Source organism: Salvelinus namaycush, chromosome 29, assembly GCF_016432855.1.
Source record: "Salvelinus namaycush isolate Seneca chromosome 29, SaNama_1.0, whole genome shotgun sequence".
Lineage (NCBI taxonomy): Eukaryota > Metazoa > Chordata > Actinopteri > Salmoniformes > Salmonidae > Salvelinus > Salvelinus namaycush.
The window spans coordinates 35,108,242-35,180,330 of record NC_052335.1 but is presented as its reverse complement, the minus strand read 5'-3'; the positions used below and the strand labels follow the sequence as shown (position 1 = coordinate 35,180,330).

Genomic DNA, 72,089 nt, shown 5'->3' with positions numbered 1-72,089 from the left:
TTATTATTACTGTTGGATATAAAACACTCTGAAGTTTCTAAAACTGTTTGAATGTTGACTGTGAGTATAACAGTACTCATATGGCAGGCAAAAACCTGAGAAAAAATCCAAACAGGAAGTGAGAGTTCTCAGACTGGTCAATGAAGCCTCTAGTGTGATGTGGGGCCGGATGGGAGGTGTTTCAGTCATTGGCCTGGCAGAATGCCAGTTCCTGGTCACGCGCTTTCCTCATGATATCGCCTTGCGTTCCATAACTTCTACAGACATGAAGGAATGCTCCGGTTGGAACGTTATTGGACATATATGATAACAACATCCTGAAGATTGATTCTCTACTTAGTTTAACCTTTACCGAACCTCAACCCCGTATCCGGGATCACCCCCCACCCCCCCCACACTGATTAGCATCGCTAGCATAGCGTCACAATTAAATAGTAGCATCTAAATATCATTAAATCACAAGTCCAAGACACCAAATGAAAGATACAGATCTTGTGAATAAAGCCACCATTTCAGATTTTTAAAAATGTTTTACAGGGAAGACAAAATATGTAAATCTATTAGCTAACCACGTTAGCAAAAGACACCACTTTTCTAACTCCATCAGTTTCTTACTCCATCAGGTGCTATCACCAATTCGGCCAAATAAAGATATTGATAGCCACTAACCAAGAAAAAACCTCATCAGATGACAGTCTAATAACATATTTATTGTATAGGATAGGTTTTGTTAGAAAAATGTGCATATTTCAGGTATAAATCATAGTTTACAATTGCACCCACCATCACAACTCGACTAGAATAAATACACAGAGCAACGTGTATTACCTAATTACTAATCATAAAACATTTCTTAAAAATACACAGCTCACAGCAATGGAAAGACACAGATCTTGTGAATTCAGACAATATTTCAGATGTTCTAAGTGTTTTACAGCGAAAACACAATAAATCGTTATATTAGCATACCACATGTGCAAACGTTACCAGAGCATCGATTCAAGCCAAAGAGAGCGGTAACGTAATCATCGCCAAAATATATTAATTTTTTCACTAACCTTCTCAGAATTCTTCCGATGACACTCCTGTAACATCATATTACAACATACATATAGAGTTTGTTCGAAAATGTGCATATTTAGCCACAAAAAAAACCGTGGTTATACAATGACAATACTAGCAAAACTAGCCTGAAAATGTCGGGCGCCATATTTGACAGTGATCTTGTCTCATGATTAACTATTCATAAACTTGACTAAAAAAATATAAGTTGGACAGCTATCGAAAGACAAATTAGTTCTTAATGCAATCGCTGAATTACATTTCTAAAATTATCCTTACTGTGCAATACAGGGTTCGCCAAGCGAAGCTATACCAAAGAAAATGGCGGAATATGCGTTTAAAATTTTTCGACAGAACAACGATTTATCATCTTAAATATTTCTTACTATGAGGTGATCTTCCATCAGAATCTTGGGCAATGTATCCTTTCTTGGGTCTAATCTTCTTTTGGTCGAAAGATGTCCGCTTGTCCGTCGAAATGCCCACTAACGTTCGACCGGTACTGGAAACGTGCCCAAAGCTTCAAAGTGCATCACCAAGAATTGCCTCAAAATCGCACTAAACGGATATAAATTGCTATAAAACGGTTTAAATTAACTACCTTATGATGTCTTTAACACCTATAACGAGTAAAAACATGACCGGCGATATATAAGTGGCTAAACCAAACTTTGGAAAGAGATCCAGTCCAACGTCCTTCGTGCGTCAGGCGCAGCAGGAAAAGAAATCCACTTCCGCCTTGTGCTGTTTTATACAGGCCCTGATTGCGCAATCGACTCCATTTGTATCCTCATAGGATTTACAGGGACTTTAAAACTGACCTGGGACCAGAGGCCAACATTTCTGAAATTTCACTCCCTATCAGGAAAAGTGCTGTAGAATGAGTTCTGTTCCACTCAGAGACATAATTCAAACGGCTATAGAAACTAGAGAGTGTTTTCTATCCAATAATAACAATAATATGCATATTGTACGAGCAAGAATTGAGTACTAGGCAGTTTAATCTGGAGAGCAAATTATGCTAATGCGAAACAGCACCCCCTATAGTGGCAAGAAGTTAACCAGTTTATTCGACCTGTTATATAACTTTTTGAAGTTTTCGTCCGAGTTCGCCTGCATCTGCGCGAGCGTTTGGACATGTGCACTAAACATGCTAGCAAAAGTAGCTACTTAGACATAAGTAATGGACATTATCGAACAAAACAACGATTTATTTGGAACTAGGATTCCTGGGAGTGCATTCTGATGAAGATGATCAAAGGTAAGGGAATATTTATGATGTAATTTCGTATTTCTGTTGACTCCAACATGGCGGAGAAATGTTGTTATTTTTGAGCGCCGTCTCAGATTATTGCATGGTGTGCTTTTTACGTAATTTAAAAAAAAATCTGACACAGCGGTTGCACTAAGAACAAGTGTATCTTTAATTATATGTAAAACATGTATCTTTCATCAAAGTTTATGATGAGTATTTCTGTTATTTGACGTGGCTCTCTGCAATTTCTCCGGATATTTTGGAGGCATTTCTGAACATGGCGCCAATGTAAACCGAGATTTGTGGATATAAATATGCACATTATCGAACAAAACATAAATGTATTGTGTAACATGATGTCCTATGAGTGTCATCTGATGAAGATCAAAGGTTAGTGATTCATTTTATCTCTATTTCTGCTTTTTGTGACTACTATCTTTTGCTGTGAAAATGGCTGTGTTTTTCTGTGGCTATGTACTGAGCTAACATAATTGTTTGGTGTGCTTTCGCCATAAATCCTTTTTGAAATCAAATCAAAATCAAATCAAGTTTATTTTATATAGCCCTTCGTACATCAGCTAATATCTCGAAGTGCTGTACAGAAACCCAGCCTAAAACCCCAAACAGCAAGCAATGCAGGTGTAGAAGCACGGACATGTTGGCTGGATTCACAACATGTGTAGCTTTAATTTGGTGTTTTTCATGTGTGATTTCATGAAAGATCGATTTTTATAGTAATATATTTGAATTTGGTGCACTACATTTTTTCTGGCTTTTGGCCAAGTGGGACGCTACCGTCCCACATATCCCAGAGAAGTTAACTGACTTGCCTAGTTAAATAAAGATTAAATAAAGGTGTAAAAAAAAATAAAAAAAATTGGCCAAGTCGGTGTCCAAAAATACCGATTTCCGATTGTTATGAAAACTTGAAATCGGCCATTCCGATTAAAATCGGTCGACCTCTACTCCATATTGATTTGGGGAAAAAAGTCACAGAAAAATGAATGATTATGCACTCTGATTGCTACGCTTCCCGTAGAGAGAGAGACAATTGCATTGCCGCTCTGCTTGTGTAGCAAACAAGTTAGGAGATATCTAAATCAACAGACGATGGAATTAAAATAAAACTACAAGTGAAACGAGAAGGAAAGGCAACAACATCCAAAAGCAAAACAAGTAGGTTGGTACATATAATCTGAATAGAGTTCTTTGTAGGCGTTAACTGTAGAATGGTAAGAAGTGCAGTAATGTTATAACTAGCCTCAATTAGCTAGCTTCTCTCGGTTTGATGTAGTCCAGACAGACCTACTATGTCATCAGATGGGATGATAAATAACTAGCATGAAGTTAGTCTAGCGCGAGTGAGGTAAGTGTTTGTGGTCTCTCTCGCCCCCTCTGTGTCTGCCAAGGTGCTCCGAGCCTCACGCATCCGGTTTCACACACAGAGCCCCTCTCCCTAGTAGCCTATACTCCGTGCCTCTCTCTCTCAATTCAATTTCAATTTAAGGGCAGTGGATGACAGACAGTGTGTAGCGTGCCAATCTCCCTCTCAGAACAAGAAAGAGAGACCATAGCCTGGCAATAGAGACAGGGCACCATAGCCTGGCAATAGAGACAGGGCACCATAGCCTGGCAATAGAGACAGGGCACCATAGAAAAACATGGAAGGTCAGAGAAGTCTTTGTAAGTACTGTGGGTCGGGTGAAGTAGAGTATGAGCTACACTTCCTGTTCCACTGCTCCAAATATGACTCGGAGGTATTTAGAAACTTCAGAAAGTATTCACACCCCTTTACTTTTCCTACATTTTGTTGTGTTACAAAGTAGGATTTAAATCGATTTAAATTGTCTTTTTTTTGGGGTCAACAATCGACATAAAATACACTAATGTCGAAGTGGAAGATTACTTTTTTTTAAACAAATACTAATATATATATATTGATTAGATAATTATTCAACCTCCTGAGTCAGTACATGTTAGAATCACCTTTTCCAGTGATTAACAGCTGTAAGTCTTTCTGGATTCATCTTTAAGAGCTTTGTACACCTGGATTGTACAATATTTGTACATTCTTCAAGCTCTGAGTGTCCTATAAGCTCTGTCAAGACACCCATTTTAAAGTCTTGCTATAGATTTTCAAGTCTATTTGAGTCTAAACTGTAAGTAGGCCACTCGGGCACATTCAATGTCGTCTTGGTGAGCAACTCCAGTGTATATCTGGCCTTGTGTTTTAGGTTATTGTCCTGCTGAAAGGGGAATTTGTCTCCCAGTGTCTGTTGGAAAGCAGACGAAAGCCCCAGAAGGATTACCTTACAGATAATTGTCTGTGTGGGGTACAGACAAGGCATATAATTAACACTCGCCACCAGCGAAATGTGGGTAGATTGAGGTATTAGCAGGTTAGAATGTCTATTTCACACGTTGGCGGGTGGTCAATTTGCAGGCCTCTACAATGCGAGCGTTACATTCACAAATTAAAAGTCAAAATTCAAGTATGAGTACATGGGGTGAGTTGCAGCAGAGAAATGCTGCAGTGGTCTGCCATTTTGTTTCATAGCTGCTAATCGCACAAAGAAATAAGAATCCTATATCCCACCTCACGCAGCAAATCATTTTACTCTAAAGTCTACAAAATGAGACTTTGTCCTTGTGTTTTCTGCCCATTTACATTGTTTTCTTCACAAGCTCAGCTGTTTTTCAACGTTAGGTTTGAGTCTGCTGCTTCAACTTATAGCAAAGAGACGCCCTAGTCAGATCCCAAATCTCTCTCACACACACCCACATCAGGAATGATCTATCATGGTCCACACACACACACACACACACACACACACACACACACACACACACACACACACACACACACACACACACACACACACACACACACACACACACACACACACACACACACACACACACACACACACACACGACAGGACTTGAGTGGCCCCCTTACCACGGTAACCTCCCGCCCTTAACAGGGCAGCTGAACATTTTGTCTCATCTGATATTTTGGTTAAAAGACTCCGATCCCAAAACAAGGCAGCAGCTACCCGTGCTGGGTATCCAGCAAAATTAAGGCAGTTCATACAATTTTTATGTAATTATAGCACAAAAAATATATATATTGCTGGTAAAAAAAAAGAAGAAGAACTACCTGCCACAGTGGTGGGCCAAAAAGTTAATTTTAGGCCCTGATTTTCCAAGTATGATTGTTTATTATTATTGTTGCTTAAACATATTGTTAATTTCTGTAATACTTCATCTACATTGCTATGGCAACAGTGGCAACCACCCATTCATGCCAATATAGCATGTATTGAATTGAGTGAGAGTCCAGACACAGGCCTACGTCTCATTCCAGGCCTACGTCTCATTCCAGGCCTACGTCTCATTCCAGGCCTACGTCTCATTCCAGGCCTACGTCTCATTCCAGGCCTAAGTCTCCTATTACAGAGAACATTGGTTTTAATCGCCATCATCAATATGAAATTCCTCTGATCTCTACTGCTGTGGATAACTGATTTAATGAAGCAGCCATTCTGCACTGTGATGGCTCCACTGGGGAATATAGTACTCCAATCTACTGGGATTCATGAGACAGGGAGAGGTAATCTACTGGGATTCATGAGACAGGGAGAGGTAATCTACTGGGATTCATGAGACAGGGAGAGGTAATCTACTGGGATTCATGAGACAGGGAGAGGTAATCTACTGGGATTCATGAGACAGGGAGAGGTAATCTACAGGGATTCATGAGACAGGGAGAGGTAATCTACTGGGATTCATGAGACAGGGAGAGGTAATCTACTGGGATTCATGAGACAGGGAGAGGTAATCTACTGGGATTCATGAGACAGGGAGAGGTAATCTACTGGGATTCATGAGACAGGGAGAGGTAATCTACTGGGATTCATGAGACAGGGAGAGGTAATCTACTGGGATTCATGAGACAGGGAGAGGTAATCTACTGGGATTCATGAGACAGGGAGAGGTAATCTACTGGGATTCATGAGACAGGGAGAGGTCATCTACAGGGATAGATGAGAAAGAGGGAGAGGTAATCTACTGGGATTCATGAGACAGGGAGAGGTAATCTACAGGGATTCATGAGACAGGGAGAGGTAATCTACTGGGATTCATGAGACAGGGAGAGGTAATCTACAGGGATAGATGAGAAAGAGGGAGAGGTAATCTACTGGGATTCATGAGACAGGGAGAGGTAATCTACTGGGATTCATGAGACAGGGAGAGGTAATCTACGGGGATTCATGAGACAGGGAGAGGTAATCTACGGGGATTCATGAGACAGGGAGAGGTAATCTACAGGGATTCATGAGACAGGGAGAGGTAATCTACTGGGATTCATGAGACAGGGAGAGGTAATCTACAGGGATTCATGAGACAGGGAGAGGTAATCTACAGGGATTCATGAGACAGGGAGAGGTAATCTACTGGGATTCATGAGACAGGGAGAGGTAATCTACTGGGATTCATGAGACAGGGAGAGGTAATCTACTGGGATTCATGAGACAGGGAGAGGTAATCTACAGGGATTCATGAGACAGGGAGAGGTAATCTACTGGGATTCATGAGACAGGGCGAGGTAATCTACAGGGATTCATGAGACAGGGAGAGGTAATCTACTGGGATTCATGAGACAGGGAGAGGTAATCTACTGGGATTCATGAGACAGGGCGAGGTAATCTACTGGGATTCATGAGACAGGGAGAGGTAATCTACAGGGATTCATGAGACAGGGAGAGGTAATCTACAGGGATTCATGAGACAGGGAGAGGTAATCTACAGGGATTCATGAGACAGGGAGAGGTAATCTACTGGGATTCATGAGACAGGGAGAGGTAATCTACAGGGATTCATGAGACAGGGAGAGGTAATCTACAGGGATTCATGAGACAGGGAGAGGTAATCTACTGGGATTCATGAGACAGGGCGAGGTAATCTACAGGGATTCATGAGACAGGGCGAGGTAATCTACAGGGATTCATGAGACAGGGAGAGGTAATCTACAGGGATTCATGAGACAGGGAGAGGTAATCTACTGGGATTCATGAGACAGGGAGAGGTAATCTACAGGGATTCATGAGACAGGGAGAGGTAATCTACAGGGATTCATGAGACAGGGAGAGGTAATCTACTGGGATTCATGAGACAGGGCGAGGTAATCTACAGGGATTCATGAGACAGGGCGAGGTAATCTACAGGGATTCATGAGACAGGGCGAGGTAATCTACAGGGATTCATGAGACAGGGAGAGGTAATCTACTGGGATTCATGAGACAGGGAGAGGTAATCTACTGGGATTCATGAGACAGGGAGAGGTAATCTACTGGGATTCATGAGACAGGGCGAGGTAATCTACTGGGATTCATGAGACAGGGCGAGGTAATCTACTGGGATTCATGAGACAGGGAGAGGTAATCTACAGGGATTCGTGAGACAGGGAGAGGTAATCTACAGGGATTCGTGAGACAGGGAGAGGTAATCTACTGGGATTCATGAGACAGGGAGAGGTAATCTACTGGGATTCATGAGAAAGAGGGAGAGGTAATCTACTGGGATTCATGAGAAAGAGGGAGAGGTAAAGGAAAACGGAGAAAGAGAGAGGGGAAAAAAAGATGTTGGAGCTGAGATCACAGCAGAGAAACAGAGCGAGACAGAAACTACCCTTAGCCCCCCTCCTTCAGAGACACTACCCTTAGCCGCCCCCCCCCCCCCCCCCTCCCTCAGAGAAACTACCCTTAACCCCCCCCCCCTCCTTCAGAGACACTACCCTTAGCCCCCCCCTTCCTTCAGAGAAACTACCCTTAGCCCCCCCCCCCCCCCCTCCCTCAGAGAAACTACCCTTAGCCCCCCCCCCTCCTTCAGAGAAACTACCCTTAGCCCCCCCCCCTTCCTTCAGAGACACTACCCTTAGCCCCCCCCCCCCCCTCCTTCAGAGACACTACCCTTAGCCCCCCCTCCTTCAGAGACACTACCCTTAGCCCCCCCCTCCTTCAGAGACACTACCCGTAGCCCCCCCTACTTCAGAGACACTACCCTTAGCCCCCCCCCTCCTTCAGAGACACTACCCTTAGCCCCCCCCCCTCCTTCAGAGACACTACCCTTAGCCCCCCCCCCCCCCTCCTTCAGAGACACTACCCTTAGCCCCCCCCCCCCCTCCTTCAGAGACACTACCCTTAGCCCCCCCTCCTTCAGAGACACTACCCTTAGCCCCCCCCCCCCTTCAGAGACACTACCCTTAGCCCCCCCTCCTTCAGAGACACTACCCTTAGCCCCCCCCCTCCTTCAGAGACACTACCCTTAGCCCCCCCCCCCCCTCCTTCAGAGACACTACCCTTAGCCCCCCCCCCCCTCCTTCAGAGACACTACCCTTAGCCCCCCCCCCCCTCCTTCAGAGACACTACCCTTAGCCCCCCCCCCCCTCCTTCAGAGACACTACCCTTAGCCCCCCCCCCCCTCCTTCAGAGACACTACCCTTAGCCCCCCCTCCTTCAGAGACACTACCCTTAGCCCCCCCTCCTTCAAAGAAACTACCCTTAGCCCCCCCTCCTTCAGAGACACTACCCTTAGCCCCCCCTCCTTCAGAGACACTACCCTTAGCCCCCCCCCCTCCTTCAGAGACACTACCCTTAGCCCCCCCCCCCCCCCTCCTTCAGAGACACTACCCTTAGCCCCCCCCCCCCCCTCCTTCAGAGACACTACCCTTAGCCCCCCCCCCCCTCCTTCAGAGACACTACCCTTAGCCCCCCCCCTCCTTCAGAGACACTACCCTTAGCCCCCCCCTCCTTCAGAGACACTACCCTTAGCCCCCCCTCCTTCAGAGACACTACCCTTAGCCCCCCCCCCCTCCTTCAGAGACACTACCCTTAGCCCCCCCCCCCCCCTCCTTCAGAGACACTACCCTTAGCCCCCCCCCCCCCTCCTTCAGAGACACTACCCTTAGCCCCCCCCCCTCCTTCAGAGACACTACCCTTAGCCCCCCCCCCCCCTCCTTCAGAGACACTACCCTTAGCCCCCCCCCCCCCTCCTTCAGAGACACTACCCTTAGCCCCCCCCCCCCCTCCTTCAGAGACACTACCCTTAGCCCCCCCCCCCCTCCTTCAGAGACACTACCCTTAGCCCCCCCTCCTTCAAAGAAACTACCCTTAGCCCCCCCTCCTTCAGAGACACTACCCTTAGCCCCCCCTCCTTCAGAGACACTACCCTTAGCCCCCCCCCCCCCTCCTTCAGAGACACTACCCTTAGCCCCCCCCCCCCTCCTTCAGAGACACTACCCTTAGCCCCCCCCCCCCTCCTTCAGAGACACTACCCTTAGCCCCCCCTCCTTCAGAGACACTACCCTTAGCCCCCCCTCGAGACACTACCCTTAGCCCCCCCTCCTTCAAAGAAACTACCCTTAGCCCCCCCTCCTTCAGAGACACTACCCTTAGCCCCCCCTCCTTCAGAGACACTACCCTTAGCCCCCCCTACTTCAGAGACACTACCCGTAGCCCCCCCTCCTTCAGAGACACTACCCGTAGCCCCCCCCCCTCCTTCAGAGAAACTACCCTTAGCCCCCCCCTCCTTCAGAGACACTACCCTTAGCCCCCCCTCCTTCAGAGACACTACCCTTAGCCCCCCTCCTTCAGAGACACTACCCTTAGCCCCCCCCTCCTTCAGAGACACTACCCGTAGCCCCCCCCCCCTTCAGAGACACTACCCGTAGCCCCCCCCCCTCCTTCAGAGACACTACCCTTAGCCCCCCCCCCCTTCAGAGACACTACCCTTAGCCCCCCCCCCCTTCAGAGACACTACCCTTAGCCCCCCCCCCCCTTCAGAGACACTACCCTTAGCCCCCCCCCCCCTTCAGAGACACTACCCTTAGCCCCCCCCCCCCTTCAGAGACACTACCCTTAGCCCCCCCTTCAGAGACACTACCCTTAGCCCCCCCTTCAGAGACACTACCCTTAGCCCCCCCTCCCTCAGAGACACTACCCTTAGCCCCCCCCTCCTTCAGAGAAACTACCCTAGCCCCCCCTCCTTCAGAGAAACTACCCGTAGCCCCCCCCTCCTTCAGAGACACTACCCTTAGCCCCCCCCCCCTCCTTCAGAGACACTACCCGTAGCCCCCCCCCCCCCTTCAGAGACACTACCCTTAGCCCCCCCCTCCTTCAGAGACACTACCCTTAGCCCCCCTTCCCTGAGACACTACCCTTAGCCCCCCCCCCCCTCAGAGAAACTACCCTTAGCCCCCCCTCCCTCAGAGAAACTACCCTTAGCCCCCCCCTCCCTCAGAGAAACTACAGGTAACACTCAGCTCTAGCGGATAAAGAAAACTAAAAGGAGAAAAGAAATCCACATCAAGGAATTAAGATCATTAACACAAAGGAGATCCAGGTGTAGAACCTTCATTACTGGGTAGCGATTAGGGAGCGATAGCCTAGTGTTAGGCTGTATTAGTCAGCAGTCAGTGGCAATAGCAGGCTAGCCTGGCAGGCAGCATGCCTCAGGAGAGTGGAGGGCAGTGGGTCCATTAGCTCAGAGCTAGCCAGTCGTCACAACCAGCCTGCTGATCTGGTAGCTAATAGCTAATAGCATGGCTACTGAACCTAGCAGTAGCAAGCTATCCTGGCATGTCAGCAGCATGCCTCAGGAGAGTGGAGGGCAGTGGGTCCATTAGGCTGCTGAGCACCTTATAGCTAATAGCATGGAGCTGCTGAGCTGAACAGAACAGAGCTGGGGGGGAAATGTGATTGGATTCCATTTCTGCTGCGTGGCAGCTGGCACCAGAACAGAGCCCCGGTAGGTAACGGCGACACACACACACCTTGTGGCCCATGAAAATCCATTCCGATCCCTTTCTGCCACCTTGAGTTCTGCTCCCCGGTAGAAAGACTGAGTTACCTGCACACCGGCTGGTGGGAGGTGGTAAACGCTCTACGCTGGCACTACATCGTGCCAAGTGGCCATAGTCTGAACAGAACAGACAACATCATCATCATCATAGCATTGGTTGCACTTGCAATGCACTCTGGGATATTCTGTAGAGCTTCGTTGACGTAGATGTACTCGGTAAGGACAAGATGGCCCGCCTCTCTAACCAACAAACAAAAACACACACAATCAACATCAACTGTCATATTGTGTTAGTTCAAAGGACCTCTTCAGGTGTAGCCTAGCTGTTTGCATAGCAAGGCTGCTGTGATATTTGTGATGGGAAGCCAAAAGCAGAAGGAGCTTGATTACTTTCTCAAGCCTGAGAATGTGAGAAGTAAAATGAAAAATAAATGAATCCAAAGTTGCGAAATTCTGCAACACAAAGCAGCCTGATTGGCCTGTAGGAATAAGACCACCAGGAGAGTGAAGGGACATATTTTTTTGTTTTACCTTGTGAATATATTGTGTGTAATCTATTTCCTGAGTCATTATTTATCTTTTACATTCCTAAAATCGTTTGACCTCGATTCTGCCTCCTCCAAGGTCTTCTTGTGTTGTCCTCTGCAGAGTAAGGTACCGTGCTGCGTGATCTATTCACTCAAGGAGGATGGCATCACCACACGGCCTGCTACTGTAGATTGTCTGATATGAACACTGAAATGAACACTGAATCACGTTAATGATTATAACTGTGTAATAAGGCAGAGTAGTCGTACTAACACCCAACCTAGTCGCACTAACACCCAACCTAGTCGTACTAACACCCAACCTAGTCGCACTAACACCCAACCTAGTCGCACTAACACCCAACCTAGTCGCACTAACACCCAACCTAGTCGTACTAACACCCAACCTAGTCGTACTAACACCCAACCTAGTCGTACTAACACCCAACCTAGTCGTACTAACACCCAACCTAGTCGTACTAACACACAACCTAGTCGTACTAACACCCAACCTAGTCGTACTAACACCCAACCTAGTCGTACTAACACCCAACCTAGTCGTACTAACACCCAACCTAGTCGTACTAACACCCAACCTAGTCGTACTAACACCCAACCTAGTCGTACTAACACCCAACCTAGTCGCACTAACACCCAACCTAGTCGCACTAACACCCAACCTAGTCGCACTAACACCCAACCTAGTCGCACTAACACCCAACCTAGTCGTACTAACACCCAACCTAGTCGTACTAACACCCAACCTAGTCGTACTAACACCCAACCTAGTCGTACTAACACCCAACCTAGTCGTACTAACACACAACCTAATATTGCTCTGCTCCTAACGCCCAGCCTTTCCGTTGAGCTCTGCTCTCAGTTGGCCCTTCAAGAAAGCATTGTTTTGGCCTCTGTCGTCAATGTCTTCTTACGGAACGTAACACAATGGCAATAGAAATGAATGTTTCCTGGTTTTATACAGTGATCAACACCTTCAAAGTTTGAACAAACCGGCCAATCAACAGAACACTTCCTTAAACAAACACTCTGGCCCCCAGGCTGACAATACAACTGCCAATGAAACGGATATGTTACTGGAAATAAATTGGTACAAAACCGATGTCATCTGCACAGATGACCAAAAATAATTCATTTAGCCTAGTGGTCTGAATTGGTGCCCACAACTGATGTTATTCTGGATGTTGTGTCATAGATGAGTTAGTTAATTTTACAACCCATGTAATCTCATGACAGACGAAACAGAGTATCTAGTCCGCAAGCAGGCGAGATTTGGTTCTGGGTGCCGAAATTACAACCCATGTTCCTGAATATCGTATTGAATCCTTACAAGAAATAAACATTGTCCCTGGTCAGTAGAGTGTTCTCAGTCTGAAATCTGATGGCCTACTTGTAACTTCTCACATCTTGGTCCTGTCCCACATGACGCCCTATTCCCTATATAGGCTAGTGCACTACTTTTGACAATGGCCTATAGGGCTCTGGTCAAAAGTAGCACATTATATAGGGAAAGTAGTGCACTATATAGGGAATAGGCTGCCATTAGGGAAGCACACCCTTCTGTCTGGTTAAGGGGGAAAAGCTCTCAGTACTACTCTACTGTAAGTCAGTACTACTCTACTGTAAGTCAGTACTACTCTACTGTAAGTCAGTACTACTCTACTGTAAGTCAGTACTACTCTACTGTTACCTGAATGCTGCTGTAAGTCAGTACTACTCCACTGTAAGTCAGTACTACTCTACTGTAAGTCAGTACTACTCCACTGTAAGTCAGTACTACTCCACAGTAAGTCAGTACTACTCCACTGTAAGTCAGTACTACTCCACTGTAAGTCAGTACTACTCTACTGTAAGTCAGTACTACTCTACTGTAAGTCAGTACTACTCTACTGTAAGTCAGTACTACTCTACTGTAAGTCAGTACTACTCTACTGTAAGTCAGTACTACTCCACTGTAAGTCAGTACTACTCTACTGTAAGTCAGTACTACTCTACTGTCACCTGAATGCTGCTGTAAGTCAGTACTACTCTACTGTAAGTCAGTACTACTCTACTGTAAGTCAGTACTACTCTACTGTAAGTCAGTACTACTCTACTGTAAGTCAGTACTACTCTACTGTAAGTCAGTACTACTCTACTGTCACCTGAATGCTGCTGTAAGTCAGTACTACTCTACTGTAAGTCAGTACTACTCCACTGTAAGTCAGTACTACTCTACTGTAAGTCAGTACTACTCTACTGTCACCTGAATGCTGCTGTAAGTCAGTACTACTCTGCTGTAAGTCAGTACTACTCTACTGTAAGTCATTACTACTCTACTGTAAGTCAGTACTACTCTACTGTAAGTCAGTACTACTCTACTGTAAGTCAGTACTACTCTACTGTAAGTCAGTACTACTCTACTGTAAGTCAGTACTACTCTACTGTCACCTGAATGCTGCTGTAAGTCAGTACTACTCCACTGTAAGTCAGTACTACTCTACTGTCACCTGAATGCTGCTGTAAGTCAGTACTACTCCACTGTCACCTGATTGCTGATTGCTGCTGTAAATCAGATTACAAGCTCAGTAAAATCCCAGTGGAAAATTGTGTCTCATGTCAAAGAAACATTCTTAATGTGCTGTCCTCAACTCCTTCCTCAGACAAAAGTGGGCCTGATGTTTGTCAACAACATCAAAACAGTCCTCCTGGTCATGAGGTATCCTTATCTTGTTCACCAGTCAGTCATGTGAGCCTAATGTATATTGGCACAACACGCCTAAGGATCTCAACTTCTGAAGGAGGGAAGGAAATAGAGGATAGAGGGATGGGAGGGAAGTGAGAGAGACTTGGGGAAGAAAAGAATGCAGGGATACCTCCACTCCAACGTGCTGTGGTTTCCCTGCTGCCCGTGGCTTCTAGAGCGCAAAGATAGAAGGGGGAGAGAGTAGGCAGGAGAGAGAGAGCAGCGCAGGGGGAGAGAGAGAGAGCAGGGGAGAGAGAGAGAGAGAGAGAGAGCAGGGGAGAGAGAGAGAGAGAGAGAGAGAAGGGGAGAGAGAGAGAGAGAGAGAGAGAGAGAGAGAGAGAGAGAGAGAGAGAGAGAGAGAGAGAGAAGGGGAGAGAGAGAGAGAGAAGGGGGGAGAGAGAGAGAGAGAGAGAGAGAGAGAGAGAGAGAAGGGGAGAGAGAGAGAGAGAGAGAGAAGGGGAGAGAGAGAGAGAGAAGGGGGGAGAGAGAGAGAGAGAGAGAGAGAGAGAGCAGGAGAGAGAGAGAGAGAGAGAGCAGGAGAGAGAGAGAGAGAGCAGGGGAGAGAGAGAGAGAGAGCAGGGGAGAGAGAGAGAGAGAGCAGGGGAGAGAGAGAGAGAGAGCAGGGGAGAGAGAGAGAGAGAGCAGGGGAGAGAGAGAGAGAGCAGGGGAGAGAGAGAGAGAGCAGGGGAGAGAGAGAGAGAGCGAGAGAGAGAGCAGGGGAGAGAGAGGGAGAGAGAGCAGGGGGGAGAGAGGGAGCAAAGGCATGTGTCTGGGAACAGAGCACTCAGTGTGCCAGGGAACAGCCGTGAAGAGATTGCCATCTGATAGGCCTGACTAATGCCTTGAGTTCAGCCCTCTACTCTGATGGAGCTGCCTAGAGCCAGGCTGGGGCTGAGAGGAGAGAACCCAGACTGAGGCATAGAGAAAGAGGCATAAGAGTGAAACGAGAGAGGAGGGCCTTCCTATGGAGAGAGGCAGCATGGGGAGGGAGAGAAAGACAGCATGGGGAGGGAGAGAAAGACAGCATGGGGAGGGAGAGAAAGAGAGAGAGACAGCATGGGGAGGGAGAGAAAGAGAGAGAGACAGCATGGGGAGGGAGAGAAAGAGAGAGAGACAGCATGGGGAGGGAGAGAAAGAGAGAGAGACAGCATGGGGTGGGAGAGAAAGAGAGAGAGACAGCATGGGGAGGGAGAGAAAGAGAGAGAGACAGCATGGGGTGGGAGAGAAAGAGAGAGAGACAGCATGGGGTGGGAGAGAAAGAGAGAGAGACAGCATGGGGGGGGAGAGAAAGAGAGAGAGACAGCATGGGGAGGGAGAGAAAGAGAGAGAGACAGCATGGGGTGGGAGAGAAAGAGAGAGAGACAGCATGGGGTGGGAGAGAAAGAGAGAGAGAGACAGCATGGGGAGGGAGAGAAAGAGAGAGAGACAGCATGGGGAGGGAGAGAAAGAGAGAGAGACAGCATGGGGAGGGAGAGAAAGAGAGAGAGACAGCATGGGGAGGGAGAGAAAGAGAGAGAGACAGCATGGGGAGGGAGAGAAAGAGAGAAACACAGCATGGGGAGGGAGAGAAAGAGAGAAACAGCATGGGGAGGGAGAGGAAGAGAGAAACAGCATGGGGAGGGAGAGGAAGAGAGAAACAGCATGGGGAGGGAGAGGAAGAGAGAGACACAGCATGGGGAGGGAGAGGAAGAGAGAGACACAGCATGGGGAGGGAGAGAAAGAGAGAGACAGCATGGGGAGGGAGAGAAAGAGAGAGACAGCATGGGGAGGGAGAGAAAGAGAGAAACAGCATGGGGAGGGAGAGAAAGAGAGAGAGACAGCATGGGGAGGGAGAGAAAGAGAGAGAGACAGCATGGGGAGGGAGAGAAAGAGAGAAACACAGCATGGGGAGGGAGAGAAAGAGAGAAACACAGCATGGGGAGGGAGAGAAAGAGAGAAACAGCATGGGGAGGGAGAGGAAGAGAGAGACACAGCATGGGGAGGGAGAGGAAGAGAGAGACACAGCATGGGGAGGGAGAGGAAGAGAGAGACACAGCATGGGGAGGGAGAGAAAGAGAGAGACAGCATGGGAGGGAGAGAAAGAGAGAGACAGCATGGGGAGGGAGAGAAAGAGAGAGACAGCATGGGGAGGGAGAGAGAGAGAGACAGCATGGGGAGGGAGAGAAAGAGAGAGACAGCATGGGGAGGGAGAGGAAGAGAGAGACAGCATGGGGAGGGAGAGAAAGAGAGAGACAGCATGGGGGGGGAGAGGAAGAGAGAGACAGCATGGGGAGGGAGAGAAAGAGAGAGGGACAGAGAGAGTAGGAGCAGAGAGGAAGAGGCAGCATGGGGAGGGAGAGAAAGAGAGAGGGACAGAGAGAGTAGGAGCAGAGAGGAAGAGGCAGCATGGGGAGGGAGAGAAAGAGAGAGGGACAGAGAGAGTAGGAGCAGAGAGGAAGAGGAAGAGAGAGGGACAGAGAGAGTAGGAGCAGAGAGGAAGAGGCAACCACCAAATATCTATCCACGGAAATAAACCTAAGTGAGGAATCTTTTATGGAGGTTTTACTCCGCCCAAAATCTGTCCACCAACATTTTTGTATGAGGTCAATGAGTGAGTGTCATATTTGGTCAACAAAATGTTTTGTTGCTAATTTGAAACAATTTATATTCGACCAAATAAGCATCACTTATTTGGTTAACTTAACTGGATTTGTTGCTTATCAAATTCTACTTACCTAAGTTGTTGTCTTAATTGGTTTGTAATAATAAATTACTTTAACTGGGCTGTGATATAACCACAATATGTAAGTCTACCGCTTAAACTAAAAAATATATATTACAATCTATTAACTGCGCCTAGCAGACTTGGCAAAATGTAAATATAGAATGTCCTCATACTAGTACAGCTGATGCTGAATCGACACGAGTCACACGCGTTAACACGTGCAACTGTACTGCCAGCTAAACAGAGTGCAGCGCGCATGCCCGGCCGACTGTACACACGCATACATCTACATACATTCCCCGGTGTCCACATCAGGAATGATCTATCATGGTCCACACACACACACACACACACACACACACACACACACACACACACACACACACACACACACACACACACACACACACACACACACACACACACATATATATATATATATATATATTGACACAATGTAATCAGTTGAACATAAGGATTAATTGCAACAATGTACCAGTAAAGCGCTAAGATTACAACAATTACACACTGTAGATTGAAATGCATTGCTAGTGATCTGCTGGCATGTCAGGACACGTCAACATGTAAAACGGTTGGGAAATATTACTGAGAGCCAATATTACAGCCCTAAGGTTACCACAATGTAGGTTACTGCTGTAACTGGATAACTAGCTACTACATTATCTTCTGTAGAAAACTTATGATCACGTTTATTAGACAGAGTCCCAGTCTGTTGTAGTAACACCCATCTAAAGGGATGGGCAACTTGTATAATCACAGAGTTATGTCTTTCACGAACTGGTTATCAGTAACTTTTTATGGTCCTACTGGTAGATAGCTATTATGGCATCTATTTTACTAGGCATTGTGACCCCCCCCCCGGCTAATCATCCACAACACAACGGGGTTCCTTCCTCATTACAATGGCCCTTGGCCGACCTTTCTATCTCTGTTGTTGCAAAAGACCCACTGACTGACATGCCATTGTTGGTTTACAAACACTGAAGATCTTTTGAAGGTTCAAATCGCCTGATGGGTCAGATAACCTTAAATTACAGATCAACACAAAAATCCAAAGTTCAAACCCGCTAACTAGTAACTAGATCTTACGTTAGCTAGCCAACCTTGTCCCCTAGGACATTGTTGAGCTCACATAGAAGCTTAGTAGTAACAGTTAACAGACAGATGTTGGCAAAAATGACAAAAGTATTAACTAGTAACATTTGTTTCTGTTTTTCACTGGTACAACATCTAGAAAATAGGCCTAAACCAAGCAGGAGGCCAACATCAGAATATGATACTGACAGAGAGGGAGAACCTAACAGCGCCAGTATGCAGCACAAGCCAGACAGATTCCGTATGCTTACCGGTAGCTTGAGACAAACAGAAGAAGACACTTACCAACGAAAAGCCTAAATACCTTCAAGCCCTCCTCTTCGTTCTCACTGTCGGGACATGGACTCAAATAATTAAAATAGACAGACTATCCTCCAATTGTTAAGTTAAGCGCGAAATGGCTTATTTCGTATGGTATTGTCCTTTCCTTCGCTTCGTCCCAAAAGCTAACCGGTTTCGTTCTTCTCAGTGTGAGGTAAGCGGAAACACACCAGCCGCCTCGCTTTCGCACGGTGTCCATGGGAACCAGTAGTCGAGACCGCAGTCAGGCAAATGACTGTATAATAAATGAATGATAGAGGCCTCTAGTGGCCAAAAGCCCGTATTACATGGGAAGCGCCATTGAGGGCTTCCACCATTTTACTGTAGCCAACTGGATGGGACGGACTTTCAACGTTATTGGCTGATCCCTCCTGGTGGACCCTGTTGGAGTCATGTCCAACCAGGTCATCAGGAGGATTCAGCCAATCGTGAAGAAGAAAATTGACCACTTGAGAAAACCAGCTAGAGATAATGGGAGAAAATCCCCAAATCCAGATGAACAAAGCTGGTACAGACATACCCAAGACGACTCAAAGCTCTAATCACTGCAAAAGGTTATTCTACAAAGTATTGACTCAAGGGTGTGAATACTTACAGTAGCAGTCAAAAGTTTGGACACACCTACTCATTCCAGGGTTCTTATTTATTTTGACTATTTTCTACATTGTAGAATAATAGTGAGGGCATCAACATGATGAAATAACACATATGGAATCACATAGTAACCAAAAAAGTGTTAAACAAATCAAAATATATTTTATATTTGATATTCTTCAAAGTTGCCACCCTTTGCCTTGATGACAGCTTCACACACTCTTGGCATGCTCTCAATCAGCTTCATGACGAATGCTTTTCCAAAAGTCTGTAAGGAGTTCCCACATATGATGAGCACTTGTTGCCTGCTTTTCCATCCCTCTGCGGTCCAACTCATCTCAAACCATCTCAATTAGGTTGAGGTCAGGTGATTGTGGAGGACAGGTCATCTGATGCAGCACTCCATCACTCTCTTTCTTGAGAAAATAGCCTTTACACAGCCTGGAGGTGTGTTGGGTCGTTGTCCTGTTGAAAAACAAAATGATAGCTCGACTAAGCACAAACCCGATGGGATGGAGAATCGTTGCAAAATGCTGTGGTAGCCATGCTGGTTAAGTGTGCCTTGAATTCTAAATAAATCACAGACAGTGTCACCAGTAAATTAAAAACCACACCCTCACACCTCCTCCTCCATGCTTCACGGTGGGAACCAATAAGAAGTCTCTTCTTATTATTGGTGTCCTTTAGTAGTGGTTTCTTTGCAGCATTCGACCATGAAGGCCTGATTCACGCAGTCTCCTCTGAACAGTTGATGTTGAGATGTGTCTGTTACTTGAACTCTGTGAAGCATTTATTTGGGCTGCAATCTGAGGTGCAGTTGTAATGAACTTATCCTCTGCAGTAGAGGTAACTCTGGGTCTTCCATTCCGTGGCGGTCCTCACGAGAGCCAGTTTCATCATAGCGCTTGATGGTTTTTGTGACATCAGTTCTTAAAATTTTCCGGATTGACTGACCTTCATGTCTTAAAATAATGAAGGACTGTCGTTTCTTTTTGCTTATTTGAGCTGTTCTTCGCATCATACGGACTTGGTCTTTTACCAGATGGAGCTATCTTCTGTATACTAGCCCTACCTTGTCACAACACAACCGATTGCCTCAAACGCATTAAGAAGGAAAGAAATTCCACAAATTAACTTTTAACAAGGCACAACTGCTAATTGAAATGCATTCCAGGTGACTACCTCATGAAGCTGGTGGAGAGAATGCCAAGAGTGTGCAAAGCTGTCATCAAGGCAAAGGGTGGCTACTTTGAAGAATCTCAAATATAAAATATATTTTGTTTGTTTAACATTTTTTTTGGTTACTACAAGATTCCATATGTGCTATTTTATTTTTTAGATGTTTTCACTATTATTCTACAATATAGAAAATAGTGAAAATAAAGCAAATCCCTTGAATGAGTAGGTGTGTCCAAACTTTTGACTGGTACTGTACATAAATTAGATATTTCTGTATATCAATACATTTGCACACATTTCTTAAAACATGTTTTCATTATGGGATACTGTGTGTAGATGGGGGAATTCAGGCTGTAACACAACAAAATGTGGAATAGGTCAAAGGCTATGAATACTTTCTGAAGGCACTGCCTTTACTTTAAAGGAGGGGGGCTCAGTCTGGCCTCTGCCTGGGGCCTCCAAATAACTAAGTCCGCCCCTGAATACGGAAGCAGATACTAAACTACCGGACTGTTTCGCTAGCGCAGACTGGAATACGTTCCGGGATTCACCTGATGTCACCGGCTTCATTAATACGTGCGTTGACGACGACGTCCTGACAGTGACCGTACGTACATATCCCAACCAGAAGCCATGGATTACAGGCAACATCTGCACTGAGCTAAAGGCTAGAGCTGCCGCTTTCAAGGAGTGGGACACTAATCTGGATGCTTATAAGAAATCCCGCTAAGCACTGCAACGAACCATCAAACAGGCAAAGCGTAAATATAAACCCAGCCGCGAGCTGACCAGTGACGCAAGCCTACCAGATGTTTTCTATGCTTGCTTCGATGCAAGCAACACTGAACCATGCATGAGAGCACCAGCTGTTCTGGACGACTGCGTGATCACGTTCTCCGTAGCCGATGTGAGGAAGACCTTTAAACAGGTTAACATTCACAAGGCCACAGGGCCAGATGGATTACCAGGAGGCGTACTCAGAGCATGCGCTGACCAGCTGGCAAGTGTCTGACCATAGTCCCTGTGCCCAAGAACGCCAAGGTAACCTGTTTAAATGACTATCACCCTGTAGCACTCACATCTGTAGCCATGAAATGCTTTGAAAGGCTGGTTATGGCTCACATCAACATCATTATCCCAGACACCCTGGACACACTCCAATTTGCATACCGCCCCAACAGATCCACAGATGACTCAATCTATATTGCACTCCACACTGCCCTCTCCCACCTGGACAAGAGGAACACCTATGTGAGAATGTTGTTCAATGACTACAGCTCAGTGTTCAACACCATAGTGCCCTCCAAACTTATCACTAAACTACCCTGCGGCTGAACACCTCCCTCTGTAACTGGATCCTGGACTTCCTGAAGGGCCGCCCCCAGGTAGTGAGGGTAGGCAACAACATATCCGCCACGCTGACCCTCAACAAGGGGCCATTCAGTGGTGCCTGCTTCGTCCCCTCTTGTACTCCCTGTTCACCCCCGACAATGATGAAACATCCTATAGGGAGGAGATCAGAGACATGGCCGTGTGGTGCCAGGACAACAACCTCTCCCTCAACGTCAGCAAGACAAAAGAGCATATTGTGAACTACAGGAAACGGAGGGCCGAGCACGCCCAAATCAAATCAAATTTTATTGATCACATACACGTGATTAACAGATGTTATTGCGGGTGTAGCGAAATGCTTGTGCTTCTAGCTGCGACAGTGCAGTAATATCTAACAAGTAATATCTAACAAATTACACAACATATCCCCAATACACACACATCTAAGTAGGAATGAATTAAGACTACATCAATGATACTGTAGTGGAGCATGTTGAGAGCTTAAAGTTCCTCGGTGTCCACATCACTAAGGCTCTATCATGGTCCACACACACCAACACAGTCGTGAAGAGGGCACAACAATGCCTATTCCTCTTCAGAAGGCTGAAAAGGTTTGGCATGGACCCTCAGATCCTCAAAAAGTTCTACAGCTGCACCATTGAGAGCATCTTGACTGGCTGCATCATCGCTTGGTATGGCAACTACTTGGCATCCGATCGCAAGGCGCTACAGAGGTAGTGCGTACAACCCAGTACATATCTGGGGCCGAGCTCTCTGCTATCCAGGACCTCTATATCAGAGGAAGGCCCAATAAATTGTCAAATAACCCAGCCACCCAAGTTATAGACTGTTTTCTCTGCTACCGCACCACAAGCGGTACCGATACACCAATTCTGCAACCAACAGGACCCTGAACAACTTCTATCCCCCAAGCCATAAGACTGATAAATAGTTCATTAACTAGTTAACCAAATAGCTACTCAGACTATCTACATTGACCCATTTTTGACTCATCACACACGCTGCTGCTACTGTTAACTATCTGTCACTTTATTTCTACCTATATGTATACATATACCTCAATTACCTGGTACCCCTGCACCACAGGAGGTTGGTGACACGGGCTCGTGGTAAAGGCTGGAGCGGAACAAGTGGAATGGTATCAAATACGGCGAACACATGGTTTGTTGCCATTCCATGATCTCCGTTCCAGCCATTATTATGAGCCGTCTTCCCCTCAGCACCCTCCACTGCCCTGCACAGTACTGGTACCCCGTGTATATAGCCAAGTTATCGTTACTCATTGTTTATTTATTATTATTTTTTATTATTACACGTTTTACTTTTCTATTATTTCTCTATTTTCTTTCTTTCTTTCTGCATTGTTGGGAAGGGCCCATAAGTAATCATTTCACTGTTAGTCTACAGCTGTTGTTTATGATGCTTTGTTTAATTTGCTTGGATTTCTATTTGACTGTTTCCCTGTGACTTGGCACAGACAGATAGCTTGACCGCGAGGGGAGGCGGGGCAGGCCAGGAAATGTACTGTGTGAACTCTATACTTTGCTCATGTTGTAAACTGTGATTGACCACACTCCAGCACGGTAACGTTTGTTTGCGGACTGCCATTATATCAGAGAAGAAGAAGACAGTGCTGCTACAGATAGAACAATGAGACAGATATTTCACCGGATGTACAAATGTGAAGCATCCGCTTGGCGTTTCCACTCACTACCAAATATGGTAGTGAGAGGAAGCCCAATGGTCCGGCATCGGGAGAAGATAGAAGGAGATGGATTTTGGCTGAGATTATGCAACTATGACTAATTTGTTCCCATTGGAAATGGCAGGTTGTGGTCTATTTTGGTTTAGTTATACAAATCTTATGTCCTGCCTCATGCTAGCCAATTCCCCGTCGAAACCCAGATGCAGTTTGATTGTCATCTTTAGTAGAGGTCCAATTCACAAACGTTCAGTAACGTTGCCCCTTTAGCACTCAATTTAGCTCGAGGAAGAGAGTGAAGACCTGTGATTGCTTGTGGGGTTGATATGACCCACAATTTAATGCATACTGTAGTCACCTGTCATACTCCGGTGCGGCGAAGTGTCAAATGTTATCAACACGACTGCATTTTCTGCATGGCTGACAAAATGATGATGCTAGCTTGCTAATATATATATATTACATTGATTTTAGAGTTGATAAATTGGCTTAGTCTCGTAGTAAGGAGCCTATAAAACGTAGCTAGCTTCATAAAAATATTTGCTGGAATTCTGAAATTTATTGGAATAAATAATCAAACTCTAAGTTATGGGTAACTGTATCTAGCTTGCTAGGTACATTAATAGCTTTAGCGTGGTTGTGTTTAAGCTCAACTTCAAGTTTTCCACCAAGGACATTAACTTAATTTGTCACGTTCCTGACCTATTTATGTTAGTTTGGTATGTGTGTTAGTTGGTCAGGACGTGAGGTTGGGTGGGCATTCTATGTTTTCTGTTTCTGTGTTGGTTTTGGGTTGCCTGGTATGGCTCTTAATTAGAGGCAGGTGTTTGGCGTTCCTCTAATTAAGAGTCATATTTAGGTAGGCGTTGTCACAGTGTTCGTGGTGGGTGATTGTCTTCCGTGTCTGTGTTTGTACACCACGCGGGACTGTTTACGGTTTGTTCGGTTTGTGTAGCCTATGTTCCTATTCGTGCGTTTTCTTGTTTTATGTAAGTACGTCGTCTAGGTCTGTCTACACCGTTTGTTGTTTTTGTTAGTTTAATCAAGTTCGTGTTTCGTTAATAAAATATGTCTTTTCACTACGCTGCGCCTTGGTTCCCTCAATACTCCTCCTCTTCAGATGAAGAGGAGGAGGACCGCCGTTACATCATTAGCATACTGGTTATTGTTCGGAATTTCGGATGACTGACGTGCCCAAAGTAAACTGCCTGTTAGGCCCAGAAGCTAGGATATGCATATACTTGGTAGCATTGGATAGAAAACACTCTGAAGTGTCTGTCTGTGAATATAACAGAACTGATATGGCAGGCGAAAACCAGAGGATTTTTTTTTTAATGAGGTCACAGGTCATTTCAATGCTAGCCTATGGGAAATACAAATAGATAGGACCCAGATTGCAGTACCAATGGCTTCCACTAGATGTCAACAGTCTTTAGAAAGGGTTTCAGGCTTGTTTTTTGAAAAATGAGCAAGTAGTTGTAGTTTTTCCAAGGTGTCTCTCATTAGAAAAGTAGTCTTGTTGGCGCTTGAATGAGGTGCGCGCTCTTCGTTATTTATCTTCCCTATTGAACATACTATTCTCCGTCTTAAATATAATCATTTATTTAGATATTAGAGTACCTGAGGATTAATTAGAAACATCGTTTGACTTGTTTGGACGAACTTTACCGGTAACTTTTTGGATTCATTTGCATGCATGTTGAGTGGATTACTGAGATCATTGGCGCCAACTAAACTGACTTTTTTGGATATAAAGAAGGACTTTATCGAACAAAACGACCATTCATTGTGTAGCTGGGACCCTTGGGATTGCAAACAGAGGAAGATCTTCAAAGGTAAGTGATTTATTTAATCGCTATTTGTGATTTTGTGACGCCTGTGCTGGTTGAAAAAGCATTTTGATGTGGGGCGCTGTCCTCAGATAATCGCATGGTATGCTTTCGCCGTAAAGCCTTTTTGAAATCTGACAACGCGGTTGGATTAACAAGAAGTTATGCTTCTAAATGATGTATGACACTTGTATTTTTATGAATGTTTAATATTACGATTTTTGTATTTTGAATTTCGGGCTCTGCAATTTCACCGGATGTTGTCGTAGGTGTCCCGTTAGCGGTTCATGCGCCCAAACAGGACAAGATGATACTACACTTTTTCTGAAAGACGCTAGTCAGATTCCCATGTCGATCAATGTGATAGAATCCTTTTCCAAAACATATGGTCTGTCTTAACATTAATAAATGTGAACTGTCAAAGATTGTGTGACACCCTCATATTATGGTTTTCCAGAGAAAGAAGAAATTACATATTTAGGCATAACCATTACTAAGTTTCAGAGCCCAGATTTACAACACACTTCTTACGCAAAAACTTAAGAATACTTTTCAAATATCTTCTTGTCAATCTTCTCAAAATGTGTGTTGCTAGGCAACCGTTTTAGCTAGCTATCTAGCTAGCAATGGCAATCATGTTAATATATTTCATACTGAGATTACTGTTCTAAAACATGTTATTGCTTTTAAAATAATCAATACGGGACCATTTCAGATGAAGTCTGTGAGTGAATTGCACATGTTCAATTGCTTTCATGAGCTTATTCTCTCTCTGCCCAGAGTTTAGACAAGGGGTTTAGCTATCTTGGAATTAAGAACAAATCCAAGAACTTCAAGATTCAAACATTTCCAAGAACCTTTGAGGAATAACAACTTTGCTTAACTTTCTTCATAAGTCTATAGTTAAGGAAAAAAATGGCAGTTAAGAAGAAATTTCTTCTTAAGAAGGTTTTGTGAATCTGGGCCCAGAAATGTAGAGGCTTAAATTTTAATGCTCTTATTAAAACCTCTCAGAAGTAGCTAAATCAATGGCTACAGAGGGGCTTATCTTTAATAAAAGGAAGAGTCCTAATAACCAAGGCTGAGATTATCTCTAGAGTAACATATGCCACTCTGTCTTTATATCTTGACGGTAAAAAAAGCAAAGAGATAGACCAGATGCTTTTCAACTTTCTGTGGAGAAACCGTACCCATTACATTAGAAAAACTGTTGTAATGAACACTTATGAGTATGGTGGGCTGAATTTTCTGGATTTTACTACCTTAAATAATAATTTTAAGATCAATTGGGTAAAACAATTCCTAAGAAGACCCATTTCTATGTGTAACTTTATTCCTCATCATGTCTTCTCTACTTTTGGTGGCCTTAACTTCATGTTGGTTTGCAATTATAAAATAAATAAAATAAATCACATTGTATTGGTCACATACACATGGTTAGCAGATGTTAATGCAAGTGTAGTGAAATGCTTGTGCCTCTAGTTCTGACCGTGCAGTAATATCTAACAAGTAATCTAACAAGTAATCTAACAATTCCCCAACAACTACCTAATACACACAAATCTAAAGGGGTGAATGAGAATATGTACATATAAATATATGGATGAGCAATGACAGAGCAACATAGGCAAGATGCAATAGATGGTATAAAATGCAGTATATACATATGAGATGAGTAATGCAAGATATGTAAACATTATTAAAGTGGCATTATTGAAGTGACTAGTGATCCATTTATTAAAGTGGCCAATAATTTCAAGTCTGTATGTAGGCAGCAGCCTCTCTGAGTTAGTGATGGCTGTTTAACAGTCTGATGGCCTTGACATATAAGCTATTTTTCAGTCTCTCGGTCCCAGCTTTGATGCACCTGTACTGACCTCGCTATACTCACAATAACATCTGCTAACCATGTGTATGTGACCAATAAAATTAGATTTGATTTGGATGGTAGCGGGGTGAACAGGCAGTGGCTCGGGTGGTTGTTGTCCTTGGTGATTTTTTTGGCCTTCCTGTGACACCGGGTGCTGTAGGTGTCCTGGAGGGCAGGTAGGTCGCCCCCGGTGATGCGTTGTGCTGTTGCGTCTTCTTCACCACACTGTCTGTGGACCATTTCAGTTTTTTCGCAATGTGTACGTTGAGGAACTTTCCACCTTCTCGCCTACTGTGCCGTCGATGTGGATAGGGGTGTGCTCCCTCTGCTATTTCCTGAAGTTCACAATCATCTCATTTTGTTGATGTTGAGTGAGAGGTTGCTTTCCTGACGCCACACTCCGAGTGCCCTCACCTCCCTGTAGGCTGTCTTGTCATTGTTGGTAATCAAGCCCACTACTGTTGTGTCGTCTGCAAAATGTATTACTGAATTGGAGGCATGCATGGCACGCACCCTTGTTGGGCCCCAGTGTTGAGGATCAGCGAAGTGGAGATGTTGTTTCCTACCTTCACCACCTGGGGGCGGCCCGTCAGAAAGTCCAGGACCCAATTGCACAGGGCGGGGTTGAGACCCAGAGCCTCAAGCTTACTGATGAGCTTGGAGGGTACTATGGTGTTGAATGCTGAGCTATAGTCAATGAACTGTATTCTTACATAGGTATTCGTCTTGTCCAGATGGGATAGGGCAGTGTGCAGTGTGATGGCGATTGCATCGTCTGTGGACCTATTAGGTCAGTAAGCAAATTGAAGTGGGTCTAGGGTGATAGGTAAGGTGGAGGTGATATGATCCTTGACTAACCTCTCAAAGTACTTCATGATGACAGAAGTGAGTGCTACGGGGTCATAGTCATTTAGTTCAGTTACCTTTTGTCTTCTTGGGTACAGCAACAATGGTGGCCATCTAGAAGCCTGTGGGGACAGCAGACTAGGATAGGGAGCGATTGAATATGTCCGTCAACACACAAACTAGCTGGTCTGCGCATGCTCTGAGGACACGGCTAGGGATGCTGTCTGGGCCGGCAGCCTTGCGAGGGTTAACAAGTTTAAATATCTTACTCCTGTTGGCCACGGAGGAGAGCCCACAGTCCTTGGTTGCGGGTCGCGACGGTGGCACTGTATTATCCTCAAAGCGGGCAAAGAAGTGATTGTCTGTAGACGTCGCTCTGATTTTCAGTCGTTTTTACCGGCTGTACTGTATGTAATAAAACGATTTTCTGGGCTAACAATGTAAGAAATAATACATAAAAAAGCTAAATACTGCAAAGTTTCCTAAGAAGTGAGGCAGCCCTCTCTGTTGGCGCCCTCTTGAGCTTTGACAAAGTTCCAGTGAAACTCTCTGCTTTTCATTGGCAGGTTTTCTTGTCATGGTCCTTAATTTCTAAGAATAATTTTTCTCCACACAGATATTATATATGGAATAATCGGGACAGGATTGTATAAAAATAAAAATACTTCTTTGTTTTTAGAATATTGGTTCCGTAATAATATCCTATTGGTGAGCCAACTGGTAAATGCAGAGGGTCTTTTACTTAGTTTTAAGTCATTCTTGTAACTTTACAAGATCCCTATAACACCTAAAGATTTTGCAATTGTTTTAGATGCCATTCCCTCAGGTGTTGCTTTATTATTCAGGAACGTGTCGAGACCTGACCCTCAGAACATAACTACGATTAACCCTGTTGACTCATCAGCAGGAAATATTTGTTTTTATTTTAGTACATTCAACAACAATAGAGCTATATGAGTCTTGTTTCAACAGGATGTTGTCATGCCTGATTGGAATGGTTTTATTGATATTATCTGTTGGGAAAAAGTTTGGACGTTGCACACACACATTAATTTGTTAATTAACTAAATAAAGGAAGTTTATTTAAAAATTATTCATAAATATTATCCTGCCAACCACTATATGAAGAAGTTTAAGAAAAACATAAATTCAAATTGTACCTTTTGTAAGGACCACCCAGAAACAGTGTTGCATCTTTTTTGGCATTGTATTCATGTAAGAAAACTGTGGCAAGACATCAGTAGATTTATAATTTAACACATTTATGAAGATTTTACACTTTTATGGAGAGATGTACTGCTTGGATTCTTTACCTACGATAGAAATAAGTTAAAACAATTTTATGTAATTCGTTTAATATTTTGGGGGGACAAATTTCATATTCACAAATGTAAACTTTTCTTACCTTACAAAAATAAATGTAACTATATTTTAAGACAATTCAATACTCTACCAACAACAAAGCTGCTATAATTATAAATGTGTGTATGTTGTTAACAATAATACATTTTAATTTAAATAGAAAAAACAACAACATTTAAGATACACTCGGATGTGACGATGTAAAACGTAATTCAAGGTCTGAGGGTTTAGGGTTTAGGGCCGAGGGCTGTCTACTTTGAGTGTGGACCGCAGTGTTCCCGGTGCAGTAGATGGCAGCAATACACAACAATTGGTGTATTCTGCTATAAAACCTTGACGATGAAGAAGAAGAAAAATAAGTGTTCCCAAACAAACAACCTCTCCCCGCTCTTCAACTGGTACAGCAACATTCCATTCAATTGAACGTGTCAGAGCGTAAAGACGAACGCAGCCTTGGTTTCTACAGGTTCACAAAACAACAATGGTGTCCCGTTCTCAACAGGTTCGTTTTAGGTTTCTCCCCAGCCCTCGCTGTTTCTTCGACGAGCCACTACACGTGCAGGTAGATGGACTATCTCCGTACCAGAAAGTGGAGTTAAGGTCCAACCTCCGGGACGATAAAGGGGTCATCTTCAGAGCTTCCTCCGTGTATAAGGCAGATGCTACAGGACAAGTGGACCTTTGCCGCTCTCCTTCTCTTTGCGGCAGTTACACGGGAGTTGAACCCATGGGCTTGTTTTGGGCCATGGCGCCCGAGACTCCACACAGCAAAATGTTAAAAAATAATGTGTTGGGTTCAATTATGGTGAATATAGATGTTCTGCATGGGGATACAGGTGAGCTCTTGGCCACAGCGACCAACGAGAGGCGGTTCATGACAGAGGGGGCGAGGAGGATACCGTTGGGCTTGAAAGAAGGAAGAATTCGGGGAGTCCTCTTTCTACCACCCGGTTAGTAATTTAGGCCATTCAAACTGCTCTCAAGTGGGAAATTGTATTTTTGTGTCCACAGGACCAGTATTAATAAACATTGGTATAAGGAAATGGAAATCCATTGATTGTATATACTGTAGGCCTACACCTCCATGTTTTTGTTAAACCAAAGGGCCAATATTAATTCTGATTTAATTGTGCCAATGTGGTGGTGTGAGTTCTAAGAAAATAACAAATGACAATGTTAGATGTTCCATAGGCCTTTGTATTAGACGAGGCCAACTTTGCATTGCATAAGTATTATATAGGTAGTCATGCCAGAAACCAACAGAAACCTATTCCCCCTCCTTAGGTCAGGGTCCATTTCCTGGGGTACTAGATGTGCATATTCTGGGTGGAGGTCTATCAGAGGTCCGGGCCAGTCTGCTGGCTAACAAAGGATTCGTGGTTCTGGCGCTGGCCTACTACGGCTACCAGGACATGCCCAGAAACGTTCCTGCACACTTTGACCTGGAGTACTTTGAAGAGGCCATTACATTCCTGAGGAGACAGCCACAGGTTAGTGGAGGAAGAAGAGCAGGTGATCAGGCTCGTCATGTCCATGTAATGTCCAGGGCTGGGTGTAGAAGTGGTGATCAGGCTCGTCATGTCCATGTAATGTCCAGGGCTGGGTGTAGAAGTGGTGATCAGGCTCGTCATGTCCATGTAATGTCCAGGGCTGGGTGTAGAAGTGGTGATCAGGCTCGTCATGTCCATGTAATGTCCAGGGCTGGGTTTCCCAAAAGCGGCATCGTACTAAGATCATTTAGTTTCAATGGAATTACAACGGACGAAATATGTTCTTAGTGCTACGATGCTTTTAGGAAACCCAGCCCAGCACTCTTACTCTGAGGAGACGGGCCATTTGTTCCATTAGAAGAAAATATCACCTTGAGGTTCCTCTCACTGAACTTGTATATTTTGTTAGCTGTGTAAAAGCTGCCATCTAGTGGCTGTTGTTTACTCTACATTAGGGCTGTTCCTACCCCCCCAAAAAATCTACGTCGACCAAGAATCGTCTGTTCTTTCAACTGTATATGGAAAATCTATTGGTCGAAGTCGGAAGTTTACATACACTTAGGTTGGAGTCATTAAAACTCGTTTTTCAACCACTCCACAAATGTCATGTCAACAAACTATAGTTTTGGCAAGTCAGTTAGGACATTTACTTTGTGCATGACACAAGTAATTTTTCCAACAATTGTTTAAAGACAGATTATTTCACTTATAATTCACTGTATCACAATTCCAGTGGGTCAGAAGTTTACATGCACTAAGTTGAATGTGCCTTTAAACAGCTTGTAAAATTCCAGAAAATGTCATGGCTTTAGAAGCTTCTGATAGGCTAATTGACATCATTTGAGTCAATTGGAGGTGTACCTGTGGATGTATTTCAAGACCTACCTTCAAACTCAGTGCCTCTTTGCTTGGCATCATGGGAAAATCAAAAGAAATCTGCCAAGACCTCAGGAAAAAATTATGAACCTCCACAAGTCTGGTTCATCCTTGGGAGCAATTTCCAAATGCCTGAAGGTACCACGTTCATCTGTAAAAACAATAGTATGCAAGTATAAACACCATGGGACCACAACAGCTCAGGAAGGAGAAGCGTTTGGTCTCCTAGAGATGAACGTACTTTGGTGCGAAAAGTGCAAATCAATCCCAGAACAACAGCAAAGGACCTTGTGAAGATGCTGGAGGAAACGGGTACAAAGGTATCTATATCCACAGTAAAATGAGTCCTATATTGACATAACCTGAAAGGCCGCTCAGCAAGGAAGAAGCCACTGCTCCAAAACAGCCATAAAAAAGCGAGACTATGGTTGCAACTGCACATGGGGACAAAGATCGTACTTTTTGGAGAAATGTCCTCTCGTCTGATGAAACAAAAATCTAACTGTTTGGCCATAATGACCATCGTTATATTTGAAGGAAAAAGGGGGAGGCTCGCAAGCCGAAGAACACCACCCCAACTGTGAAGCACGGGGGTGGCAGCATCATGTTGTGGGGGTGCTTTGCTGCAGGAGGGACTGGTGCACTTAACAAAACAGATGGCATCATGAGGGGGGAAATTATGTGGATTTATTGAAGCAACATCTCAAGACATCAGTCAGGAAGTTAAAGCTTGGTTGCAAATGGGTCTTCCAAATGGACAATGACCCCAAGCATACTTCCAAAGTTGTGGCAAAATGGCTTAAGGACAACGAAGTCAAGATATTGGAGTGGCCATCACAAAGCCCTGACCTCAATCCTATAGACTATTTGTGGGCAGAACTGAAAAAGCGTGTGCGAGTAAGGAGGTCTACAAACCTGACTCAGTTACACCAGCTCTGTCAGGAGGAATGGGCCAAAAATCATCCAACTTAATGTGGGAAGCTTGTGGAAGGCTACCTTGAAACGTTTGACCCAAGTTAAACAATTTAAAGGCAATGCTACCAAATACTAATTGAGTGTATGTAAACTTCTGACCCACTGGGAATGTGATAAAATAAATAAAAGCTGAAATAAATAATTCTCTCTCTTATTCTGACATTTCACATTCTTAAAATGAAGTGGTGATCCTAACTGACCTAAGACAGGAACTAGGATTAAATGTCAGGAATTGTGAAAAACTGAGTTTAAATGTATTTGGCTAAGGTGTATGTAAACTTCTGACTTCAACTGTATAGACACATCCAATGTTATTTAATCAAATCAACTATATGCACTGAGCTTGTCTGATGCTTTAAGCGAACTGTTTGAAATAATTAAGATACACAAATGACTAGAGGGAGTCTGACCGCAATTGATTTGATTGTGCCGCCTGGCTCAGACTTGCTGCGTTGTTAAAAAAAAAAAAAGAAGACAGCGAGTGACTGTGTGACTAGCACCCGTTGTTCTCTTCTCCCTGCTGCAGTGACCGCCACAGAACATTCGTGTGTATTGCCTGTATGTGTTGCTGAAGCTGTAACATAATGACAGCCATTTCTGACTGAAAAGTTACGTTACCAAAATCCCACATTTGTTTCGGGAAAAACATTCCATATTCCCTCAACCCTTGCTCTCTTTACGTAACACGTATGCATCGCGTGCACGTGACCAATAGGGCCTGACCTATAGCATATCATAATCACATCAATAAATTGGTTATAACAAACTCTGAACGCCGTAACACGTGACAGCAAAATGGATGCAGAGGACGTGACAAATAAACTCGAAACGGGGGACTGTTTTCTGGTTGCGCGGGAGGTTAAGGGGAATGTTTTCTGGTTGCGCGGGAGGTTAAGGGGAAGTCAGATGTGTGGAATGAATTTGACTAGTTGTGGAAAATACTGGAGATCAAAATAATTAAGGAACAAGCACTGCTTGTTATGTGTGCCTATTGTTTTTGTTCAAGCGAATTAGTCAATGGTCGCATTATTTTAAAAGAACTAAAATGCTTGATTGCATTTCACATCATGAATGACTCGTATGCTGTTTGATTACATGAACGAATAAATGATTTATTGATAGAGTAGCCTATGTAAGTATTGAAATATAGGCCTTAATAAATTACGTTATTCAGACTAAACAGGATGCTCTCTCAGGCCTACAGCTCGATGGTGGTTATACAAGGCTGCTATACTAAGTCTACTAATGATAATGACATTACCTATTATAATGATGATCATAATAATAGTAATAAAGGAGGAGTTCAAGGAAAAAGGAGGGTTATTAATTTTTATATTTTTTTGACAATTTGGAACAGTGTAAACAACACTAAATAAATTAGAAATAATATCAGAGAGGCTGGTCTAAGGGGGGAAAACGTGTAAAACCTTTATTACAACCTAGTAAAGATTTAAAAACAGCTGAATTTGTGAAATTGTTGCGTGAAATTTGGATACTCACAGAATCCGTAGACTATCAGCCAAACTGTCGATCAGGCAACAGAAGCAGGATCTGTCTTATTTCTGTAGATATATTGATGATTTATAAAGCCAGGCACATTTAACAATTAGGCTATTGATTTATAGAACTAATTAAGTTGGTTTCCTCTCTCCTCTTAGACAATTAAGGCAAGGGCTGTTTTCTCATCTCTTAACTCCGCTGCTGCCTCCGCCACATTGTTCTCAACACCAATACGCTGGTTAACTTGGCTATTATGCACATAGCTACATGGTCTAGGAAAAGGTGCCAATTCAACAGCGCACTAGTGTGTTTCAGAACCGTGGACAGCGACCACTATCCATCGTGGGAGAAAGCGCATTTGTTATAAAATAATATACATTTTATTTGTGTTGCCACCATTGTTCTTACATAATATAACCATATACAATTTCAGTAGCACATGTTTCAGTAGCACATAGACTGATGGGCTGTTCCATCCTAATGGCCTCCACAATGGATCAGTCCACTCAGACAGGCGTGAACCAGACAGGTGGCTTGGACAACACGATTTAAAATATATCAATTTTTGTATTTATTTTGTTTGCTACTGCTTGACTAAAGAAATCTCGGTCTACCAACAGCCTATCGACCAGTCGACTAAATGGGATCAGCCCTCCTCTATACATATCAACAGAACAGCACAATTCATAACAATGGCACAACCAATAACAATGCTTTATATGTGTTCAATTTTAACTATCTATTTATTGATTTGTCAAAACCAGTTTACCTTGATTGTCTGTAATGATTTTAAGTCTCTTGGCAAACCATTGTATTTTCCTCTAGGTCCAGGGTCCAGGAATAGGAATCCTGTCCATCTCGAAGAGTGGCGACCTGGCTCTGTCCATGGCTTCTTTTCTCTCTGGCATCTCAGCCACAGTCTGGATCAACGGCAGCAACGCTAATATCATGACGCCGCTGCACTACAAAGACCTCGTCATCCCTCCCCTCATGCCTATCCTAGAGAACATCACCCTCTTACCGTCTGGCCACGTCGACGTCCGAGACACCATTCCGGACCCAGATACTGAGGGGAACCGCGGTTCTTTGATCCCAATAGAACGTTCCAGTTCTAGGTTCCTCTTCGCCGTCTCGGAGGACGACAGGAACTGGAACAGTTGTCTCTTTGCCCAGCAGGCCGCCGCCCGGCTGAGGCATCATGGGAAAGAGAACTTTGAGGTGGTGACGTACCCCAGGGCGGGTCATTTCCTGGAGGTGCCCTACATGCCCCACTGCCCGTCTAGCTTCCACTCTGCGGCGGGTAAAGTGGTGGTGTTTGGGGGGGAAGTTAAAGCCCACCATGAGGCTCAGCTGGACCTGTGGAGGAGGGTCCAGGAGTTCTTCAGGACACACCTGAAGGACACCAGTAACACTGGCCAGAAATCTATGTTATAAACTAAAGGGTAAGACACACAGGGATGGACTTGGGCCTGTCTGGGCTAAAGATAAGAATATGTTTCTAAACACATCTACATTAATGTGGATGCTACCATGATTGCGGATAATCCTGAATGAATAATGATGAGTGAAATAAAAGTGACTCCAAAATGATACAATGCGTTATTTACCATTAATTTCTATTGGGCAGAAAACAATCTGAAACACAACCTAAACAAACAGCAAATGCATCCAACAAATTTGTATGAGGTAGTCATTGTGTGCTAGGAATATGGGACCAAATATGTAACTTTTTACTACTTTTTAATACACATAAGTGAATTTGTCCCTATACCTTTTGGTCCCCTAAAATGGGGGGACTAGGTACAAAATGTCCTGTAATTTCTAAACGGTTCACCCGATATGGGTGAAAATACCCTAAAATGTAATCTGACAGTCTGCACTTTAACCTCATAGTCATTGTGTCATTTAAAATCCAAAGTGCTGGAGTACAGAGCCAAAAACAACAACAAATGTGTCACTGTCTCAATATTGTTGGAGCTCACTGTATTATAGCCAGGCTGTAGGCTATACTAAATAAACATTCTATATAAACTCCCGGTAATTTATTAGATGACCCACCAACGTTTCCACATCAGTGTCTTCATCAGGGTGTAACATACAGAAGAACACGTGTGAATGTGCCTATGCGCTGTGCTTTCTCTTCAGAAAGCTACAGTACAACAGAAAAGGTACAATTTTATTTTTAGCTAAAGAGAAACTGTAGCCGTTTAGAATCACCCACATGCAGTCCACCTGCTATCAATGAATACGCACAGAAATCACAAGGTTACACAATGTGATATTGATTCGATCCATAGACATAAATCAATAGAGCGATGCATCTCTGTGAATGAGATAATTCAAGATGTATTTTCTTTTAGATTTAAAACACTTTAATATTAAGTGACAGGAAATATTGAGAGAGGAAATGTCCACCTTCTTTTGAACTAGCAATCGCACTTGTCTTTTGTTACCAGCATTAACTTTGCTGATAACTACTTGATTAAGTAAACATTTAGTCACGAACGTTGTTGTAAGAATCGGACCAAAATGCAGCGTGGTTTCGGTTCATCATCTTTATTACGTGAACCCGGCAAAAAAAACAATAAAGAACAAAACGAACGTGAAGCTATGCAGTGCTCAAGGCAACTATACACAAACAAGATCCCCACAAAAATCCAGTGGGTAAAAGGCTGCCTAAATATGATCCCCAATCAGAGACAACGATAGACAGCTTCCTCTGATTGGGAACCATACCAGGCCAACATAGAAATAACAAAACTAGAGTACCCACCCTAGTCACACCCCGACCTAACCCAATTTGAGAATAAAAGGCTCTCTAAAGTCAGGGTGTGACACATTTGACTTACCATGACTGAAATGTGGTTGTGATGGATGCACTAACTGTAAGTCGCTCTGGATAAGAGCGTATGTTACTGAACACAATTATAAACGCAACAATAAAGATTTTACTGAGTTACAGTTTATATAAGTAAATCAGTCAATTGAAATAAATTAAATCAGGCCCTAGTCTATGGATTTCACATGACCGGGCAAGGGCACAGCAATGGATGGGCCTGAGAGGCCATAGGCCCACCCAGAGGAGAGCCAGGCCCAGCCAATTTAGAGAGCCAGGCCCAGCCAGTTTTTTACCACAAAAGTGCTTTCATTACAGACAGAAATATTCTTCAGCAACCCCTCAGACGATCCCACAGGTGAAGAAGCCGGATGTGGAGGTCCTGGGCAAGGCGTGGTTACATGTGAGCTGAGGTTGTGAGACCGGTTGGACGTACTGCCAAATTCTCTAAAAGGATGTTGGAGGTGGCCTATGGTAGAGAAATTAAATTATCTGGCAACAGCTCTGGTGGGCATTCCTGCAGTCAGCATGCCAATTGCACGCTCCCTCAAAACTTGAGACATCTGGGGTATTGTGTTGTGTGACAAAACTGCACATTTTAGTGGCCTTTTATTGTCCCCAACACAAGGTGCATCTGTGTAATGATCATGCTGTTTAATCAGCTTCTTGATATGCCACACCTGTCAGGTGGATGGATTATCTTGGCAAAGGAGTAATGCTCACTAACAGGGATGTAAACACATTTGTGCACAGAATTTGAGATAAATATGCTTTTTGTGCATATGGAAAATGTATGTGATCTTTTATTTCAGCTCATGAAACATGGGACCAACACTTTACATGTTGCGTTTATATTTTTGTTCAGTATACAGTGCATTTGGAAATTATTCAGACCCCTTCACATTTTATACATTTTGTTACAGCTTTATTCTAAAATTAATGCAATCGTTTTTTAATACCCTCATCAATCTACGCACAATACCCCATAATTACAAAGCAAAAACTGTTTTTTTCGATATATTTTTTTCAAATGTAGAAAAAAAAAAACTGAATACATTTAAAATAAGTATTTTGTTGAAGCACCTATAACAGTAATTACAGCCTTGGGTATGACGCCTCAAGCTTGGCACAACTGTATTTGGGGACTTTCTCCCATTCTCTGCAGATCTTCCACTCTCTGCAGATTTTATTCCAGTTACTAATAAGCATGCACCCATTAAGAAAATTACTGTAAAAACGGGTAAATCCCTGTGGATTGATGAGGAATTTTAAAATTGTATGGTTGAGAGGGATGGCAAATAAGTCTGGCTGCACAACCGATTGGCAAACATATTACAAATTGAGAAATCATGTGACTAAACTAAATAAAAATAACTAAACTATGAAACAAAGATAAAGGACATAAAGAATGATAGTACAAAACTTTGTAGCACCTTAAATGAAATGTTGGGGGAAGAAAAGCAAACTCAGCTCCATCATTCATTGAATCAAATGGCTCATTCATCACAAAACCAACTGACATTGCCAACTACTTTAAAACTTCTTATGGCTGCAGGGGCAGTATTGAGTAGCTTGGATGAAAGGTGCCCATTTCAAACGGCCTGCTCCTTAGTCATAGTTCCTAATATTTGCATATTATTATTAATATTGGATAGAAAACACTCCAAAGTTTCTAAAACTGTTTGAATTATTTCTCTGAGATTAACAGAACTCATATTGGCAGGCAAAATCCTGAGTTGAAATCAAAACCGGAAGTCAGAATCTGAGATTGTCTGTATTCAACAGAGTCCCAAAAGAATTCCAAATGACGTATGGCTGGGGTTGCACTGCCTAGGGGTTCCACTAGATGTCAGCAATAAATAGAAATTCCAATGAGACTTCTATGGTGTTCTGGGAGAGAATGAGAGCAGAATCAGTCAGGTGTCCATCAAGCAGCCACTCGTGTAACATCCCTCTTCCGCATGCAAGCCACTGCCGTTCCATGGCTCACGCAGACAAGAAGGAATATTCCGGTTGGAACTTTATTGAAGCTATATGTTAAAAACATCCTAATGATTGATTCAGTACTTAGTTTGAAATGTTTCTTCGACCGGTAATATCACATTTTGAAGTTTTTGTCCGATATGAAGCTGACCAGAATTAGCGTTTGGATATGTTTACCAAACGCGCTAACAATTGGACATAACGGATTTTTTCGAACAAAACAAACATTTATTGTGGACCTGGAGTTTCTGCTAAGCCTTTTGATCGAAACCAACAAAGGTAATGAAATATTTATAATATATTTTGTTGTTTATAGTGACGCTATCTTTGCAGCTGTGACATGCTAATTTGAGCGCCGTCTCAGATTATAGCGTGCAGTTATTTTTCCTTCAAGTTTTTTAAAAATCTGACATTGCGGTTGCATTAAGGAGAGGTATATCTATAACTCAATGTGTATAACTTGTATTATCATCTATATTTATGATGAGTATTCATGTTGAAACGATGGGCTATGCAAAGTCACTTGATGTTTTTGCATTTAGTGATTCTTGTAGCCTCAATGTAAACTCAGATTTTTTTATATAAATATGAATTGAATCAAACAAAACACGCATGTATTGTGTAACATGAAGTCCTATGAGTGTCATCTGATGAAAATAATCGAAGGTTAGTGATTCATTTTATCTCTATTCTGGTTTTTGTGATGCTATCATTAGCTGGGAAAAATGCTATGATTATTTTTAGTTTTGTGGTGACCTAACATAATCGTTTGTAGTGCTTTCGCTGAAAAGCCTATTTGAAATCGGACAGTTTGGTGGGATTAACAACAAGATTACCTTTAAAATGATATAAGACACATGTATGTTTGAGGAATTTTAATTATGAGATTTATGGTTTTTGAATTTGGCGCCCTGCACTTGGACTGGCTGTTGTCATATTGATCCCGATTTAGGGCTTGCAGCCATAAGAAGTTTTAATCATTTTTTCTTTGGCAAGATTAGCAAACTTAGGCATGACATGCCAGCAACAAACGCTGACACTACATACACATCCAAGTATATCTGACCAAATTATGAAAGAGAAGCATTGTAATTTTGAATTCTGAGGCCCTTTTACTGGCTCAAATAGCCGACCAATCAGCCTGTTACCAACCCTTAGTAAACTTTTGGAAAATGTTTCTATTTTACAGTAAACAAATTGACAACAAACTTTCAGCATGCTTATAGAGAAGGACATTCAACAAGCACAGCACTTATACAAATGACTGATGATTGGCTGAGAGAAATTGATGATAAAAATATTTTGGGGGCTGTTTTGTTAGACTTTAGTGCGGCTTTTGACATTATCGATCATAGTCAGCTGATGGAAAAACATATGTGTTATGGCTTTACACCCCTTTCTATATTGTGGATAAAGAGTTACCTGTCCAACAGAGGGTGTTCTTTAATGGAAGCCTCCAACATAATCCAGGTAGAATGAGGAATTCCTCAGGGCAGCTGTCTAGGCCCCTTACTTTTTCAATCTTTACTAATGACATGAGTAAAGCCAGTTTGTTTATGTATGGGGATGACTCAACAATATACATGTCTGCTACTACAGCGATTGAAATGACTGCAACACTTAACAAAGAGTTGCTGTTAGTTTCAGAGTGGGTGGCAAGTAATAAGTTAGTCCTAAATATTTAAAAAACTAAAAGCATTGTATTTGGGACAAAGTCCAAACTGCATCCACCCTTGCCAAGTTTGACCTGAAAAGACCGACCTCTTAACCTACACTTGTGTAGTAGGAAGCTCTGGTATCTATTTCAGGTCCGAAATAACAACTACGACATCAGGTGAGTACGCTAGACTAATCTCCAAGTAACTCTGAAAGCAAGGCCGTCATAATTTTTTTTCTTTAATCAACATTGGGGATTTTGGTAGTAATTTTATGGCTCTGTCATTGAAACTTCTGAATGAGTGCACGACTTCCAGTGCTCCACCCCAACCTTATTTTAATCTAATCAGTCTAGTCTAGCTAATGTAAAAATATTGTGGTAGCTATACATGTCGACCATTTTTAGGGCTAACTTGGTGCTGCTACTGCTAGGCAAGTAAGGATTCAACACCAATGAAAGCATAATCTTTGCGCCATTGAGGCTACAACCCATAGGAAACCCCAGCCAGTTGACTACTTTGACTACTCTTAAAATGGCGTACGTATGGTGGAAGCCCTCAATGGAGCTGACCATGCTAAAAAAGGCCTTTTGGCCACTAGAGACCTCTATCATTCTCTATGGTTGGACCAGAGCTAGCTAGCTAGCTAGCTAACAAACGTGTGTGTGCAGAGCGGCACCAGAATTAAAAACACGTCTTACATTTCTGTAGTTAATAAATCCAATGTGAAACGTGATAACTATAGCATCCTTAACTTAGCATTGAAAAAGTTAATCCATTCTTCTCTAATTCATTTTTTTGGTGCTTTTTCTGTGGGACTGAAAAAAAAAAATGTCCGGAATTTAAAAGAACGCTATTAACCGGTTTCTAAGCTTTGAAAATAACGATTTTTCCGGAACAGTATAGATGACTTCCATTCTGTTTCCTGAACCGGTTCCAACCCCTAACTGTTCATTACTATATTATGTAATACCCAAATACCATTCACTTGTATAATAGTAGTAATAATAATAGGCTTTCACCATAGCTCTTTTATCTGGGTCCTTTTGTAAAGGTGAAGTGGCACCTCACTAGCAAGGCCTTGTGAGTCATACAGTTTTTATTGAGAGATATTTCTGTAATGATAATTCATAGGTCGTGTTTTATGTTTCTCGTTCATTTGAAAGGGTTGTTGATCCATTCACATTTTAGTAATTTACTGTGCATTCAGAAAGTATTCAGATCCCTTGACTTTTTCCACATCTGGTTACTTTACAGCCTTATTCTAAAATGGAGTAAAAAAAATGTCCTCATTAATCTACACCATAATGACATCACAATACCCCATAATGACAAAGCGAATAAAGTATTTTTTAAATTTTTTAAAATGTATAATAAAATTTTAAAAATAATTAACATATTCACATAAATATTCAGACCCTTTGCTATGAGGCTTGAAATTGAGCTCAGGTGGATCCTGTTTCCACTGATCACCCTTGAGATGTTTCTACATCTTTATTGGAGTCCACCTGTGGTAAATTCAATTGATTGGATATGATTTGGAAAGGCACACACCTGTCTATATAAGGTCTCTTAGTTGACAGTGCATGTCAGTGAAAAACCAAGCCATGAGGTCAAAGAAATTGTCGTAGAGCTCCGAGACAGGATTGTGTCGAGGCACATATCTGGAGAAGAGTACCAAAAAATGTGTGCAGCATTGAAGGTCCCAAAGAACACAGTGGCCTCCATCATTCTTAAATGGAAGAAGTTTGGAACCACCAAGACTCTTCCTAAAGCTGGCCGCCCGGCCATACTGAGCAATCGGGGGAGAAGGGCCTTGCTCAGGGAGGTGACCAAGAACCCGATGGTCACTTTGACAGATTTCCAGAGTTCCTATGTGGAGATGGGAGAACCTTCCAGAAGGACAACCATTTCTGCAGTACTCCACCAATCAGGCCTTTATGGTAGAATGGCCAGACGGAAGCCACTCCTCAGTATAAGGCTCATAGCCCGCTTGGAGTTTGCCAAAAGGCACCTAAAGGAGACTCTGATCATGAGAAACAAGATTCTCTGGTCTGATGAAACCAAGATTGAACTGTTTGGCCTGAATGTCAAGCGTCACGTCTGGAGGAAACCTGGCACCATCCCTACGGTGAAGCACGGTGGTGGCAGTATCCTGCTATGGGGACATTGTTCAGCAGCAGGGACTGGGAGACTAGTCAGGATCGAGGGAAAGATGAACGGAGCAAAGTACAAAGAGATCCTTGATGAAAACCTGCTCCAGAGCACTCAGGACCTCAGACTGGGCCGAAGGTTCACCTTCCAACAGGACAACGATCCTAAGCACACAACCAAGATAACGCAGGAGTGGCTTCGGGACAAGTCTCTGAATGTCCTTGAGTGGCCCAGCCAGAACCCGGACTTGAACCCGATCGAACATCTCTGGAGAGACCTGAAAATAGCTGTGCAGTGACGCTCCCCATCCAACCTGACAGAACTTGAGAGGATCTGCAGAGAAGAATGGGAGAAACTCCCCAAATACAGGTGTGCCAAGCTTGTAGTTTTCATACTCAAGAGGACTCGAGAGTGTATTCGCTGCCAAAGGTGCTTCAACAAAGTACTGAGTAAAGAGTCTGAATACTTATGTAAATGTAATATTTCCGTATTTTTTTAAAAATACATTTGCAAAAATCAACCTGTTTTTGATTTGTCATTATAGGGTGTTTCGTGTAGATTGATTAAAACTTTTTTACAACAAGGCTGTAATGTAACAAAATATGGAAAAAGTCAAGGGGTCTGAATACATTCCGAATGCACTGTAAATGTAAAAAAAATATATACATTTCAGAGGTTTTAAAAGGAACAGAAAGGAAGGATATAAATGGTTGCTTTTTTTAGAGGTTCGAAACAGGTTCAGATCTTTATTTTGCAGCTCTGAAAAGTGGAAAGGAACCGAAAAAAACTACGAAATGATTGTGAAATAATTTTGGTTTCAACCCCTGCTTAAAACTCCCGTCTCCATTTTGCAGTTTCAAACGTCAAATTTCAAAGTGTTTAAGGATACGTTTAGACATTAACTCTGAATTTTTAAGGTTAGGGTTCAGGTTTGGGATAGGCTTAAAACAAACTTTTCAAAAACGACTTTCTAGCGCCTTTGGAATCAAAAGCAGATGCTTATCCAACATGTACTTTACTCGCATAAAAATGTTGGATGGAAACCTGGTTATTCTCTCCATTTTAATGAATCTTTAGTCTGCTCTCTGTTCGGTGTTCAGGTGTCTCATCTCCAACAACACACTGGGAGGAGGAGGAGGAGGAGGAGACCGATAAACAGGCAGGAAGGGGCACTCAGGAGCTGCACGCAGGAACTGGTGCATATGAACACTTGTCATGAAGCCTAACTGTGCCTATTTAGGAGAGACAGACGGAGAAAGGAGGTGGTTCAGATGACTAACTAATAGCTTTATGTAGCATGCTACCATGCGGTGAGGAGAGACGCATAACCAGGTACACACATTGTCAGTGATTCAGCCTCAAGTGAGGAACTATATCGGTGTAATGTAGCAAAAGTGTGTTGCTTAATTACTGTGTGTGTATATATAATGATATATATATATACTGTACATAGACCTACTTCAACAGAGGAAGAAGGTGATAAGCAGATGATTAGTTGTCAATAAATACATACATTATACCTGGATTGAAATGATCTTTGTCTCTATGCAATGGTAAAATATATTATAATATATTATAAGGTTGTATGGAAGACAGGGTTGCAGGTCCGGTCCCAATGTTGACTATTTAAGTGTTCCTGGTAAAGAATTCAGTTAACCAACTGCACAATTTAAACCACCCAAGTATCACAGATTATTGACACATTGCTCACAGACACATTGCTTATTGGAAATTCGTGTTCAGTACACGATGTATACAGTGAATTCCAATCACAATTAAAGACAGTAGGTGCTACAAATACGTTTATTTTTTTACAATTTTGCATTGTAATTTCAGAAAATAGCAGTAATATATCAGGGCTAATAGTGGAATGATAAGACTTTCACAGTATTAGCCTACATACCCGCTTACCCGGTGTTGTGATATTCAGTTATTGATTTCTCCCGAGAAAACAACCTCTAACCTTAACCCCTAGCCTAGCTAACATTAGCGCACCTAGGTAGCCTAGTAAACGTTAGCCAAAACAATTTGGAATTCGTGTAGTCTAATGTACACGAATGCGTTATGAAGAAAGAAAATCGTGGAATAGAATAAATTGTGCAAGTAAACAGTCTGTGTGTATATACCATGTGTATCTTGAAACTATTAAAGAGGAATCTCTCATCTGCATGTTATATCGGGAGATATGGCAATACCTTTTGGCCTCTGGAGTTCCTTGCAGACCACAGTGACATGCAACATTTCAGTACAACGATTAGGGAAAGAATTGCCTAGGCAACAGTAGCTATATGCTGCGATGAATACGTTGAAATGCACAGTGACATCCATTGTTGTAAAGCTGAATTTAGTTTATTTAGGCGGCCTATATATATATATATATCAACCACTTCCCGCACTCTCGTTCTTTATTAGTCATTAACAAATGACACTATAGATAGAGGCTATGATCTTGCCACGAAGGGGAGGGGCTCTTGCCTCTGGTCTGTTCTTGAGGAGAAATATTCGTCAGTCCCCCAACAGCACAGCGAGTCTACCGAAAATACGGACCGAAAGACTGCGTCGGGCTGACGGTGACGCACATGGAGATCATTTTTTATCAATTGGACAGAGAGAAAGACGAAGGTGTTTTCTCTTTTATTTCAAATAGTCTACTGGACCAGACTGATAGTCCAAACAGCTCATTTACCACCTCATGAGCGAGCTGTTCGTGGTGTAGCCTAAAATACTGTCAGTGGGCTCAATAAGAAAATCCTTGAAGGTATGTAGCTAGGCTAAATCTCATATATTTTAGGAAAAATTACACTGCTTTTCAGTGAAATAAAATCTGTGAAATGGAAACGTGCTTGATAGGTTAGATATTGACACATCCTCTCCTCATTCAGATGTGTGGATGTAGAATATCAATGCTTATGACTGCAGCCTAGTCAGTCAATAGCCTATTCGTGTTTTCATGTAGGTTTAAGTATATATATTTTTTTCAACATGAATGTTTGCCAGAAGTTTACCTCTTATGGTAGCATTTTTCATCACCATGGACAGTGCACACTCATCAGTTGTGGCATTGAGAGATGTCACCAAACATGTTTTGGAAAGACAAAAATGTACATTATGTAATATTTGGGCAATCTGAACATATGGAATTGTGAATCTATATTCTGTCCGTTTTTTCCGAACAATTATTTTGACTGTGTGGACTTGAATGAATGCCATTCTGTCTTGAAATTGTCCCCTAGCCTGTTTACCCGCTGGGCAGTGGACTCTTCGACACCTCAGGGCAAGTCCATTCTCATGTCTCATTTTCCAAATCAATCTTGACATCATTGCACATACTAGTGAATAATAAGTGGGGCAAGTATTCACTTCTGACGAACCTTCAGCCTATTCACCGGCTTGCTATTCACCGGTTCTTAAAGATGTAATTTAAAGTTAAATACACTCTTGGGGTGAACTAAAATGGATGTTGGGAGTTGGGTTCCGACCGCAGGAGATGGGACCGCGAATTTCACCCCGGCCAACCTCCTGCTGGATTCCCATAATGGGTCCGGTCCGACACCGTGGGATAACGGTCTGTCCAACAACGGCCAGCAGCGCAACATCACAGATCAAGCCTACCGGGACTTCACCACTACCATCCAGGTGCTCATCCTCATAGGATCCCTGTTGGGTGAGTAAAGTATCCTACACCATCTGTCTCTCTGTCTGTCTCTCTCTCTCTCTGTCTCTCTCTGTCTCTCTCTCTGTATGTCTCTCTCTGTCTCTGTATGTCTCTCTCTGTCTCTCTCTGTCTCTCTCTCTCTCTCTCTCTGTCTCTCTCTCTGTCTCTCTCTCTGTATGTCTCTCTGTATGTCTCTGTATGTCTCTCTCTGTCTCTCTCTTTCTCTCTCTTTCTCTCTCTCTCTCTGTCTCTGTATGTCTGTCTCTCTCTCTCTGTCTCTCTCTGTCTCTCTGTCTCTCTCTGTCTCTCTCTGTCTCTCTATCTCTCTCTCTGTCTCTCTCTCTGTATGTCTCTCTCTGTCTCTCTCTCTCTCTCTCTGTCTCTCTCTCTCTCTCTCTGTCTCTCTCTCTCTGTCTCTCTCTCTCTGTCTCTCTCTCTCTCTGTCTCTCTCTCTCTCTGCCTCTCTCTGTCTCTCTGTCTCTGTCTCTCTGTCTCTGTCTCTCTGTCTCTGCCTCTCTCTCTGCCTCTCTCTCTCTCTCTCTCTACGGGCCTGTTTTTCATCTGTTTACAGTAACGTGTCAACCTCAGTCCCTCTGACTGTAGTTACAGCTGCTATGCCAAATACACTATATATGCAAAAGTATGTGGACATACCTTCAAATTAGTGGATTTGGCTATTTCAGCCACACCTGTTGCTGACAGGTGTTCAAAATCGAGCACACCGCCATGCAATCTCCATAGACAAACATTGGCAGTATAATTGCCTTACTGAAGAGCTCAGTGACTTTCAACGTGGCACTGTCATAGGATACCACCTTTCCAAAAAGTCAGTCAAATTTCTGCCCTGTTAGAGCTGGCCGGTCAACTGTAAGTGCTGTTATTGTGAAGTGGAAACATCTATGAGTAACAACGGCTCAGCCGCGAAGCGGTTAGCCACACAAACTCACAGAACGGGACCACCGAGTGCTGAAGCACGTAGCGTGGTGTAAAGCTCGCCGCCAAGAGACTCTGGAGCAGAGGAAACGCGTTCTCTGGAGTGACAAATCACGCTTCACTATCTGGCAGTCCGACGGGCGAATCTGGGTTTGGCGGATGCCAGGAGAACGCTAGCTGCCCCAATGCATAGTGCCAACTGTAAAGTTTGGTGGAGGAGGAATAATGGTCTGGGACTGTTTTTCATGGTTCGGGCTAGGCCCCTTAGTTCCAGTGACGGGAAATCTTAACACTACAGCATACAATGACAGTTTGGGGAAGGCCCTTTCATGTTTCAGCATGACAATGCCCCTGTGCACAAAGCGAGTTCCACACAGAAATGGTTTGTCGAGATTGGTGTGGAAGAATTTGACTGGCCTGCACCAGAGCCCTGACCTCAACCCCATTGAACACCTTTGGGATGAATTGGAACGCCGACTGCGAGCCAGGCCTATTCGCCAATCATCAATGTCCGACCTCACTAATGCTCTTGTGGCTGAATGGAAGCAAGTCCCCGCAGCAATGTTCCAACATCTAGTGGAAATCCTTCCCAGAAGAGTGGAGGCTGTTATAGCAGCAAAGGGGGCACCAACTTCATATTAACGCCTGTGATTTTGGAAGGAGATGTTTATCTATAACGTCCTTCCCCACCCGAGACCCACTTCAACTTACTGCCCCAATGATACACAGACGATGCAATCGCCACCACACTGCACACTGCCCTGTCCCATCTGGACAAGAGGAATACCTATGTAAGAATCCTGTTCATTGACTATAGCTCAGCATTCAGCACCATAGTATCCTCCAAGCTCATCATCAAGCTCGAGGCCCTGTGTCTAAACCCCGCCCTGTGCAACTGGGTCCTGGACTTCCTGACGGGCCGCCCCCAGGTGGTGAAGGTAGTGAACAACACCTCCACTTCGCTGATCCTCAACACCGGGGCCTCACAAGGGTGCGTTCTCAGCCCCCTCCTGTACTCCCTGTTCACCCATGACTGCGTGGCCAAGCACACCTTCAACTCAATCATCAAGTTTGCAGACGACACAACGGTAGTGGGCTTGATTACCAACAAAGATGAGACAGCCTACAGGGAGGTGACGGCTCTCGGAGTGTGGTGTCAGGAAAACAACCTCTCACTCAACGTCAACAAAACAAAGAAGTCCACGATGATCGTGGACTTCAGGAAACAGCAGAGGGCGCACCCCTCTATCCACATCGATGGGACCGCAGTGGAGAAGGTGGAAAGCTTCAAGTTTCTCGGCGAACACATCACTGATAAACTGAAATGGTCCACCCACACAGACAGCGTGGGGAAGAAGGCGCAGCAGCGCCTCTTCAACCTCAGGAGGCTGAAGAAATTTGGGCTTAACACCTAAAACCCTCACAAACTTCTACAGATGCACAATTGAGAGCATCATGTCGGGCTGTATCACCGCCTGGTACGGCAACTGCACCGCCCGCAACCGCAAGGCTCTCCAGAGGGTAGTGAGGTCTGCCCAACGCATCACCGGGGGCAATCTTCCCACCCTACTGGACACCTACACCACCCGATGTCACAGGAAGGCCAAAAAGATCATCAAGGACATCAACCACCTGAGCCACTGCCTGTTCACCCCGCTATTATCCATACGGCGACGTCAGTACAGGTGCATCAAAGCAGGGGCCGAGAGACTGAAAAACAGCTTCTATCTCAAGGCCATCAGACTGCTAAACAGCCATCACTAGCACATCAGAGGCAGCTGCCTATAGACATAGATTAGAAATCACTGGCTACTTTTAGAAATGGATCATTAGCCACTTTAATAATGTTTTTGTATCTACCATTACTCATCTCATATGTAGAAACTGTACTCTATACTATTCTACGGTATCTTAGTCACTTTAATTGTGTTTACATATTGAATCACCCGTCTCATATGTATATACTGTATTGTATTCTATACTACGCAACTGACTGCTAAACAGCCATCTCCAGCACATCAGAGGCTGCTGCCTATAGACATAGATTAGGAATCACTGGCCACTTTAAGGAAATTAAACACTAGCCTCTTTAATAATGTCTCCGTATCTTGCATTACTCATCTCAGATGTAGAAACTGTACTCTATACTATTCTACGGTATCTTAGTCACTATAATTGTGTGTAAATATTGCATCACCCATCTCGTATGTACTGTATTCTATACTATGCCGCTGTATCTTAGTCCAATGCCGCTCTGATTTATATATGTATATATATTCTTAGTCCGTTCCTTACTTAGATTTACGTGTATTTTGGGTATATGTTGTGAAACTGTTAGATATTACTTGTTAGATATTACTGCACTGTCGGAGCTAGAAACACAAGCATTTCGCTACACCCGCAATAACATCTGCTAACCACGTGTATGTGACCAATACAATTTGATTTGATCTGCTTTTGTGCTGGGCATTACTGTTATAGATTATCAATGTTTGCTCTTCCTCTGTATAAAAGCCATTGAGTTTGGTAACCAGTAACCACGGTGCACCATTATTGCCCAGCAAGCATTTGAAACACTGATGAGGCCTGGTGCCAGTGATCTTTACAAACAATAGAGACAGGTGATATGGGGAGATGAGGGAGAGGGGAGGGGGAGGGATGAGGAGAGAGGGAGGGAGGGAGGGAGAACGGAGGGAGGGAGGGAGAACGGCGGGAGGGAGGGAGAATGGAGGGAGGGAGAGCGGGAGAACGGAGGAAGAGAATGAGAGAGAGAAAGACTGTGTGAGAGAAGATAAATAGTCCAATGACCTGTGTTTTAAAGGTATCGATGACCTCATCAATGACTTGTGTTTTAAAGGTATCGATGGTCTCATCAATGACCTGTGTTTTAAAGGGATAGATGACCTCATCAATGACCTGTGTTTTAAAGGGATAGATGACCTCATCAATGACCTGTGTTTTAAAGGTATAGATGACCTCATCAATGACCTGTGTTTTAAAGGTATAGATGACCTCATCAATGACCTGTGTTTTAAAGGTATCGATGGCGTCATCAATGACTGGGCGGCAGGTAGCCTAGTGGTTAGACATTGGGCCAGTAACCGAAAGGTTGCTAGATCGAATCCCCGAGCTGACAAGGTAAAGATTTGTTGTTCTGCTCCTGAACAAGGCAGTTAACACACTGTTCCTAGGCTGTCATTGTAAATAAGAATTTGTTCTTAACTGACTTGTCTAGTTAACTTTAAAACACAGGTCATTTTTATTTATTTATCGATGGCCTCGTCAATGACCTGTGTTTTAAAGGTATGTCTGAGAGACTGACTGGCAGCCTGACTGAATGACTGGCTGACTGACTGTCAGAGGGGGCCCTGTCAGTCTGGAGAGAGGGGCTGGAGGAGAAGATTTCTGGGTTACTGAAGAGTCAATAGGGGAATGATCAGAGTGTCCCAAATGGCATCCTATTACCTATATAGAGCACTACTTTAGACCAGAGCCCTATTCCCTATATAGTGCACTACTTTAGACCAGAGCCCTATTCCCTATATAGTGCACTACTTTAGACCAGAGCCCTATTCCCTATATAGTGCACTCCTTTTGATCAGGGACGCAACCATGGTCTCCTTCAGCAGCACGCCAATCAAACTAAGCAAAAGTTTACTAGAACACTGGCTTTTAAAGCAGAGAAACAATTTGAGTTTCCTGGAAGAAAACTAAATAATTGAATGCCTTCCTGAGGGCTCAGTCTCAGTTAGTGAGGGCTTCAAAGTCTCTGTCTGTTGGAAGTAGGAGCTTCCAGGAAGAGCTGAGAAGATTGGAGTAGCGGAGCTATGCCTGTTAGGTCCTGAAAGACTTCTGTCAGCTTGGCGAAGAGAAGATTGTGTCTACCTGCTGTTAGGTCCTGAAAGACTTCTGTCAGCTTTGGCGAAGAGAAGATTGTGTCTACCTGCTGTTAGGTCCTGAAAGACCTCTGTCAGCTTGGCGAAGAGAAGATTGTGTCTACCTGCTGTTAGGTCCTGAAAGACTTCTGTCAGCTTTGGCGAAGAGAAGATTGTGTCTACCTGCTGTTAGGTCCTGAAAGACCTCTGTCAGCTTGGCGAAGAGAAGATTGTGTCTACCTGCTGTTAGGTCCTGAAAGACCTCTGTCAGCTTTGGCGAAGAGAAGATTGTGTCTACCTGCTGTGAGGTCCTGAAGGGCTTCTGTGAGATAGTGAAGAAGAACTAGAGTTACTGAAGAGTCAGATAGTGAATGGAGGGGAAAGAAAGATGTCTGCCTAGTTCAGTAGCACTCAGACCATACAGTCCACAGACCATTGTTCCCGAGACGGAGAGGTGTCCCGCAGCTGCCAGCCCGTTGAAACATAATGAGGATGATACATAGAAAAGAAAGGTGCAGCTCATTTTAACCAGATCAGTGGACCCATCCTCCTGCTCTCAGAGACATTTAAAGACATACAGTACGGCAAAACGTTATGTATGGACAGCCTTTTTCAAAACAAGTCTCACTGCAACAGACCAGCAGTGCATATTGGAGCCGATTCTGACCCCAAGTTAAGCGCACGAAAATGGAACGTAAATTCCATTTTTATGCACTTTTCTTTTCATGCGTATTTTGACCTTGAACTTCAGCATGAGAATAGCGTGCTATTCACCTTAGTTTGGGGTGGAGAACAAATAAATGAAGGTGTCTTACAGATAAGCCGTTTTCATACCGTGAAACTTCAATTAATAACCCGGGAGTTTATTAGAGACAGGTGTCTATTTCCTTAATGCACACAGCTTTTGCTCATTTGCATAGTTCATTGTTTAATTCCAGCATGTCACGTTCTGACCATAGTTCTTTTGTATTTTCTTTGTTTTTAGTATGGTCAGGGCGTGAGTTGGGTGGGTTATCTATGTTTTGTGTTTCTATGTTGGGGTTTGTCGTTTGGCCTGATATGGTTCTCAATCAGAGGCAGGTGTTTGTCATTGTCTCTGATTGGGAACCATATTTAGGTAGCCTGTTTTGTATTGTGGGTTGTGGGTGATTGTTCCTGTTTGTGTGTTCCTGTGTTCTGTGTTCACATTTTTGGGACTGTAGCGTCTTCGGTTGTTTTTGTCAGTTTGTTGTTTTGTTCGTTCTTGAAAGTATTCGATTAAATATGAATACACACCACGCTGTATCTTGGTCCGACATTTCTTACTCCTCAGATGAGGTGAACGAAGACTACCGTTACACAGCATTTAATCAATGTCCTCATTTCCTGCACTAATGTGTTATCATTTACACACTGTGTCACGATTCTTTTGTCTTAGTATGCCTCTATAAAAATAAAACGCTTATTTGACTGTGCATTTTCGGCAGTTCTTTTTTTCGCCACTAGATCGGCTGATTTCTAGGGTTCTGTTCTCCCAAAGTTTTTGACAGTTTTTTTTGCTTGCCAGTTAGCTAGCAGTTCTCAGCAGTTAGCAACAAATGGCTAGCAGTTCTCAGCAGTTAGCAACAAATGGCTAGCAGTTCTCAGCAGTTAGCAACAAATGGCTAGCAGTTTCTTACTGGCGATAAAAACGGATGATTGCCATCATTTGTTTGAGTTGTTACTTAATTATTTATTCTAAGAACTCAAACGTTATATCTTAAACTATTCATGGCAATTCATGGCAATTCATGGAAACCTCGTAAACAATTAATTTAGACCCGGCGTTTATTTGGGGCTCTCGAGTGGTGCAACAGTTTAAAGCACTGCATTGCAGTGCTAGAGGCGTCACTACAGACCCTGGTTCGATCCTGGGTTGTATCTCAACCGGTCGTGATCGGGAGTCCCATAGGGCGACACACAATTGGCCCAGCGTCGTCCGGGTTTGGGGAGGGTTTTGCCGGGGTAGGCCATCATTGTAAATAAGAATTTGTTCTTAACTGACTTGCCGAGTTAAATATTTGTATTTATTTGAAACAGCCGTTTATTTGCTGAATTGTGTGCCGTTGCCCAGCTGTTAAAAGGGACAGGGGGTTATTTAAGACTGCACTTAATTTAAGTTTCACAGTAATTCCTTAATAATTCCACCACCTTTACCCATGGAGGAAACCATAAATAAGGTCTAGCAAACCTACCGCTTCCAAGTGGAAAAATAATCTCCTTTCTTAATAATTCCACCACCTTTACCCATGGAGGAAACCATAAATAAGGTCTAGCAAACCTACCGCTTCTAAGTGGAAAAATAATCTCCTTTCTTAATAATTCCACCACCTTTACCCATGGAGGAAACCATAAATAAGGTCTAGCAAACCTACCGCTTCCAAGTGGAAAAATAATCTCCTTTCTTAATAATTCCACCACCTTTACCCATGGAGGAAACCATAAATAAGGTCTAGCAAACCTACCGCTTCTAAGTGGAAAAATAATCTCCTTTCTTTTTTTTCCGATAGAAAACGATACCATTCTTCATGCACTGTACTTTACAACTTGATAACAGCTATTGATAACAAGCTAGGTAAATGAGTCATCCCTTTGGATAAGGGGATTGTGAATATATAAATGACACATGTTTTTGATCTATTTGACCTTACAATCGTTGGAGACGTGAAACCAGTCATATGGCAGCAAACTGAAGCGTATCAACATATACATTTTCCTACAGTAAAGTTGATGAAATGCTGTGCCATTTATGCAGAATAAAATGTCTTTAAATGTCTTAATTATAGACTACCCCGACTTTCTCTCTCTCTCCTGTTTCTATCATATTAAATAATATCCACTAACAGTATAGACCATCAGCAGGCCTAATAACAACACACATATTCAACTGACAATTTACTATTAGTTCCCTTCAATTGTTATAGTTGAATTATTACTACTTCGGCGTCACGGCCGTGTGGTTGTTGCTGAGGATCATTAGTAACAGTTGATCTTATATAAAGAAAAGACATGTCGGCTAATTCAATCAGTTATGGAGCGGAGCGCAGACCAAGCCGTAACAGTTTGAACCCGACGCACGGCGCATTACTTGGCCGTGTCATCACACAGTTCCATGGTTAGTATAGACGAGGGTATAGCCTACTAGTGTACACGATTCTCCCTATCATAATTCTATGTAAACTGATCTTCCAACGTTACCATGGGTTAAAGAACTGAATGTGGCACATTTCAGAATGAATCAAGCCACTGCTTTCTTTCTTTAGTGCGTAAAGGCTCTCCAAACCATTTTTTAAAATATATTATTCATAAATACTTTCCTAACCCTAAATAATTCACAAGATCAGAGTATTCTTAAATCTACCAATTGGTGCTGAAACAGAGAAAAATATGGATATATTTAGATGGCTTTCTTACATTGATCTTTAATATTATTCTAGCGAGTCTGTCGACAAAATTGTAACTAAAACATACACCGTATTTAAAGGGATGGCTTAAGATAAAAGTACTGACAACCCTTTTGAATGAATAACTCCACGAGGAAATCTGTTGGCCAGCAAGTGGTAGGGTTTTCAGCAGGTGAATGAAATTGATTCAGAGTGTGCAAGGTAGCCACACCTGCAGAGCGAGTTGTGCAACTAAATAAGCTAAGTCGGATTTACCAAAATACTGAGAAGTGCGTAGGAAAGGCGTCTGTAGGAAATGTGTAAATTCCCATGTCTGATTCGGCCCCATAATGATGATAATGCATATAATTAATATAATGGAGGATGTGAAAGTACAGTCTGTTGAATTGAGACTTGAAAATGGCACTAGCTGAAATACCAATTATAAAAAGTCCTTTATTCTCCTCTGTTTTTCTGTGCAGTGTTCTATCATAGCAGCTCAAGGGGGACTCCTTCAACTATGGACATGCGGATGTATTATTTTTCATTAGTGCACTAGACAGAGATGGAGTAGGGAGAGAAGGAAGGAGAGAAGATGGTGGGAGTAGGGAAGGAGACAGGAAGGATGGTGGGAGTAGGGTAGGAGGGATGGTGGGAGTAGGGAAGGAGACAGGAGGGATGATGGGAGTAGGGAAGGAGACAGGAAGGATGGTGGGAGTAGGGAAGGAGGGATGGTGGGAGTAGGGAAGGAGACAGGAGGGATGATGGGAGTAGGGAAGGAGACAGGAGGGATGGTGGGAGTAGGGATGGAGGGATGGTGGGAGTAGGGAAGGAGGGATGGTGGTAGTAGGGAAGGAGACAGGAGGGGTGGTGGGAGTAAGGAAGGAGGGATGGTGGGAGTAGGGAAGGAGACAGGAGGGATGGTGGAAGTAGGGAAGGAGGGATGGTGGGAGTAGCGAAGGAGACAGGAGGGATGGTGGGAGTAGGGAAGGAGGGATGGTGGGAGTAGGGAAGGAGACAGGAAGGATGGTGGTAGTAGGGAAGGAGGGATAGTGGGAGTAGGGAAGGATGGATGGTGGGAGTAGGGATGGTGGGAGTAGGGAAGGAGACAGGAGGGGTGGTGGGAGTAGGGAAGGAGACAGGAGGGATGGTGGGAGTAGGGAAGGAGACAGGAGGTATGGTGGGAGTAGGGAAGGAGACAGGAGGGATGGTGGTAGTAGGGAAGGAGACAGGAGGGGTGGTGGGAGTAAGGAAGGAGGGATGGTGGGAGTAGGGAAGGAGACAGGAGGGATGGTGGAAGTAGGGAAGGAGGGATGGTGGGAGTAGCGAAGGAGACAGGAGGGATGGTGGGAGTAGGGAAGGAGGGATGGTGGGAGTAGGGAAGGAGACAGGAAGGATGGTGGTAGTAGGGAAGGAGGGATAGTGGGAGTAGGGAAGGATGGATGGTGGGAGTAGGGATGGTGGGAGTAGGGAAGGAGACAGGAGGGGTGGTGGGAGTAGGGAAGGAGACAGGAGGGATGGTGGGAGTAGGGAAGGAGACAGGAGGTATGGTGGGAGTAGGGAAGGAGACAGGAGGTATGGTGGGAGTAGGGAAGGAGACAGGAGGTATGGTGGGAGTAGGGAAGGAGACAGGAGGGATGGTGGAAAGAGGGATGGTGGGAGTAGGGAAGGAGACAGGAGGGATGGTGGAAAGAGGGATGGTGGGAGTAGGGAAGGAGACAGGAGGTATGGTGGGAGTAGGGAAGGAGACAGGAGGTATGGTGGGAGTAGGGAAGGAGACAGGAGGGATGGTGGAAAGAGGGATGGTGGGAGTAGGGAAGGAGACAGGAGGGATGGTGGAAAGAGGGATGGTGGGAGTAGGGAAGGAGACAGGAGGTATGGTGGGAGTAGGGAAGGAGACAGGAGGTATGGTGGGAGTAGGGAAGGAGACAGGAGGTATGGTGGGAGTAGGGAAGGAGACAGGAGGGATGGTGGGAGTAGGGAAGGAGGGATAGTGGGAGTAGGGAAGGATACAGGAGGTATGGTGGGAGTAGGGAAGGAGGGATAGTGGGAGTAGGGAAGGAGACAGGAGGGATGGTGGGAGTAGGGAAGGAGACAGGAGGGATGGTGGAAGGAGGGATGGTGGAAGGAGGGAAGGAGGGATGGTGGGAGTAGGGATGGTGGGAGTAGGGAAGGAGGGATGGTGGGAGTAGGGAAGGAGGGATGGTAGGAGTAGGGAAGGAGGGATGGTGGGAGGAGGGAAGGAGGGATGGTGGGAGGAGGGATGGTAGGAGTAGGGAAGGAGGGATGGTGGGAGTAGGGATGGTGGGAGTAGGAGGAGGAGGGATGGTGGGAGGAGGGATGGTGGGAGGAGGGAAGGAGGGATGGTGGAAGGAGGGATGGTGGGAGTAGGGGGAGGAGGGATGGTGGGAGGAGGGATGGTCGGAGTAGGGAAGGAGGGATGGTGGGAGTAGGGATGGTGGGAGTAGGGGGAGGAGGGATGGTGGAAGGAGGGATGGTGGGAGGAGGGAAGGAGGGATGGTGGGAGGAGGGATGGTCGGAGTAGGGAAGGAGGGATGGTGGGTGTGATGAGTCACAAACTCTGGGATGTGTGGAATACCAGTGGCACGTCACCTGTTGCTAAAATGTATCTGTCTTCTTGGCGCCCCTCAGGCCTTCCTCTGCCCTCCAGTTTAAATGGATTGTTTTGACAAACTGATTGTTAAGGCAACTGGAAAAGACAGAAAGGGATGTAAGATCGATCATTTTTTCAATGTTGTTTATTCCTGACTGTTTTTCAAAAAGCACTTCCAAAACTCACACATGATATTTCACTGTATTACATTTTCTTACCTTCCCTTATATTTTAATACCATCACACATTATCCAGTCTAAACACACTCTCTCTCTCTCTCCCTCTCCATCTCTCCTCTCTTCCCCTCTCCCTCTCTCTCTCTCTTCCCCTCTCCCTCTCTCTCTCTCTCTCCTCCCCTCTCCCTCTCCCTTTCTCCTCCCCTCTCCCTCCTCTCCTGTCTCTCCCTCTCTCCTCCCCTCTCTCTCTCTCCTCCCCTCTCTCTCTCTCTCTTTCCTCCCCTCTCCCTCTCTCTCTCCTTCCCTCCTCTCCTGTCTCTCTCTCTCTCTCCCTCCCTCTCTCTCTCCCTCCCTCTCTCTCTCTCTTCTCTTCTCCCTCTCTCTTCCCCTATCCCCTCTCTCTCTCTCCCCCCTCTCTCTCTCTCTCTCTCTCTCTCTCTCTCTCTCTTCCCCTCTCCCTCTCTCTCTCTCTCTTCCCCTCTCCCTCTCTCTTCCCCTCTCTCTCCTGTCTCTCTCTCTCTCTCCTGTCTCTCTCTCTCTCTTCCCCTCTCTCTCTCTCTTCCCCTCTCTCTCTCTCTTCCCCTCTCCCTCTCTCTCTCTTCCCCTCTCTCTCTCTTCCCCCTCCCTCTCTCTTCTCCCTCCCTCCCTCTCTCCCTCCCTCCCTCCCTCCCTCCCTCCCTCCCTCCCTCCCTCCCTCCCTCCCTCCCTCCCTCCCTCCATCTCCCTCTCTCTCTCTTCCCCTCTCTCTCCCTCCCTCCGTCTCCCTCTCTCTCTCTCTCCCCCTGTCCCTCCCTCCCTCTCTCTCTTCCCCTCTCCCTCCCCCCCTCTTTCCCTCTCCCTCCCCCTCTCTTCCCCTCTCCACCCCCCCTCTTTCTCTTTCTCTTTCTCCTTCTCTCTCTCCTCCCCTCTCCCTCCTCTCCTGTCTCTCCCTCTCTCTCTCTCTTCCCCTCTCCCTCCCTCTCATCTCTCTCTTTTCATCTCCCTCCCCCTCTCTTCCCCTCTCCACCCCCTCTTTCTCTTTCTCTTTCTCCCTCTCTCTTCCCCTCTCCACCCCCTCTCTCTCCCCTCCCCTCTCTCTCTCTCTCCCAGGCAATGGCACAGTTTTATGGTGTACCTGCTGTACCAGTGTCTTCAAGTCGGTGACCAGTTGCTTCATTAAGAACCTGGCGTGCTCAGGGATCTGTGCGGGTCTAGTGTGTGTTCCTTTCGACGTGGCTCTAGGGGCCAGCCCTCGCTGCTGCTGGTGGCTACACACTCTGCTGCTCTGCAAGGCCCTGAAGTTCCTCCACAAACTCTTCTGCTCCGTCACCGTGCTCAGCTTCGCTGCTATCGCACTCGACAGGTGGGTGATTGCAGGAAAATCAAACTGCACTGCTAGTAGCTGCAACATATTGCTTACTGGTCCCATCTGTTCAGATCTGTCTGGGGGGGGGGACTGCTAGCGGTTGATTCTTGCCTGATATTTCGGTGCAGTAATAAAGCACATGTCCTGTGTTCATGCTTTTATTTATTTATACATGTGGAAAGCCACACAGCGGGGAAACGGCTTGATCTTGTAAACACAGACCTTTAAACGACCCCCCCCCCCCCCCCCCCCCCCCGCCCCACTATTTCAACATCATTTCCTGTCGTTTAGGTTCCACATCCTCCAAAGAATGACGACGGCTACTTATACATATTCATGAACTGGGTCTGGGTTGATTAACATTAACAAATAGGGGACTGACAGCTAGCTACACTGACAGCTATCTTGCTAACTTTGTCTAGCTAGCTAATATCATCGGTTGTTGCTGTTATTTGTTACGACACTTCATTCAAAAGATTAGCCAGCAGGCTCTATGGCTGGTTCTGTAGCTGGATTTGTCATAAGCATTAATTTAGGGAAAACTTCGCCACAGATGGAAACCACTGGCTTGTCTTTAACTTCACCACAGATGGAAACCACTGGCCTGTCTTTAACTTCGCCACAGATGGAAACCACTGGCCTGTCTTTAACTTGGCGACAGATGGAAACCACTGGCCTGTCTTTAACTTGGCCACAGATGGAAACCACTGGCCTGTCTTTAACTTGGCCACAGATGGAATCCACTGGCCTGTCTTTAACCTCACCACAGATGGAAACCACTGGCCTGTCTTTAACCTCACCTCAGATGGAAACCACTGGCCTGTCTTTAACCTCACCTCAGATGGAAACCACTGGCCTGTCTTTAACTTGGCCACAGATGGAAACCACTGGCCTGTCTTTAACTTCACCACAGATGGAAACCACTGGCCTGTCTTTAACTTCACCACAGATGGAAACCACTGGCCTGTCTTTAACTTCACAACAGATGGAAACCACTGGCCTGTCTTTAACTTCACAACAGATGGAATCCACTGGCCTGTCTTTAACCTCACCACAGATGGAAATCACTGGCCTGTCTTTAACTTCACCACAGATGGAAACCACTGGCCTGTCTTTAACTTCACAACAGATGGAAACCACTGGCCTGTCTTTAACTTCACAACAGATGGAAACCACTGGCCTGTCTTTAACTTCACCACAGATGGAAACCACGAATCTGCCATAGAAATAGTTTGAAATAATAAGATCTATGGCTGGTTCTGGTTCTGGTTTTGTCATAAGCATTGTGTTTCTACATTGTAATGGACTCGCTGCAACCTTTTGTAAGTAGGCTGCTGGTAGGCTGCTAGTAGGCTGCTGGTAGGCTGCTGGTAGGCTGCTGTTAGACTGCTGGTAGGCTGCTAGTAGGCTGCTGGTAGACTGCTGGTAGACTGCTGGTAGGCTGCTGGTAGGCTGCTGGTAGGCTGCTGGCAGACTGCTGGTAGACTGCTGGTAGACTGCTGGTAGACTGCTGGTAGACTGCTGGTAGGCTGCTGGTAGACTGCTGGTAGACTGCTGGTAAACTGCTGGTAGGCTGCTGGTAGGCTGCTGGTAAACTGCTGGTAGACTGCTGGTAGACTGCTGGTAAACTGCTGGTAGGCTGCTGGTAGACTGCTGGTAGACTGCTGGTAGACTGCTGGTAGACTGCTGGTAGGCTGCAGGTAGACTGCTGGTAGGCTGCAGGTAGGCTGCTGGTAGGCTGCTGGTAGACTGCTGGTAAACTGCTGGTAGGCTGCTGGTAGGCTGCTGGTAGGCTGCTGGTAGACTGCTGGTAGGCTGCTGGTAGGCTGCTGGTAGACTGCTGGTAGACTGCTGGTAGGCTGCTGGTAGGCTGCTGGTAGACTGCTGGTAGACTGCTGGTAGGCTGCTGGTAGACTGCTGGTAGACTGCTGGTAGACTGCTGGCAGGCTTCGGCTGCGGTACATCAAAGCCAAGTCTGCCCGTGCTCATGGTTCTCACAGGGGAACTGAAATTAAAGGCTACAATGACTTTGCTCATGATCATGCACACCTCAAATTAGAAGAATCCTTGAATTTTTTTCCCCAGGTGCCTTTTCATCATCTGGACAGACACTGGTGGTTTCTAGCTAATGTTACACCTGTTAAAGCAGTGGTGCGTGTAGTAAAGCAACACTTTAGTGGTCTAAACCGTTCATATCGGGGCGACGGGGTCATCTATAGGGGCTCCCGAGTGGCGCAGTGGCCTAAGACACTGCATCTCAGTGCAAGGACGCGTCACTGCAGTACCTGGTTCAAATCCAAGCTGCGTCACATCAGGCCGTGATTTCGGAGTCCCATAGGGCAGCGCACAATTGGCCCAGCGTCGTCTGGGGTAGGCCGTCATTGTAAATAAGAATTTGTTCTTAACTGACTTGACTTGTTAAATAAAGGTTCAATACATTTAAAAAAAATATATATTTTATACAGACTAGCTAAAAGATAAGTGAAAATTGATAACAGATTGATAACAGATTATGATAAATTAATTGATAACACATTGATTGATAACAGATTATGATACATTAATTGATAACACATTGATTGATAACAGATTATGATCAATTAATTACCAGAAAATGTATTGTCATTTGCTCCATGGCTCAGGTGGCCAAGTTGACACAAGGCTGTTTGTCTGATCTCAGTCACCAAGAGGAAGAACTTTGCAGCTGTTTTAATAAACAATGCCATGCTGGTGGGTGGCAACATTCAAATAAAACCCAGCCCTCCTTTATGAAAAAAACCCACATGAATTTCACATGTGAAGTGTTCCAAAAACACGTTTTCATGTGGTAACATGTAAAGCAACATGTGATAACATGAAATGTTATGTGAAGTGTTCCAATTTTCACATCTGAAATTTCACGTGAAAACATGTTTTTTTCTGTAGGTTGAAAATAATTTGTATGTCATATCGTAGGAAAAGACACTGCATTCACACAAAATTGCACGAAGTAGGCAGTTCGGATTTTTCACTTCAAATATATCATACTTTGACTAAAACGATTACTTATTGACTTAAATCGTTGTGCAACATCATGGGTAAGCTCTGGCCATCGTCTTTCAGCTCGAAAAAGTGGATTTCTACCTGTATGGGCATTTAAAACTGAAAACATTATAATCTGTTTTTGTACCAGATAAAACCTCTATCTCTACTCACCCCCTGTGGTTTGGAGACGGGCTGTAATTGATGCAGCATGTGTACTCCACTCTGCCTGGTGCTGTTTGTCTCTGCTGCAGAGCTGCCTGTTCTGAGCTGCAGCCAAAATAACTGACAATCCACAGGGAGGGACTCTCTCCCTGACACTCACAGCTACACTCCATTCTACACTCCATTCTACACTCCATTCTACACTCACAGCTACACTCCATTCTACACTCACTCCATTCTACACTCACAGCTACACTCCATTCTACACTCCATTCTACACTCACAGCTACACTCCATTCTACACTCACTCCATTCTACACTCACAGCTACACTCCATTCTACACTCCATTCTACACTCACAGCTACACTCCATTCTACACTCACTCCATTCTACACTCACAGCTACACTCCATTCTACACTCACAGCTACACTCCATTCTACACTCACTCCATTCTACACTCACAGCTACTCTCCATTCTACACTCACAGCTACACTCCATTCTACACTCCATTCTACACTCCATTCTACACTCCATTCTACACTCCCTCCATTCTACACTCCATTCTACACTCACTCCATTCTACACTCCATTCTACACTCCATTCTACTCTCCATTCTACACTCCATTCTACTCTCACTCCATTCTACACTCACAGCTGAACACATTCTCTCTTTTTCTCTATCACTACACTCTCTTCTTCATCACTGCTACACTGCTACACTTCTTCACTCACTCACTCACTCACTCACTCACTCACTCACTCACTCACACACACACACACACACACACACACACACACACACTCACACACACACACACACACACACACACACACACACACACACACACACACACACACACACACACACACACACACACATCTACTTGCATGTTAGTAAGAAACTATCAAAATATGTGTATTTTTTTCCACATAAGACTCTCCACACCTCAGTAAGATCTCTCTCTTCGGCTTGCTCCACTTAGCCACGCAAAACACCCACTTATACTCATTCATACTGGAGTATGTCTTCTCTTCAACCAGTCAAGGGTTCTGTGAATGAGAGCGGGAAACAATGATAGATTTGCTACTATCATTCTTCAGTCTATATCCATCTTATCCTCCGCAGGGTAGTTTACATGTATATTTGACCCACCTAGTTAGGGAGGTAGATAGGTAGGTACAGCAATGTTAGTTTAGATCAGGTGTAGGCAACTAGATTAAGCTGCAGGACAATTTTTTTGTTGGAACGAATGTTCGGGGGGGGGGGGGGGGGGGGCAGAAAATAATGATAATAATTTGTACACTGCAAATTGACCACAACTACGGCCAAAAAGAGATTGTATTTGAAAATAACAATCAATTCATACCTTGATCACATTGAGACACGATCACATGTCTCTTTTTTTATTTGTGGGAATACTTGGGGACAGATTACAAAGCCTTGGTAGTTACTACTGTCCTGATCTACATCGAACACACAAAGCCTTGGTAGTTACCACTGTCCTGATCTACATCGAACACACAAAGCCTTGGTAGTTACCACTGTCCTGATCTACATCGAACACACAAAGCCTTGGTAGTTACCACTGTCCTGATCTACATCGAATACACAAAGCCTTGGTAGTTACCACTGTCCTGATCCACATCGAACACACAAAGCCTTGGTACTTACCACTGTCCTGATCTACATCGAACACACAAAGCCTTGGTAGTTACCACTGTCCTGATCCACATCGAATACACAAAGCCTTGGTAGTTACCACTGTCCTGATCTACATCGAACACACAAAGCCTTGGTAGTTACCACTGTCCTGATCTACATCGAACACACAAAGCCTTGGTAGTTACCACTGTCCTGATCCACATCGAATACACAAAGCCTTGGTAGTTACCACTGTCCTGATCTACATCGAACACACAAAGCCTTGGTAGTTACCACTGTCCTGATCCACATCGAACACACAAAGCCTTGGTAGTTACCACTGTCCTGATCTACATCGAACACACAAAGCCTTGGTAGTTACCACTGTCCTGATCTACATCGAACACACAAAGCCTTGGTAGTTACCACTGTCCTGATCCACATCGAACACACAAAGCCTTGGTAGTTACTACTGTCCTGATCTACATCGAACACACAAAGCCTTGGTAGTTACCACTGTCCTGATCTACATCGAACACACAAAGCCTTGGTAGTTACTACTGTCCTGATCTACATCGAACACACAAAGCCTTGGTAGTTACCACTGTCCTGATCTACATCGAACACACAAAGCCTTGGTAGTTACTACTGTCCTGATCTACATCGAACACACAAAGCCTTGGTAGTTACTACTGTCCTGATCTACATCGAACACACAAAGCCTTGGTAGTTACCACTGTCCTGATCTACATCGAACACACAAAGCCTTGGTAGTTACCACTGTCCTGATCTACATCGAACACACAAAGCCTTGGTAGTTACCACTGTCCTGATCTACATCGAATACACAAAGCCTTGGTAGTTACCACTGTCCTGATCCACATCGAACACACAAAGCCTTGGTACTTACCACTGTCCTGATCTACATCGAACACACAAAGCCTTGGTAGTTACCACTGTCCTGATCCACATCGAATACACAAAGCCTTGGTAGTTACCACTGTCCTGATCTACATCGAACACACAAAGCCTTGGTAGTTACCACTGTCCTGATCCACATCGAACACACAAAGCCTTGGTAGTTACCACTGTCCTGATCTACATCGAACACACAAAGCCTTGGTAGTTACCACTGTCCTGATCCACATCGAACACACAAAGCCTTGGTAGTTACTACTGTCCTGATCTACATCGAACACACAAAGCCTTGGTAGTTACCACTGTCCTGATCTACATCGAACACACAAAGCCTTGGTAGTTACTACAGTCCTGATCTACATCGAACACACAAAGCCTTGGTAGTTACCACTGTCCTGATCTACATCGAACACACAAAGCCTTGGTAGTTACTACTGTCCTGATCTACATCGAACACACAAAGCCTTGGTAGTTACTACTGTCCTGATCTACATCGAACACACAAAGCCTTGGTAGTTACCACTGTCCTGATCTACATCGAACACACAAAGCCTTGGTAGTTACTCCTGTTCTGATCTACATCGAACACACAAAGCCTTGGTAGTTACCACTGTCCTGATCTACATCGAACACACAAAGCCTTGGTAGTTACCACTGTCCTGATCTACATCGAACACACAAAGCCTTGGTAGTTACCACTGTCCTGATCTACATCGAATACACAAAGCCTTGGTAGTTACCACTGTCCTGATCTACATCGAATACACAAAGCCTTGGTAGTTACCACTGTCCTGATCTACATCGAACACACAAAGCCTTGGTAGTTACCACTGTCCTGATCTACATCGAATACACAAAGCCTTGGTACTTACCACTGTCCTGATCTACATCGAACACACAAAGCCTTGGTAGTTACCACTGTCCTGATCTACATCGAACACACAAAGCCTTGGTAGTTACCACTGTCCTGATCTACATCGAACACACAAAGCCTTGGTAGTTACTACTGTCCTGATCTACATCGAACACACAAAGCCTTGGTAGTTACTACTGTCCTGATCTACATCGAACACACAAAGCCTTGGTAGTTACTACTGTCCTGATCCACATCGAACACACAAAGCCTTGGTAGTTACTCCTGATCTACATCGAACACACAAAGCCTTGGTAGTTACCACTGTCCTGATCTACATCGAACACACAAAGCCTTGGTAGTTACCACTGTCCTGATCTACATCGAACACACAAAGCCTTGGTAGTTACCACTGTCCTGATCTACATCGAACACACAAAGCCTTGGTAGTTACCACTGTCCTGATCTACATCGAGTACACAAAGCCTTGGTAGTTACCACTGTCCTGATCCACATCGAATACACAAAGCCTTGGTAGTTACCACTGTCCTGATCTACATCGAACACACAAAGCCTTGGTAGTTACCACTGTCCTGATCTACATCGAACACACAAAGCCTTGGTAGTTACCACTGTCCTGATCTACATCGAACACACAAAGCCTTGGTAGTTACCACTGTCCTGATCTACATCGAATACACAAAGCCTTGGTAGTTACCACTGTCCTGATCTACATCGAATACACAAAGCCTTGGTAGTTACCACTGTCCTGATCTACATCGAACACACGAAGCCTTGGTAGTTACCACTGTCCTGATCCACATCGAACACACAAAGCCTTGGTAGTTACCACTGTCCTGATCTACATCGAACACACAAAGCCTTGGTAGTTACCACTGTCCTGATCTACATCGAACACACAAAGCCTTGGTAGTTACCACTGTCCTGATCTACATCGAACACACAAAGCGTTTTTTTTGACTAAGTATCTACAGGTTAATGTTACGGTTAAAGGTGTCACTGCAGAGGCTCAACTCAGTGTGAATGCTCTGCAGTGTGTAATGTTGTCTATCCTCTCCTCCCCTCTAGGTACTACTCTGTCCTCTACCCTCTGGAGAGGAAGATCTCAGACGCCAGGTCACGTGACCTTGTCATCTACATCTGGATTCACGCCACCATCGCCAGCGTGCCTGTGTTCGCCGTAACCAACGTTACGGACGTGTACGCAACCTCGTCATGTTCCGACGCCCGCGCCCGCTCCCTGGGTCACATGGTCTACGTGGTGACCTACAACGTAACCACGGTGATCCTTCCGCTCGTTGTCGTCTTCCTGTTAATGGTCCTGATTCGCCGAGCCCTCAGCGCCAGCCAGAAGAAGAAAGTGATCATCGCGGCGTTGAGAACACCTCAGAACTCCATCTCCATCCCTTATGTCTCTCAACGCGAGGCTGAGCTACATGCTACGTTACTGGCTGTGGTGTTAGCCTTCTCAGCCTGTAGCGCCCCCTATGGGGCGTTGGTGGTATACCGCACTCTTCTCGGGGACGGGGAGGACTTGTCCCCTTCTCTCCATCTCACGGCCATCTGGCTGCCCAAGGTGTCTCTCCTTACCAACCCTCTGCTGTTTCTGACGGTGAACGGCTCAGCTAGGCGCTGCCTGTTTGATGTTCTAGTCCGGGTACACAGACGCTACAGCCGGCGTAACGTGGTCAGCACTGGGGATCTGGGGCTGAGGGGCGAGGGAGGGTTGGGAGGGTCTGGGGCCCTGGAGGGGTCTGCTCGGGCTGGGAGCCAGCTCCTGGAGATGTTTAATATCGGACAGCAGCAGATCTTTAGGCCGACCGATGAAGAGGAGGAGGAGGAGGTGGAGAATGAGAGCCCTTCATTAGGGTCTGGGGTGGGGGGCTGTTCTCATCCCAAAGAGAACCACCACCAGGCAGGGGGAGGAGGGAGACATGGAGGGAAGGTGGTTCGACAGAAGGAGACCGAACCAACCAGAGACAGCGTCCCGGTAACTAAAGAACAACCTCCTCTCATATTTCCAGAGGTCTCACCTGTCCGTGCCTGTGCTTACACCTCCTCGTCACAGGTGGCGCCAGCAACCCCCACGGATCCCGAGGACGCCACCCAGTTTGGGTTTGGGCCGTTCGAGCTGCCGCCCCAGTGGCTGCCGGAGACCAGGAACAGTAAAAAGAGGCTCCTCCCACCGCTAGGGAACACCCCCGAGGAACTGATCCAGACCAAACAGCCACGCCCACGGCCAGAACGACGAATCAGCAGGAACAACAAGGTCAGCACCTTCCCCACATCGACCCCTGAACTATAAACCCTGAACATTGACCTTTGAAGTGATGACCCCTGATCACAGTTATGGGCGGAGGTCAGCATGTGGATGATTTGTGATCGGTTTTGTGTCAATGACTGGGTACAAAGTCAGTGGAGGAAGCCCCACCTGACCAACCACCTGACCAACTACCTGACCAACTACCTGACCAACTACCTGACCAACTACCTGCCCAACCACCTGCCCAACCACCTGCCCAACCACCTGCCCAACCACCTGCCCAACCACCTGACCAACCACCTGACCAACTACCTGCCCAACCACCTGCCCAACCACCTGCCCAACCACCTGCCCAACCACCTGCCCAACTACCTGACCAACCACCTGACCAACCACCTGCCCAACCACCTGCCCAACCACCTGCCCAACTACCTGCCCAAGGGCCCCCTGTAAGAGAGAACAGAAAGTACAACTCCAGAGCTCGATGAGTCTGTCTCATTGTTGATTCTCTCTGTCGTGTTATGCAGTGGTTCCCAAACGTTTTATAGTCCCGTACCCCTTCAAACATTCAACCTCCAGCTGCGTACCCCCTCTAGCACCAGGGCCAGCACATTCTCAAATGTTGTTTTTTGACATCATTGTACGCCTGCCACACACACTATACGATACATTTATTAAACATAAAAATTAGTGTGAGTTTTTGTCACAACCCGGCTCGTGGGAAGTGACAAAGAGCTCTTATAGGACCAGGGCACAAATTATAATATAATAATAATCAATAATTTTGCTCTTTATTTAGCCATCTTACATATAAAACCTTATTTGTTCATAAAAAATTGTGAATAACTCACCACAGGTTAATGAGAAGGGTATGCTTGAAAGGATGCACATAACTCTGCAATGTTGGGTTGTATTGGAGAGAGTTTCAGTCTTAAATCATTTTCCACACACAGTCTGTGCCTGTATTTAGTTTTCATGCTCGTGAGGGCCGAGAATCCACTCTCACATAGGTACATGGTTGAAAAGGGCATCAGTGTCTTAACGCGATTTGCCAAGGCAGGATACTCTGAGCGCAGCCCTATCCAGAAATCTGTCAGTGGCTTCTGATTAAATTCAATTTTCACAGAACCGCTTGTTGCAATTTTGATGAGGCTCTCTTGTTCAGATATCGGTAGGTGGACTAGAGGCAGGGCATGAAAGGGATAACAAATCCAGTTGTTTGTGTCGTCTGTTTCGAGAAAGTACCTGCGTAATTGCTCACTCAGGTGCTTCGCTATATCACATTTGACATTGTCCGTAAGCTTGAGTTCATTTGCACACAAAAAATCATACAATGATGGAAAGACCTGTGTGTTGTCCGTGTTAATGCAGACAGAAAAGAGCTCCAACTTCTTAATCATAGCCTCAATTTTGTCCCGCACATTGAATATAGTTGCGGAGAGTCCCTGTAATCCTAGATTCAGATCATTCAGGCGAGAAAAAACATCACCCAGATATGCCAGTCTTGTGAGAAACTCATCATCATGCAAGCGGTCAGACAAGTGAAAGTTATGGTCAGTAAAGAACTTTAAGAAAATACACGAGAGTTCAGGGGCCTTGCTTTAACAAAGTTAACAATTTTCACTGTAGTGTCCAAAACATCTTTCAAGCTGTCAGGCATTCCCTTGGCAGCAAGAGCCTCTGGGTGGATGCTGCAGTGTACCCAAGTGGCGTCGGGAGAAACTGCTTGCACGCGCATTACCTCTACACTATGTCTCCCTGTCATAGCTTTTGCGCCATCAGTACAGATACCAACACATCTTGACCACTAAAGTCCATTTGATGTCACAAAGCTGTCCAGTATTTTAAAAATATCCTCTCATGTTGTCCTGGTTTCCAGTGGTTTGCACAAGAGGATGTCTTCCTTAATTGACCCCCCATAAATGTAACGGACATATACCAGGAGCTGTGCCAGTCCCGCCACGTCTGTTGACTCATCCAGCTGTAACGCATATAATTCATTGGCTTGTATGCAAACATCTCCTGCCATGTCACTGATGCGTTGTGAAACAATGTTGTTTGATGAAGGCATTGTCTGTATAGTTTTTTTGTCCTTTTCCCCCAGCATTGTCCCAGCCATATCCGCGGCAGCAGGAAGAATTAAGTCCTCCACAATAGTATGGGGCTTGCCTGTCCTAGCCACTCGGTAGCTCACCATTATAAGACGCTTCTAGCCCCTTTTTATTAATGGTATCTGCTGCTTTTATACATGTCTTACTACCGAACGTTGTCTTTATTCTCGCTCAAAAATCTCCCGTGGCTTATTTTTCAAATTGTCATGTTTCGTTTCTAAATGTCTGCGCAAGAGTGAAGGTTTCCCGTGAGAGAGTAACGGTTAATGTGATTGGATGTTAATTATTTGACTGTGTTGTTATTTCGCTGAACACTAGATGGTTTCATTTTGTTTTTGGCAGTGAAACGAGGCTACTCAGGCGAGAAATAAACCTCACCCAAATGTATAGCCCCGTTGGAAAATATAAATGTACTGTTTGAAAATGTGAAAAAAAATAGATAGATTTTTAAAATGTGAATCACATTTTTATTTGGCATACCTTCGACGGCATTGCGTACCCCAGTTTGTGAATACCTGGTGTAATGGATACATGTTATGTAAATACCAGGCTAGTAGGTAAAAGGCCGCGCACCAGGCCGCGCACCAGGCCGCGCACCAGGCCGCTCACCAGGCCGCTCACCAGGCCGCTCACCAGGCCGCGCACCAGGCCGCTCACCAGGCCGCTCACCAGGCCGCTCACCAGGCCGCGCACCAGGCCGCTCACCAGGCCGCTCACCAGGCCGCGCACCAGGCCGCTCACCAGGCCGCTCACCAGGCCGCGCACCAGGCCGCGCACCAGGCCGCTCACCAGGCCGCTCACCAGGCCGCGCACCAGGCCGCTCACCAGGCCGCTCACCAGGCCGCGCACCAGGCCGCGCACCAGGCCGCGCACCAGGCCGCTCACCAGGCCGCGCACCAGGCCGCGCACCAGGCCGCGCACCAGGCCGCTCACCAGGCCGCTCACCAGGCCGCTCACCAGGCCGCTCACCAGGCCGCGCACCAGGCCGCGCACCAGGCCGCGCACCAGGCCGCTCACAACACCTAATATCCCAGGTCTAATCTCTAAAGCCACGTTTTTCTGGAGACATTGGTCGACCCCAATCTCTTCGTGGTCCTTCATAGCTCAGTTGGTAGAGCATGGTGCTTGTAACGCTAGGGTAGTGGGTTTGATTCCCGGGACCACCCATACGTAAAACAGAAAGCTATGGACGCATGACTGTATGTCGCTTTGGATAAAAGCGTCTGCTAAATGGCATATATATTATCCCCAATGTCCTGGTTTGGATGTTCTCGCTTAAAAAAAAATATATATATCTTTCCATGAAACAGTTGACTTGTACTGGCACTGCTAACAGAGCAGCGGTTGTTAAAACCTTTTCAATATCTCTGTTTTATTCAACATAATTAGTCCAATCAATTCGTTCTAGTTGATTTCTAAGAAAATGTTGGACTTCAGGCCAATGATGGATTGAACATACACACAATGCATTTAATTCTTGGGAGGACACATTTACATTGTGATTGACATGGACAGTAACACGAACAGTGGATGAATCATGGATTCTGGGTGACATTGAAGTTACACAAGAGTGTTTCTGAAGGTGTTTTTCCAAAACATTTTCTAACATGATTAAACAGTCATCAAGTCTTTTATCTGTGTCAAACCTTAGCTGTGGAACTTTCTCTCGAGTTGTTTTTTTCATCAAAAGGAATATATATTTCATTTTGAAAAATCTGTAAAGCCTTGAGTCGTAGCTGTCCATATGTGGGTTTAATCTGCATTATATGTTACCTTGAGTTCATACTCTAGGGTAGAACATGTGTCTTCAGGTGTGTTGAATATCATTCATGTCCAATGCCAACCCTTTGTACTACAGATACAGTGACTTCAATGCAATGAATAACATGATAAGTGCAATTGTACAGTATGCAAATAAAAGTACTTTGAATTAACAGAATTGTATGATCCTCGTGCTTTGCTCATATTCTATAATGAAATTCTTCAGTGTTCGTTAACCTCCGGTTCCTGGACTGGCCCCGGTCGGTGGGATATTGCTTTCCGGTCCCTGAGATGCTAGAGTGTTAGTTTTGATGTTAGCTGTACCTCAGGAGGAAAAAGAACATAGCTTGGCTGGTCCCAGATCTGTTTCTGCTCTTGCCAACTTCCTTGCTCATTGCTCAAACCAATGAGTGACAAGGAGTTGGCATTATGACTGGCAACTGACTATCCTACCGATCCTTGACTTCGGCGATGTCATTTACAAAATAGCCTCCAACACTCTACTCAGCAAATTGGATGCAGTCTATCACATTGCCG

The 72,089-nt window shown here is 44.7% G+C and overlaps 3 protein-coding genes across 3 annotated transcripts in view; 2 read left to right on the top strand and 1 right to left on the bottom strand.

Moving 5' to 3' along the window:
• LOC120024091 (sushi domain-containing protein 6-like) overlaps window positions 1–18,732 on the bottom strand; it is a 56,663-nt gene extending 37,931 nt beyond the window's left edge. The window contains exon 1 of the mRNA XM_038968222.1: window positions 18,555–18,732. The gene's annotated coding sequence lies outside the window, so the exon portion shown is untranslated. The remainder of the gene's footprint in view (window positions 1–18,554) is intronic.
• Window positions 18,733–29,806: 11,074 nt separating this feature from the next.
• On the top strand, window positions 29,807–35,600 carry LOC120024269 (acyl-coenzyme A thioesterase 1-like). The gene is made up of 3 exons (XM_038968464.1): window positions 29,807–30,275; window positions 30,610–30,815; window positions 34,992–35,600. Exons 1-3 carry the CDS (start codon window positions 29,807–29,809, stop codon window positions 35,598–35,600), a joined length of 1,284 nt encoding a protein of 427 aa, XP_038824392.1.
• A 10,647-nt stretch (window positions 35,601–46,247) lies between these two features.
• Window positions 46,248–67,845, top strand: LOC120024268 (G-protein coupled receptor 176-like). Its single transcript, XM_038968463.1, has 3 exons — window positions 46,248–46,458; window positions 58,538–58,790; window positions 66,486–67,845. The coding sequence occupies exons 1-3, from the start codon at window positions 46,248–46,250 to the stop codon at window positions 67,720–67,722; spliced, it is 1,701 nt and encodes a 566-aa protein (XP_038824391.1). The 3' UTR covers window positions 67,723–67,845.
• Window positions 67,846–72,089: the final 4,244 nt, after the last annotated feature.

What these genes read in the sequence shown, in the direction of transcription:
- LOC120024269 (XM_038968464.1), top strand. Translation starts at nt 29,807, where the DNA reads ATGGTGTCCCGTTCTCAACAGGTTCGTTTTAGGTTTCTCCCCAGCCCT. An exon ending in AGTCCTCTTTCTACCACCCG is followed by an intron (nt 30,276 to 30,609) that starts GTTAGTAATTTA and finishes CCCCCTCCTTAG; the next exon opens with GTCAGGGTCCATTTCCTGGG. An exon ending in TCCTGAGGAGACAGCCACAG is followed by an intron (nt 30,816 to 34,991) that starts GTTAGTGGAGGA and finishes ATTTTCCTCTAG; the next exon opens with GTCCAGGGTCCAGGAATAGG.
- LOC120024268 (XM_038968463.1), top strand. Translation starts at nt 46,248, where the DNA reads ATGGATGTTGGGAGTTGGGTTCCGACCGCAGGAGATGGGACCGCGAAT. An exon ending in CCTCATAGGATCCCTGTTGG is followed by an intron (nt 46,459 to 58,537) that starts GTGAGTAAAGTA and finishes TCTCTCTCCCAG; the next exon opens with GCAATGGCACAGTTTTATGG. An exon ending in GCTGCTATCGCACTCGACAG is followed by an intron (nt 58,791 to 66,485) that starts GTGGGTGATTGC and finishes CCTCCCCTCTAG; the next exon opens with GTACTACTCTGTCCTCTACC.